Raw genomic sequence first — 72,089 nt, forward strand, 5'->3', positions numbered from 1 at the left:
TCACCAGTGTCGAGGCGCTGAAAAAAACCAGTGCCCGCGAGTGGGCCAAAATACCTGCAAGTCACGTTTGGGAAGCTTGCGATTCGTTTCTGGACCAAAGGCATATCGGGCAAAAGTAATTGATTCTTAATTTTGTATTATTTTCACACATTTTTTTACTTTGAATTGAATAAAAGTCATTTTCCAAACTATCTAAATTTATGGCCTTTTTAATGGGTTACACTTCAAGTGCCGGACCCTGTATTTATGAAAATATATCATGCGCACACATACAAGTATACGGCCGTATGCACTTCTATATCCCCAATCACACACACACATGTAAGTATGTATGCGTGTAGTATAACTCATGCATCCAGCGGTATGTGTGGCGTTGTCTCGACGCTGCAATTTTAGACTTGGATGAATGCAGGTTCGTTTAATTGAAGCACTGCTGTTGCTCTTTATTTCGCTTTTATTTTCCTTTTTCGCTTGCTTGCATTTCCTTTTTTGCTCGCTCTATCTGCTTGCATATATACACACACATACATATACACTTATACATGTACACACACACACATACACATTTACTATATGCAGCTTGAGAATTACAATTTCAATTGCACTTTAAGTCATTTTGTCATTACATTTTGCGCTATGTTCTATGCTCGCAATGAGGAAAAACGCAACATCAATGGGAACAGCAACAGCAACAGCAATGGCAGCCGCAATAGCAACATGGATAAGAAATGGAGCAACGATAAAATGGCGCAACAACAGCTAGCGAATAAGTAGTAAGTAATAAGAACTTGCCAATATCAACTACGCGACTATGCAACTGTGCAACTGTTTCGTTGGATTGCAATCACTATCATCGCGGCGGGAGCAATGCATCCGCTCGGCGTTGATATGCCGGTACGAGTACGGGTACGGGGTTAGATAAATGAATGCGAAAGAATATGCGCATGTGGGTTTGTACGTATGTGTGTATGCGCATATAGATTTTTATATGTAGCCATGTATGTACATATGTATTCATGTGTGCATGTATATATGTATGTGTATGTTTGTATGTACATATATGCTCGTGAAAGTTTATATAGCAGACTCGAATGTTCAGCAATTATGTTCAGGTTACTATTCCTGCTTGTTGCAATTGGTTTGCCGGAGATTTATTAGCCATAGAAGTTGGCTGCTGTGATGCGTTTAAAATTTGCAGTTTCAGCTTCAGCTTTGATTTTGTGCGTTTTGTGTGGCGAATGCTTATTGATTGAGATTTCATATGGAAAGTATTTATTACATATGGGGCATGGGAATAAGTTTTCGCTCTCGTAAAAGTGGAGTCGCTGCTGATACTATTTTTGTGTTCGGTCTAGTAATGCATATACTGCTGAAGACGTATATGCGAGGCCGCGATCGTAGTAGTTGTCACTCGTTTAAAGCGTAATGATCCCTTTTTATCTGTCGTCCAAAATTTCTACGTTCGTCCCGAAAAAACTGCATTTGCAGGAAGTCCCGCTTCATTATTACCTTTTAAAGAAAAGTGCAGCTGAAACGTGTCGTATATTGACGAATATTTACGGTAATCACGCTCCATCAAATAAAACTTTTAAAGAGTGGTTTCAACGCTTCCCAAGTGACAATTTCGACCTAAGCGATAAAGATCGCGAAGCGGCACTGAAGATAAAAGATACTCAACTACAACAATTATTGGATGAAAACGCATGTCGAACCCTTGCTGATATGTCTAAAGAGTTGGATGTTCACAGATCAACTGTCGGTAAACATTTGCACGCGATGTGTGTGGTCCAGAAAGCAAGTAACTGGGTGCCACATCAATTGAAGGATCCCTCTCGATCGAGAGACATTTGGCGACGTGTGAGATGCTTCTTGAATGGCAGAAAAGAAAAGATTTTCTGCATCACATCATCACTGGCGATGAAAGATTGATCTATTAGTGGATCCCTAAGCGTCGAAAAAGTTGGAGCCTGTCAGGTGAATCAGGTCCATCGACAGCGAAAACAAGATTTTCATGCTTCAACGGTTATGTGGTACATCTGTTGGGATCAGTAGGGTGTCACCGATTATGAACTCCTTAAACCATCTGAAACCATCACTGCTGATCGTTATCGACTGCAGCTAATGCGTTTGTATCGAGCTCTCAACTCAAAGAAAAGCGGCCAGAATGGGACGGTAGTCATAACAAACTGATTTTGCTACCTGACAATGCCAGGCCACATATTGCCAAATCGGTCCAGAAATATTTAGAGGGTCTAAATTGGGAAATCTTGCCCCACCCACCGTATTTTTTAGACATTGCACCTTCGGATTACTATCTGTTCCCATCAATGCAGTCAGCCCTTGTCGGAAAGGGGTTAACCTCTTACGAGAGCATCGCAAACTAACTCAATGAATGGTTCAAGTCAAAACACAAAAGTCAAGTCTGAAGATCGGCACACATATCCAGATGTACGAAGTTGCGTAACGTAAAATCGGTGGTACTATATGATTGTGAGGCGTGGAGCCTGAACACGTGCAATTTGCAAATGTTTCGATCCCTTTTTAATCGTTGTCCAAGCAGAGTCATGCGAATATTCTGGCCTAGAACCAGAAGTAACACTGACCTATGCGCTATTACTAAACAAATACTCATCCTCCTCGAAGTACGACGTCGCAAAAGGAAGTGGATCGGCCATACACTGCGTAAACCCCTGAACAACATCACAAAAGCTACCTTGGACTAGAAACCCCAAGGGAGTCGCAGACGCGCGAGACCAGCCAACACATGGATACCACAGATGGATGCAGAGGCGCTGAAAGGAGGCTATTCGTGGAGACAAATAAAGTTTCAAGTTTCAAATAAATCAAATTGACATTAAGATGAAATCCAAAATAAACAAGACTGGCGTCACAAAAATATTTTTGATGAGTTAGTGCGTTGGAAGTTGCATCCCTAGCTGACTTCCAGCGAAAGCTTGGTGACATTCGGTACAGCGGAAGCGAAGTTATTGCGTGTAAAGTGTCTGTATGTTTGTGTCATCGGTACAAAAATGAGTTTCGAACAAAGAGCTAATAACAAATTTTGTTTTAAAATCGGTAAAACGTTTACCGAAACAATTCAATTGATGAAAAAGGACGATTGCCTATCTCGTGTCAGAGTTCATGAGTGGTTTACATGTTTCAAGACATACAAATGTGAATGACAATGAACATAAGGGCCACCCAATATCAGTAATCATCGAAAACTACATCGAAATTCTTCTTAAATTTATCAAAAGTGATCCAAAATCATCGTTGAAATTCATGGAATCGGAGTTGCATATAACCAAAGCATCGATTTATCGCATTTTAACTGATCATTTGGGCTTTCGAAAGGTCTGTGCACGTTTCATTCCGCACAAGTTAACTGAGGACCAAAAATTGCTCAGAATTCAATATTCGAAAGACCTCATTAAAGAGGCGACAAAAGATGAGAACTTCCTCTACAACATTGTAACTGGTGATGAAACGTGGTTTTCCCTACATGAACCTGAAACTATGCGTCAAAGTGTCGAATGGAAGGCTCCAAACGAGCTACCACCCAAAAAATCGCTTTTGAAGAAGTCAAAAATCAAGTCGATACTCATTTGTTTTTACGATTCCAAGGGAATTGTCCACAAGGAGTTCGTGCCAACAGGCCAAACCGTCAATGTAAGTTTCTATCTTGGCATTTTGAAGCGTTTGTGCCATCGCATTCGTCTAATTCGCCCTGAATACCGCGAAGGAGGAAGTTGGCGCATATTGCATGATAATGCACCATCTCATCGATCCGCTCCTGTGACTGATTTTTTACCTAGAAATCACATTTTAACCATCAATCACTCACCGTATTCGCCTGATATGGCTCCCTGTGACTTCTATCTATACAGATAATTGCATTAGGACATGAAAGGAAAACGTTTTGCGTTCGGAGCGGCCATCCAAAAGGCTTGCACCGACATTCTGAAGGAAATTCCGGATTTCCGTCAATGACCTGAAACACTCTTTCGAAAAGCTTTTAGATCGCGCAAATCAGTGTATCGAGGACAGAGGGGACTATTTTGAATAAATAAACTCGAAGTTATCAGAACACAACTCCTGTCGTTTTTATTTTAGCTCAGTCTTGTTTTATCTGGACTTCACCTTGTAATGAAAATATTATTCAAAAATCAAATTAAGTGATTAATTTTGCGCCGCCTTGTTTTCCATATGCATATACAAGTATGTGTATATCCGCTCTATGACGTCAACGCTTGCAAATTATACTTGAAAAAAAAAGCTTTGTAGGTAGCAGAAAGTCGTGCAAATATTTTGCCACCTTTTCGCCGCTGGAATGCCAACAAATAATAATGCAAATACAATGAAAATACAATACAAAAGAGAAATGACTATGAACGCCAGGCATAAGCAAAAGCAAAAGCGGCAGATAATTGGACGTCAAGCGGCTGACGAGACACTTAAAATATTTGCGCGCACACCCATGCATGCATGCATGTATACCTGCCAGCCTGCATATTAGAGCTAAACATGCATACAAACACACACACACACACATAGATGTAGGCAAATATTTGACAGATGTTATATCATAATTTTAATTAATAGGAAATAAACGTCGCAAAAAGGCGTTACAAAAATGAAGGTGCAAAAATAAATCACTCACAAAATACTCACAGCGCTGACTACAAATATTGGCAACAAGTGGCTTTCATTTAATAGTATGGAATAAATATCACATTATTTATGTGTGTGTAAATATGTTTGCATACAGCTTCGAGTAGCCTCTCGTGACATTGCAAACTAAACTATTGACACTAGAAATAATTACTTTAATTGTTCGCGATTATTCTAAAAGTAGGCGCATTTATTAGCAACCACAATTCAATGCAAAATATGCGTTGATTAGCGCAAACAATTTTCTATTTTGAATTTAAAAAAAATATTTCTATTGCTTCAGAAATATTCTGTATGCAAATATTTGTCGTTACGCAAAATGTTTTCACTGACGGAGCGAAAAAAATAGTTTGCGCCAATGACGGCAAATAACAGACCATAAAAACAGAAGCGCATACAGCAGAAGTAAATTGCAATGGAGATACTGAGCTGGAAGTGTCTGGAGAAGGGTAAGGCAGTAGTCACTTAAATACTTAAACAAATAGTAAAAAAAAAATGTTTAATTTCTTTTCAAAGTTTGTTTCATGAAAAAAATGCTAGACTAAGGCGTACGAGGCATAAAAGTAAAAAATCACAATTCGTAAAATTTTTTTATCCCAGCACACATGGGTTTCGTCGAGTAAAAAAAGGCCTATTTTCAACATTTTTTTCTATGTAAAATATTATTTATTTAATTCAAACTTTTTTTTGTCTTATAGATACATATTTAAAGAATAATTTCTGAAATTTTCAAAAAAAAAAAAAACTCCTCCATTGCGACGTCATTTCCGGTGACCCCTCGAAAAAAAGGTGAGTTATGCTGACAAACTCCTGACAGGATCATCAAAAATGAAAAAAAACAAAATTAAGTGTTTTAGTTAAGACCACAAACTAGCGCTTGAACGAAGAAAAGAAAAAAAAGTAAAAATTGGAGTTTTGGTAGGCATTTTTCCAAATATTTAAAATTTCGGTCAAATTTGCTTGACATTTTTTTTTTTTGTTTAAATATTTGTATTTGAAAAAAAAAACCCTTCTTTCAAGCACGAGTTAATTGTATCTCGAACACCTGTGTAAAATTTCATCAAGATTGGTTGAGTAGTTTTCGAAAACATTTCATAACCGACTTTGAAAACACGGTTCCGAGAAAAACGCGTTTAGAGTTTTGAGTAACAATAAAAGTGGCTTGGAGCGCACACCTTTCAAAGGCTGTATCTCCTTAACTATTATTCGGATCGACTTGAAAATTTGGGATAATATTCTTGAGATGTTCTAGAAATTAATAAGCCAAAAAAAATAAAATCGATTTTTTAAACCCACGAGACCCATGTAACCCCTTAAATGGGTTTCGGGCGTAGCTCCTTCTCCTCCTGTTTTCCTTGACGTTTTTCCGCAAATGAAGGAACCTACAGTTGTATGCCATAGTCACATATAGTCACATCGCCGAAGAGTTTTTCTATGCAGAATTTTTTCATGGCAGAAATGAACTCAAAGGAGCGACCTGCCTGCCGAGGAGCGACCGCTTTTAGAAAAGACATTTTTTTTTATATTTTTTCTATCATTTGATGTTTCATGCCCGGGATTTCGAAAGCATAAATCGGTCAACTACAGTTGGCAATCCTAGCAGCGGATGACGGCCGAACGAGGTAGAGAGTGCGAGCTAAGGGCAGTGAGTTGTTGATTGCCATCAGTAGCTCACGGTCGAGTCGCTAGTCTAGAATTCTCTAATCGAGTTTAATACATATATACCTATGAAATGAGACTTTCAGCTATTAGTTCCACAGATGTCGCTAGGAATATTTTTAAACCTTCCCAAATGTCTTGTTTTTTTTTCATCTGTCATCTGTCAACAATATTCAGTTCATTGTTTGTTACGTTTCATACAATAATGCATTTTTGTCGCTCTTAAAAATGTCGAGTTTCGTGCCTTCAAACTACGATTTGCGGACATCGTGAAACCACCTGTGAAATACTGCTCTCCCGCTTCAAAAGGAAGTCTTTTTTGCATCGAATCGTTACGGGTGATGAAAAATGGGTGTATTTCTCCAATCCCAAGCGTGAACGATGGTATGGTCCGCCCGGCCACAAGCTAAAAACAACGGTCAAACCAAATCACTTCGGCCGCAAGGCAATGCTGTGTGTTTTCTGGGATCAGCGGGGTATGATTTGGTACGAGCTATTAAAACCAGGTGAAACAGTGACGGTACACGCCACCAACGACAATTGGCCGATTTGAACGACGCTATAAACCGAAAACGCACAGAATATGCCGATCGAGGTCTCAAATAATTTTTCTTGATGACAATGCACCGCCACATCGAACAAGAGCGACCCGGGAATTGGTGGAGACGTACGATTGGGAACCGCTGGTGCATGCGGCTTACTCACCAGACTTGGCACCTTCCGATTATCATTCGTTTGCATCGATGGGCCACGCACTTTCCGAGCAGCGTTTCAATTCTCACGAAGAAGCCAAAATATGGCTCGATGATTGGTTTGCGGCCTTGCCTGCTGAAGCAATGTGCTCAAGAGAGGTTTCTATCACATAAGAATTGATAAATATTAGTCAAGGATGAATGAGATTCGAGCCACTATAAATTTTAAGTGGTCAGAAACAGGTTTATTATGGCTGACAAAGGGAAGAAAGTACGAGTTTACATCAGTTACGGCTCTCTTATGCTGCTTTCAAGGCATGTGAAATGGTTATCATTCAACTGAGAGTTTTGGGCTTTGAATACTAACTAAAAACCAGGTATGTGAATGCCTACCCGTGACTAAAAGTGACTCAATGCAAGCTCTAGATAGAGGTCTTCAAGGCATTCTTGAAAAAGCATGTTTATAGATCTACTCAGGGAAAAAATAATTCAAGAATTATTTCAAAATCGGGGGAGCAAATGTGCTCAGAAGATGAATGCCAACGACTTGAGATCAGAAATTCGGCACAAGCAAACTGACAAGAGTCAAGGTTGTACTAGGACTAAAGAACCTTTTTTGTATTTTGTCGGGACAACTGGCAAACACAGCACTCAGACGACATTGAGTCCATTGTACGTACTCGAGTTCCCTTTTTAATTTTCTTTAAAACTACACAATCTCCGAAGAAATCTGAGCAGATCTCGGGGTGCCAAGGAGCTAAGCTGGTCGCTTTTTAACACATCAGCGCCAAAGACCGCAAGCCTGATTCGAGCGCGAGCCGGGCAAACGCACAGGAAGTGATCCGCCGTCTCATCCTTCTCTCCACGTGCTGGGCAGAGTGCATTGTCTGAGATGCCTACATTTTCCATGAGCTTTGTCGATAGAAAATGGCTCGTCATCAGTCAAACCAGCTGCCTACAGTTCCGTATTCCTACATGACAGGTAACATCAGTTTTGTCTATCGGCCGCCTCTCTCAGCCTGACAAGTTCGCTTGTGGGCTGAAGTAACCTGTTTGCTAACCGCGGTTTTGAAGGCTGAAGAAGCGAGTGTCAGAACGCGCCAAGGAAGTTGGTCTCAACGCCCATCACAGCTAGAGAGTCAGAGGTATCGTCACCCGCGATAGAGCGCGAAATGAAGGGATAACAAAAAAGTATAATAAGGAAAGAACTGATAAAGAAAGGGAATATTTCTCTTAGCGAAGGATGCCGTAGACTGTTTTTCTTGCTTGCAGCAAGGTGCAAGAAATATAAGCGCAATGAAATACCTGCTATATCCAGCTCGCCATAACTATTTATTGAGCCATCAAGGATACGTTCACGCGCATACAAAGGTCCAACAACAAACTTTACGATGCGATGCATAAATCGCTAGTGGGAGAGCATAAGTTTTGTGCTGAGCCCTGCTAAGGTCCATGTTTAGTGAGCGCGCACCCTTTTCGGGTGTTTGGCCGAGCTCCTCCTCCTATTTGTGGTGTGCGTCTTGATGTTGTTCCACAAATGGAGGGACCTACAGTTTCAAGCCGACTCCGGACGGCAGATATTTGTATGAGGAGCCTTTTCATGGCATAAATACACTCGGAGGTTTGCCATTGCCTGCCGAGGGGCGACCGCTTTTAGAAAAATATTTTTCTTAATTTTGGTGTCTCACCGTGTTGACTGAAAAACGCAGATTTCCATTTGTTCGTTTGCCAGGTGAATCAACCGAAACCACTTTTGAAGTTCGCCAAATGCTAAATATGGATTTGTTACTTTTTTCGAGAAGTATAATACGCCACTTCTTGGCGACTTGAAAGAAGTCGCTCTCAAGCAGGTTTTACAGCCTGCCTTTCTTTGTGCTTCGAAACAACAAATGCGCAAAAATAAAAATGCACAGAGTCAGCGTAAGTTGAGATGTCATGGCATTTGAAGCGGCTGCTCGAATTTGATTTGAATGCGCACCCGAGATTATGATTTTATATATTTATTTTTTTTGCGTTTTTTTATTTTTATTTTGTATACAAATAAAGAAACGTATGATTTTGCTAAAGAAAAAAAAAATGTAAAAATTAAAAAACGTGCAAAATGAATGCAAAGTGAAATGAAATATGCGAAATAAATAAATACGGAACAGTATTAAAAAATGCCGAAAACTGCAAACAAAAGCAGAAAAGGCTGAACATGTAAATGCAAGTATATTTGTAGACTAAAAAGTGAATATACAAACATTTGAGTATTTAAAGGCGACGACCATGAAAAAAATGAAGCGATCTGCCTTCAATAACGAAGTCCTCCTCATACGCAGCGACGATCGCCAGCCAGCAGGCAGCAACTGCAATGTGTATTCAAGTTACAGTGCATACAAATAAATACTTTTGTACAAAAAAAAAAAAAAATAATAATACAGTGCATACAAATAAATACTTTTGTACAAAAAAAACAAAAAATAATAATACAGTGCATACAAATAAATACTTTTGTACAAAAAAAAAAAAAATAATAATAATAATAAAAAATAATCACTTGTGATAAGCTCGAAATAATTTAATTGAATGCTTATTTTTTGTACTGTACTTTTTTTTTTGCTTCGTTTTCGATTGCAAAAGCGCACATTCGTCATCATTAAAAACGGCTAAGGAATTTTTATGACATTTTCAAAGCTCAATAAACCGTTCAGGCGTTGAGGCGTTGAGCAAATGGCAATTGGCAACAACAGCGGCAGCAGCAGCAGTTATCATCAACAAACAGCCGATAGTCGTCAGCCGTCGACAAAACATACGATTTCGCATAGTTGATTGCCGTGCATGAGTGATAATGTATGGGATTCTATTGTTGGTGTTGTTATTGTTGGTGTATATAAATACCTTTTCCATTTGTTTAATCATTTGTGTACAAAGTCGTATATTAACCCTTTCATCGCTGAAGCAGAATTCCGTCAGCTGAAGGGTAACTATTTCCAGCTAAAACAGAGCATTTCCGATGAAAGAATAGAAAGAAAATGGGTTTCTCATGGTGAGACGAGTCTTTGTATAGGTAAGGCTTTTATATGTACGAACCCACAAGCAAATTCTGCGAAAGTTGCTTGTACGTCAACGTTTATCCTGTCGCTCTTTCACTGCGAGGAATCTTTTCCGTGCGAGTAACTTTCGCCCACTAAATCCACGGCAATCCTCTTTACCACCTGATGAATTAGCTCAAACTACAGCTAAAGGTGCAAGTCCCTAAAATATAAATAAAAACCGTTAACAACCCCAAAATCTTGGGTAACTCGATGTTCAGTTTGCTCTCCTTTTCAGCGTATACAGCCGCATTTGTCACAGAGGCGCAAAACCACAACAAGGTCCACCCTTCGCTGGCCGGTAGCACTTGGAGGAAAAGGTAAAGAAGTGTTGCTGGGCGCATTTAAAGCGATTTCCCAGCTGGTTCTTAAATATGCTGCACTCATCTGGTCGCCTGGCGCTAGTGATATGCGGTGAACAAAACTTCAGACTTGTCAAAATACTGCAATCAGGACAGCCACGGGTTGTAACATCTTCGCAACGAGGCTTCCAGGCTCCCGGTTAAGGAGCGCAACAAAATGCTTAACAAGCAATTTATACTTTGGTGCTACAGACGGTATCATTCCCACAGTATAGCGCATGAGCCACCTCACAGTCTTGCCAGTAGGCATCTCTTGAAATACGATGACGAGATCCAGGACAAAACACAACTGCAACTACAGGACCGCACAGTATAAAAACAGACGTTAAACTACATACATCGGGAAACTCTTACCACCTTCCTAAGCTCGCGACCCTCGAGCGCCAACCACCACCTACAGCAGACGAAGAGCTTCAACTACCTCGCGGCACCCGCATAACTTTGGCTCAATTACGATCTGGATATTGTAACAGGTTAAACTTCTACTTAGCGGTCCGACATTGTCAATGTAAGTACATCAAGTGTAGGTAGCCGCTGTGGCTGGATGGACGATAGAAAAACAATCAACGTTTTTTCTAATAACGAGCGCTCCTCGGCAGGCAATGGCAAACTCCCTCATAAAAAAGATTGGTCGATCGAAGTCGATACGTAGGTCCCTCCATTTTGTGGAATAACATCAAGACGCACGCCTCAAATGTGAGGAGGAGCTTGGCCAAACACCAAAAAGGGTATGGGCATCAATTATATAATAAACACCTTCTCAAGGACCTCTCTCTCTAAACCCAACCCGTTGAAGCAGCATGTTTCCTGGACCTACCTTGAAATGAGTTAGACGATGACGGTTGGTGACTACACCGCACTGGCAGGACCTATTAAAGTAGTACTACAACAACAACAACGACAAAAGCAAAGCGTATTAAAATGTTTCTCACGACATATTTTGGGTCAATACTTTTTATAACTTAAAACAATCTTTACCCAAAGGCTCTTTACACTCTTCGCAGAAGGTTTTTGCTTTTATCTAAAATTCCTCTTATGCTCACTGCGGCTACATCGCCTTCCTTTGGTACCCTCTCTGCAAGGCTCTGCAGTATGCAATGCTGAACCCAAGAGCTTTCTCCTCTTCGAAAGAGAAAAAAGCTCACTGTGAAAGTTTCACTAGTTGTTTAAGCTTTCAGCTGCTGGAATCAGGGTTACCATGCGGAATAATTTTAAAGCCGCTAAGATCATTTAAAGCTTTTCGAAATATGTACCGCTCGGTACAAAAGGGTTAAAATGCACTGATAACGTTAATGGCTGATTTACAGTTACATTATTTTTCATCCAGACTATGAGCGCGCATTGGCTGTTAATACAGCTGAGCAGATTTTTTTTTTTTGTTTTTCCTTTCAATTAAATCTTCTTCTTGCTTTTGTTAGTCTACCTATGGCCGCAGATTGGTGATGCTTCAAGTGTCAATTGAACATGAAGAAATACACACAATAAGTAAATAAAAAGTAAACAGGTGTTGCCTTCTTCTTCTTTTCCGCTTTTATGGCTTTTTGTCTTTTGAAAAAATCGCTTTTATTATTGATCGATTAAGCCGCAGCGGTATTTTTTTTTTTGTTTTCTGTTAATTTTTAGGGCGAAATTTATTGAAAATATAATAAATGTATTTTGACAAAAGTTAAGCCCACAATATTTATGGCTAGAATGTGTGTGCGCTTGTGCGTGCGTGTGTGGCTAAGACCGTGCGGGAAGTGTGAAATTATTTACTGAAGCTAATATTCAGCGGAAAGAAACAGAAAGTGTGAACTTATCAATTTCACTTTCCTCTGCCAGTTTTCAGTTGACATATTAATATGTACGTATGTATGTGTGTATGTATATATTTTACACACAGCTGTTTACATAAAAATAAGAGCAGTTAAGATTGCATTTGAAGACTCTGCAGCCAAGCCTGCTAGTTCTGAACTGCCTTGGTACCAGTTCGCTTTGCAGCTGAAATAGTTTAGTTAGCTTTTTACAAATATTTCTTTAATACTAACAGTTAACTAACTGTTTTTAACATGACGATGTCCTACGAAATGTTAATTGCCAGCCTACGTATAAGCTTCACATCTGTTAATAAACTGCTCAGCCTCTGCTTTGAATCTGCTAATGAACTGTTCAGCCTCTGTTTTGCATCTGTTAATGAACTACTCAGCCTCTGTATCCACTTTACCTCTTTTAATGAACTAAAATGAGCACGCACTCATTTTTATACCTGTTGATGAACTATCATACTTCATAATAGACCCGGAAAATTCTTCCAGTCCAATTTGTATATGTCCAGTTTTGGCAGAAAATCCCAACCGGACAACCTCTGAGTGTGTTTCTGCTATGAAAAGGCTCTTCATAAAAACCATCTGCTGGTCGAAAAAATATCAAGACCCACAACACAAATAGGAGAAGCTCAAAAGTTTTGGTAGATGTTTTTGAAAACTGTTTTACTTGCAGGCTTGAATAAAATAAGAAGTAAACTGAAGAAATTTTGAAAAGTTTTGAATTTAATAATTTTGAAATTCATTCGATGGTAAATATTTTTGTATAGACTTTTTTCAAGTGAAATATCTTCGATGCTGCTTAACATTTTTATACTTTTTCTGTTGGTTAATTTTACATGATAAAAAAATAATTAAAAAAAAAAACATAAAAAAAGGTTTTTCTTTATATAATAAAAAAAAACATCTTTTTGTTAATTTGTTTTTTTTTTTGTTTTTTTCTTTGAAAATTGTTCTCTTCTTTTTTTAATTTTTTTTTAATTTTTGGTAAATTTTTTTTTTAGAACTGGTTTATTTGTTGGCTTGAATAAGAAGTAAACTGAAGAAATTTTTAAAATAATTTAACAATTTTAAGATTTATTCCAAGAAATTTTTGTTATAGACTCCTTTCAAGTGAACCATCTTCGATTATTTTTAACATTTTTATATTTTTTTTGTTTGTTAATTTGTCATGATAAAATATAGTTTAAAAAACATTAACCAAAATGTATTTGTTTATATGTTTTTTTTTTTCTTTGAAAATTTTTTGTCAAAACTTTTCATTTTTTGTTCAAATTCTTTGTTGAAATTTTTAAGTTTCTTTTTAGTTTTGATAAATTTTTTTTAGAACCGATTTATTTGTTGGCTTGAGTATAATAAAAAGTAAATTGAAGAAATCTTTAAACTAATTTAATAATTTTAGGATTTATTAGAAGACATTTTTCTTATAGACTCCTTTCAAGTGAAATATTTTCGATTCTTTTCAACATTTTTATAATTTATTGTTTGTTAATTTTTCATGATAAAATAGTGCTTACAATCGTGTTATTGGAACCAAACTTTTTTTTTCAACAATTATATTAAATAAAAAAAATTGATTTTGTAAAACATTTACATTAAATTTTTATTAAATAAAAAAAAATTGTGTCCAACATTTATATTAAATTTTTATTAAATTAAAAATTTGTTTTTGTTTAACATTTCTATTAAATGTTTATTAAATAAAAAATAATTGTCTTTGTTCATTATTTATATTAAATTTTTATTAAATAAAAAAAAAATTTTCGTTCAACATTTATATAAAATTTTTATTAAATAAAAAAAATTCTCGAACATTTATACTAAATTTTTATTAATTAAAAGAAATTGATTTTGTTCAACATTTACATTAAATTTTTTTTTAATAAGAAAAGTTGATTTTGTTCATTATTTATATTCAATTTCTATTAAATAAAAAAAAAATTTTTTGTTCAACATTTACATTAAATTATTATTAAATAAAAAAAAAATTTGTTGAACATTTATATTAAATTTTGATTAAATAAAAAATAATTTTCGTTGTTCATTATTTATATAAAAATTTTTTTAAACAAAAAAAAATTGTTCAACATTTATATAAAATTTGTATTAAATAAAAAAATTTTTTTTTGTTCAGCATTTGTATAAAATTTTTTTTTAATAAAAAAAGATTTGTCCAACATTTATATTAAATTATATTAAATAAAAAAAAATGTTTGTTCCAAATTTTTATTAATTTTTTTTTGTAGTTTTTCCAAGCCACTACTCTCAATTTTTAGTTTTTTCATTGAGAAAAAAAAATCATGTTTTGTTCAACCTTTTTATTGATTTTTTCTCTTGTACTTTTTTCAAGCCACCTCTCTCAATTTTTAGTTTTCTCATACATATATTCATATAAAAAGTCATAAAAAAATCTTTTTTTTTCAACTTTTTGTTAAAAGGTTTTTTTTTGCAAATGTGGAAACCAACCCGCTCACATTTTTCCTTCATTTTGCTTATTAAGATCTGAAAATATGCTCAGTAGTTACTGAATGTTTCAAAGTGGCATTCAAATAGCTTTTCGAGTTATATTCAACGCCATGCGTACAGCGCCTTGAGATTTTAAGTGCCCGCCAAACCAAACTATGCTTTCCTTTATGCGTAGTTTTCTAGGAAAAAAAGCACTCGGTACTTTGAAAAAGTCTGCTGAAGGTAGACGGCCACTAAACCAAATTTGCTATCGCTAAGCCGAACAATTTTTGGAACTGAATAGGCAGTTGATGACAACTCAAGCCATTGATGAAAATGCAAGCAACTAATGAAAACTCCAGCGCGCAGACAGCTACATAGTTTTTTAATTAAATTAAGAATTACACCTGCTTATATATGCACAAGTAAATGCACTAAACACACACACACCCATACAAATGCATTGTAAGTTGAACATATCCCACCAACGCGGCATAATCTAAAACAGGGCATGTGCATATATATATATGTGTGTGTGTGTACGCATTCACTTTCATAATAATTTTTCCCATAAAATAACCCCCTTTGAACTCAACTTCAAAGTACAGCAAGAACAAGCAGCTGGTGGGGAAAAAAATTTCAATTCCAAAAAATTAAATTTTCCAATGCATGAGTGCACATTCCAATCTATTTACTAGTGCTGCCATGAACAAAACAGCATACGCACACATACACGCGCACACGATAAGAGAGCGCTGCACAAGAGACAAGGCAAAACAGCCAGCAAAATCAACTCGTTTGCTGAGGAAAACTCACAGGCTGTTTGACAGCCAACAACAAGCAAGCCAGCTAAGCGGCTAGGCGTTGAGGCGTTGAGGCGTCGAAGCTGTTCAGAGGCGATCAGAAGCGCGGGCAAGCAGCGTGCTACAGTGGGGCGGTGGTGAGTGTGTGTGTGTGTGTGCGTGTGTTGCAATTGAGTGAGTGTTGGTTGTGGAATGCACAAACTCATATGGCGTTATACATTTTCATACTCACTTACATACATTTTTGTTTTTTTTTTGTACATGTATATATATGTCTGTTTATATGAGTATATGTGTGTGTGTGTGTATGTATGCGCCATATAAAATGGCATATGTTAGTTTGTACGTACGCGAGCATATTTGTATACCTTCCAATTGTATATACGCGCGTTTATTACAAGCTTTTATGTGCACACAACGGCCAACGCTTCGGAAAAATTGAAATAAATGAAAATGAAACGAAGAAGAAGAAAAAACAAAATAATTAAGCAAAAAATAAAAAAAAATTAAACAAAACATTCCAATGTGATGATTAAGAGTCCAAGTATAGTTGAACTCAAATGTGGATTCGTGTGTGGACACATTTACAACAAAAACACCTACAACAACAAGCAACAGCAACAGCAACACATACAAGTAGTTGCGCGAGCAGTTGTTGCAGGCAATGAATTCACGCGGCGGCAATATCTACACTCACACACATACACAAGTACATGTGTACTATAAACAGCAACAGCAACAAAATACAAAAAAAAAACAAATTGCAAAGAAACAAAACCGAGAAAACTCAAATTGAAAAACACAGCTTGCAAAAGTAGGCATTCACTTGTTTGTTGCTGTGTTTGTATGTATGTCCGCATGTACACACATCCATATGTATGTGCATAGGTGTGTGCGAATGTGCCAAGTATATGTAGCAGTAACAACGGTAGCAGTGGCAACGCTAGGCGCGTGTAGTGGCACACGATTCAAGCGTTCCTAGGAGCGATCGGTGCGAAGTAGATTTTTTCAAATTTTTTATACCCACTTTTTCATTTTCGAATTTTCAGTATTTTCTCAATTTAATGTTCGCATTTTGCATTTGGCGAACGTGAAGTGCTGGTAGCAGCACGTAAACGCACATACAAACGAACTCACGAACGCACGCATTTGGCAACAACTCTGGGCGCGCGGCTGCTTCCCCACTCACTTGGCTACTTGCAATAAGCGCGAGTGCAATACGTGCGTTTGTGTGTGTGTGTGTGTTAATTATAAACAATTGCGAATGTTTATGCTATGCGTGAGCTTTTGAAAATGTACGCACAAACATAATTGATTTCGTTTTTTCTTCTTCAACGTGCAACTCTAACAGAAATAATGTTAATTGCTTATGTTGATGTGTGTGTGTGTGTGCGTGCGCTAAAGCTGCTTCCGAATTTTTTAGTTCAAATTTTTTCCCCCATACATTTTTCTAGCAGATATTTCGCATGTTTTTTGCAGAAATTTGAGTTGCCTGTTGGTATGCGAGTGAATTTATGAGGTATGAGCAAACATATTTTTGCAAATTTTGAGAATATATAGATGGATATGTACTAGGGCGGGTCGATTTAAAAATCAGTCATTGCTCTGTGAAAATCGTATTCTAGGGATCAAAATAAGAAACTTTGCCGAAGGAACCATACCTCTAAAACGAATTCTGATGTTTCCCAATTTGGGTCGAACGAAAAATCCCGCTTTGACCCATTTAGAGTGCTCCAATCGAGTCCAAATGTATGACCGACCCCCACTAACTTTGGACGGCCGATCAACCCATGCCAGTGGCACACCTCCTGGAACTCCCCCATACAATCATTTCAAAATATCACCATTTTTGGCCTTTACATGAGAAAAGAAACTAAAAAGTTCGACCCAAATTGGGGGACGTCAGAATTTGTTTTAGAGGTATGGTTCTTTCGGCAAAGTTTCTTATTTTGATCCCTAGAATATGATTTTCACATAGCAACGGGCGATTTTTTTGCCTCCCCACAAATCGACCCGGCCTAATATGTACATATGTATGTATAAATGCACATAACTTAAAATGTTGCCTCAAAATAGTTTGCATAACCTGTGATTAAAAAAATCTTCACTTATGTATTATGACTATGAAATTATGACCGATGACTGTTTCTCGCCTTTTTTCTCTTTAAGCGCATAATTTTTTTGTTGCAATTTTTTTTAATTTCTAGCTTAAGTCCTAAATGCCACATGTAAGTCAAAACGGAAATTTTTTCTTTCTTAAATAAAATTTTAAAGTAATTACTAAAAATGGGACGTGGAAAACATTGCACGCCGCAGAAAATGCTCTTATATACCGTATGAGTTAAAACGGAAAAAGCTATGCAGAAATAGCTGAAATGATGATATGCTCTCGGAAAATGGTTTACAATGATCTTACTTTAGATAAAAAAGATTCATCCTATCTAAGCAAAAAAAAAGGAAAGAAAACCAAAACCGCGAAAAACTGATGCTAATGTGGATAGAGCTATAATACGAGCAAGAGCAAAGCAGATCCTTTTAAGTCGGCACGGTAAACAATGCTTCAAATAAACCAAGAATCTGGTCTACAGGTGTCCAGAAAGCCTGTTGGAAGGCGACTTAACGAAGCCCAGCGGTTTGGCCGCATAAGCAGAAAAAACCATTCCTCTCAAAAAGACATATCAAACACCGACTTGCCTTTGCAAAAGCCCACAAAGACAATTCTATTCAATTTTGGAAAAAACGTATGATACTTTGGAACGACGAAACCAAAATAAAAAGGATGAGACCAGATGGGAAAACTATTGTACGTCGTCCAACAAATCAAGCGCTAAATCTTAGATTCACAAAAAAGACAATTAAACGACACAACGACAATTAAACACGGCGGCGGAAGCATCGCGGTTTGGGGAGCTTTTTCCTGGCATGGTGTTGGGCCGATCCTCCGCGTGGTTGGTGAAATGGATAGATCTCAGTGTCTGCATATACTCCAGAATAAAATGGAGCCATTTGTGTTTGAGTTTATGCCATTAAATTGGACATTTATGCAGGGCAATGACCCAAAGCATACTGCAAAGACAGTGAACCAATGGCTCAGAAGCGAAAAAATTAATGTACTGGTTTGGCCGGCGCAGAGGCGCTGATCTCAATCCAATAGAAAATTTGTGTAATGACGTTAAGTTGAAAATCGCTAACAAAAATTTAAAAAAATTTGGGTGATTTGTGGGCCGCAGTTGAGGTGGCTTGGTACTCGATTCCAAAGGAAAATTGCCACAAGCTTATAGAAAGCATGGAGCGGCGGCTTGAAGAAGTAATCAAAAATGGATTTAGTACAAAATACTAATCTGGTAAAACAATATTATTACTTAATTATCTGATTTGTTTACTATTTTTGCTTTTATTTGCAATTTTTTAGGATGTGCTATTTATGTGTCCAGAAGGTTTCGTGAATTATCAACGTTCTCGTAAATTAAATCAGAACTGAAATTCTTTTTGACCATTTTTTTGTTTTTGTTTTAAAGTGGAAGTAAATAAGTTTTTTATTTTTTAAGTTGCTTCTTTCCCAATAAAAAATAATTATTTAAAAACATATTCAACTCATTGCTTTCAAAGCCTAAATGTGCTATTTATATGACCATGGCTGTAAATGTGCATTGATGTTTTATCAATATTTACATTTTTGTTACTATTAAAATCCTTTTTTTTTGAAATTTTTTTTACACCAGAGATGTATTTTTTGAAAACGAAATTTTTGGTATTGCATTTCGAAAATGCAAGCCAGGCCTGTCTAAAATTGTGAATGGTGTTTATGGTACTGATACTGTAACAGCAAATTACGTGCAATTTGCGTTTCGTCGATTCCGTTCAGGCATTTTTGATGTTAAGATGCACCTCGCAGGCCTGCCTTCGAAAATGTCGATGAAATCACAGAAATAATCGAAGTTAACTGGCATATTAGTAGTCGTAGCATCGTAGCCCAAAAGCTCAAGATCGACTATAAAACAGTTTTCAATGATTTGCGCATAGCTGGATTGAAAAAGTCGCTCGATATTTGGGTGCCACACCAATTAACAATTAAACGGATGGTGACTGGGGGGTCACAAGCGACAATATTGGACGAATACGTTGGTGGTCAAAGCAAGCTGAAGCAGCTCAAACGCTGGCCAAACCAGGACTAACAAACCAGGAAGGTTCCACTGTCTATTTGGTAGGACTTGAAGGTAATAATTTATTATGAGTTGCTTCCGTATGGCCAAACACTAAATTCGGATCTCTACTACCACCAGCTGAACCGTTTGAAGCTAGCAGACGACCAAAAATGGCCAGAATTGACCAACAGAAGAGGTTGCACTGATTCGTCAAAAACTCCGGGTGCTTGATTGGCAAGTTTTAATGCCACCACCGGACATGGCACCCAGCGATTGCCACCTTTTTCTCTCATTGCAAAACTTGAAATTGAAATTTAAATTTGGTGGCTCCTAAAACACTCAGACTAAAAAGCTCATTGTATTTTGAGGTAGAAGTGAAGAAGGTAGATAGTCAAGGAGGGAAGGAGAAAAGTATTAGAGAAAGAGATAGGAAAGAATAGAGGCAGAGATAAAGTTAGTTAGTCCTGTGAGAATTTTCCAAATTCTATGGCAAATCTGGAAATATCCTCCTTGCAAAACTTAATTACTGAGTGATAAGAAATTTGTATCAAGAAAAGATTTTGAAAATCGATTAGTAGAGTTTTTCGCCAATAAGTACCAAGACATTACAATACAACATACGTACAACAAAACGGTGGGATACGGTACACTAGACAGGGCTAGTTTACTGGGGCGGCAGCCCTTGGTCGGGAAAAAACCCCAATCAATCCCTTAAAGTAGAACCGGCTCCTTAATTACGCGGATGAAATCCATGACAAAACAGACCGACAGCTACTGGATCGGACAGTGTACAGACATACAATCAGCGACATTCATCGGTAGACCTATACCACCTCATTAAGCCTCCGACCCCCGAATGCCGTCATCGGAGTCCAACCACCACCCATCACAGACTCCAAGAGCTCCAACTTCCCCGAGAGTCCCGCATAATCTTGGCACAACTACGTTGTGGATACTATAGCAGGTTAAGCCCCTAATTATCCAGAATTGACCCCAACATACTAAACATATGTCTGGCATGCGAAGGTACCTCGCACGACACTAACCACCTTTTCACATGCCCCAACAAACCCACTCATCTAACACCCCTCTCCGTCTGGAGATGCTCTCCGTCTGGAGAGGAAACTTTGGACACCACAAAAAACTGAATAAACGTTGCAGATTATACATTGCAGATTATACTGTAGAGTGGAAATCCATAAGCAAATCATAAACACAGACTGGACATACGAATGCAAACTATACAAATCTTGGCAACTTAAATATGCAAAAAATATATTTAATGCTTCTTTTGAGAAACCATAAAAGACCTAAATATCTAACTGTAAACGAAAATCTTATAAAATTGAAAATCTGTGCTAAATAAATATTTTCTGATGTACGAAGAAGGTAAATAAATCCCCACACACGAGTATGAATGTGTGATTTTATGCAACCAAACACATGTGAGTATGTATGTATTTGCACACACTCATACACGCATACACGTGAATGTATGGATGTGTGCATATTTCGTTTTGGTGTCAATTTGGCTACATACCGATCGCGCGGATCCAGCCACGTTGTCTTCTTCGTATTATGATCGATGTAGTAGGTTTTTCCATCGAAATCGGTGGCGATATCCCAGCCATTTGGCAATGGATATTCGCCATGATGTGTGGATGTGTGGTGATGGTGTTGCTGCTGCTGGTGCTGCTGCTGTTGTTGTTGGTGTTGGTGTTGTGGCTGGTGGTGTGGCTGATGTTGTAGTTTTGGCATAATTTCAAAATGAAATTCCTGCACGTTGTCGACGAGAAAATTTTTATGATTGCCAGGGAAAACGGCGGCGGCGGCGACGGCAACGGCGACGCCTGCAAAAGCGTTTAAAGCGGCTGTTGTGGTCGCTACAGTGGCGGCAATGGCGACGGCGACGGCGCTGACGTGCTTAGCACTAAAGGCGTATACACTTGCGATGTAAACGTGGAAAAGTATGTGCGACAGCAACAACAACTTACATGTAAATGTTGCGCTAAAAATCATAAATGGCTTACGAAAAGTAAAACCAGCGCGAAAATGCAAAAACTGACGTCCATAAAGGCAATAATTGCGCGCTAAAGTTGTTGCCGCTGAAAGTGTACGGGTTATTCTTTTTGCTGCTGAATGTTGTTGTTATCGTTGTTATTGCTAGCAAAAAAAAAATATTGTCAAATGCAAGCGTTTTACGCCAAGTAAAGACTACGACAACAGCGTTTATGTTGACGATAACGGTGACGCTGATGACGCTGGCCACAACATATTCGACGCGCTAAATACGTACGCTGTTGTTGGTTTTTCTTTTTTAATTTTTTTTTTTTTTTGTAATTTGTTGCACTTGCTGTTGCTGGCTTTGTTATCTTTTCATCTTTTGCGCCAGGCGCATAAACTTGGCGGCACTCACTAGCACTCAACTATGCAACACTAAGATGTGACGACGCGCGTATGCGTTGCGGCGGCGCTTGAATTGGTTAAATGTACGAAAAATTTTGTATGTGAGACGCGGCACGATACGACGCGGTTGCAGCACTTGCGCTGCTGGGCGTTATTGATGCGCTACTGCTATGCGGATTTGCAAGCTGTAATCAGCGCGCCAATTAGCTTAGTTGGGTGTTGCTGTGGGGCGGCAGCAGCATGCGATTTGGACAATTTGACCGCTTTACCACTTTTTAACTTTCAATTAGTTTTCATATTTCGCACTTTTTTTTTGTTTGGTTTGTTTTAGTTGCATACACGCATTTTTATTAATTGCTCGCTTTGTATATATATTCTTTTTTTTTGTTATTTTCACAAGCAACGATTTTCACTTTGCCACTACCACAACACTACTTTATATTCAACAGAGTTGATTTCAAATTATTTAAAATTTTTTATAAGTGGATTTTTGTGCATCAAATTCACCAGTAAATTACCGCTTTTGGGTTGTATATATGTAAAAAATATTATAATTATACAAATATATATATAAATCGTTCACTCAACACACGTGCAAATCCATTTATCCATTAAAAAACACAGCGCTGCATATCTATCTAGCCATATATATGTACATACACACGTGTATGTATGTGTATGCATGTGAGTGCGCATACTCTGCAAACTAGATACCCAATTTGTTTCAGTACGTGAGCCACGCACAAAAATTTAAAAATTCCTTGCCTTGGACACGACGCGCTCGTTCCAAATGCCACTAATAAGAGTAAACGCGCGTCCGCGCGACTATAACACAATCAATTCGATCGTTTGCGGGCGTTAGCGCTAGCTTGCTAGCTAACTGGCTGACTGGCTGGCTGGCTAGCAAATTGACTGACTGGTATGTAGTTTAGCCGCGATGGCTACTGCCTACTGTTTGGTGCCAATAGAGTTGGCAAAAAGTGGGCGACGACCACGACGACGACGACTGTGACGTTGATGGTCTCTGCGCGTTATTTTGCCTCGCTCAACAACGCACACACACACACAGTCAGTTAGTCAGGCACTGAGAGTAGAGTAGCATGTATGTATGTATGCATGTATGTAGTCATTCGCGCTCTATACTGATCGCATCGACGACTTCTCAACACTTTACCGCGCACTTGCACACTCACATTGAGTCTCTCTCACAAACAAACAAACCATCAACAACACCACACTTCGATCTCCCCCACTGCGCGCGCGAGCGTACATTGACTACTATTGCTTGCTGGTCGTTTGACGTTCGCTCGTTGAATCGTTTCAAAATTGAATTCGTGCGCTCCAACTTGTCGGCATCTCATTTACGCGCATGGCCCCCAAACGTCGGCCCGCTAGCGCTATCTCTTTTGCTGCATTCCATTCCATAAAAAATAAATTATTTATTATTTTTTCATTTTAAATATGTGTTTGTATGTATGTTTGTATGCATGTTCATTTGTGTGCTGTTTAGTTCGTTTTCACGCGCTGTATATTTGTTTCGAGGGAAAATTACTTTTGCTCTAGTATTTTTCTTGAACAATTAAATATTATTTGCTTTCTGTGATTTGTATGAACTTTTTTGTATGATTTCTGAAAATTTTATTTTTACTTTGATTACCCAATTTGTTTCGTTTGCAATGCACTAATTCTGTTAGATTATTTCTTTTACTTAGTACTCAGTTTAGTTTCAATTTGTGTACATCTTTCGTTGTGTATAAATGTTTTTCTTTTATTTTCTATTTTTGATTTATTTTTCTTTTCGTTCACTAGATGGTTCGATTTCTATACCAAACTCTATTTGAAATTTTTTATTCACTTTCTTTTCACATATCTCCCTGCGTTTTGTTGGTGTTCATTGTAAATGAATCTTATTATGGGTATATTTTGCTTAGCCCGCGAGCACTTTCCGCAACGAGCTACCATTCGAACAACGAGTCGTTAATGTTATGAGCTACGAACACGGTATGATCGCATTGATCGGGCCCATTTGCTTTGGAGGCAACGGAATCCGTGGCGTTTTGCTGGAGCTAGATAGGCTTTGAGTGTATTAGTGAGCTGTTTTCTCACGTAGTAGTTGAGATTTGGATGGAGAGCGGTCGATGGCGTTGCCAGCTAAATGTAGAAAGCAAAATGTGGGGAAATTGGGCATTGGACTAAAGGAGGTATAAAACGAAAATAATTAGGCAATTCAATAAAGATTTTTTATTACCAAAATGTGGAGAAAAGAACAAAGAAAATAATTATGTAATTCAGTAAAAATTTGTGATTACCGAAATATGGTGGAAAGAACAAAGAAAACAATAAGTAATTCAGTAAAAATTTGTGATTACCGAGATATGGAGCTGGTAACAAAGAGTAAATGAAAGGTCCTATTTCTGCCATTGTTTTTTTTTCAAATAAAAGATTCATACAACAGCTATTTATCTTTTTAAACGAATTTTTTCTACATTAATTTGATTTAACACGAGTTAAAAAGAAAACAAAATTCTTTTTTTACACGAATTGCTTTTTTTTAACACTATTCCCAATATTTTATGAATTTTTCTTGAATCACATAGAGCAAATAGAGTGAGATTTTTCGACGCGTGATTTTATTTTAATTCTTTTTTTTTTTGTTTTTACCGTGACAAACTAGCAAGTACAGCACTCAGACAACATTAAGTCCTTTGTACTGCCCTGGGGTTCCCTTTTTAATTTTCAACGCGTGTACGAAGCGTTTAAATTAGTCTGAGGAAAAGTCTCGTGAGACTCGGTAGATTTTGCTCCTGCCGTTTAATAATTTATTTCTTTAAATATATTTAATAAATTAATATGTCTGGCGGAATTGATGATTTTACTTGAAATAACTTTCGGTTTTTCATCTTTTTTAAGCTTTTAAGGTATAAAACAGCTATAATAAAATAAAATAAAAAAATACAAAAAAAAAAAAATATTGATTGCGTTAAGAAATCCACTTTTCAAAAAACAAAAAAAAATTGTATGAGTTTTTTGCTATTTGTTTAACCTTTTCAAGGCGCAAGTTACTCTAGATTCAATAAATCAATTTTCAAGATGCTTTGAGCCTTAAAATAGCAATCCATAAACAACAAATTTGCCGTATGGAATTCTGACTTATCACAAGCATTTATGATTTTCCTCAGAAATAGCAACCTTCAGCTTTTTGTACGGATAACTTCCTCATGGAAGTTTTTTACTAATCAAATACTTTTGATATAGAAACCTGTTTGTATGTAACACAAAAAATAATGATTTTACTAGTAATAACAAATTGCGTAATCTCTTTTTATCGGCATTTATCAGTCTTCTAAAATATTAAATCCTATTCCCGAAAAAAAAGTATTATGATATTCGTTGAAAAATAGTTAGCTTCAGTTTTTTGTAATTTTTTAATATTTAAGACACCTTAGAAAAAAAAATTTTTGAATCAAACTCCGACATTGATGATTTTACTTGAAAATAAAAATTACGCAAATTTTATTTTATTTATTGGCATAAAAAATGCTTTAAATTTTTCTAAATAACAAGTTTAATTTCCGAGAAAAAAATATAAGTCAAATTTTAAGATTCTTTGAATATTCGCCAACTTCAATTAAGTGTTCGGAATTACGATCACCGCCCAAAGCGTTTTGTTCATAAAGCAATTCAAAATTTCAGAGCAATTTTTTTTCGAAATATAATTCTTCAAAAACCCCAGAGCCAAAAAGATGAAATTTTGAAATTTCTCGCAGTTTTCTTAGTTCATCTAAAATAAAAAGTCATGATAATTAGAAATCCATTTGAATTTTTTGTTTTAGATAATAATTACGAGCTGTATCTTGTACGCCAGTTGGAAACTCCAGCGTTGCAGCGCTCTACTAATTTCTATGTAAAACATTTTTTCAATTATATTTTAACCAGTACAAAAGTTTTTTAAACTTTTTAAATGTTCATTAAAAGATAGAAAAAACTTTGCAGTGCTAAATTAATTTTTTCCTTAAAAAAAAAAATCGCAAAGAGATGCAATTTTTAGACCTCATAAACCAGGCTCCCCCCTTAATAAAAGGTAGACTCCTTTTTTTTGTGGAAATCGAACAATGTTATTCTAGCACTCGCCAATGACAACAATATTTTTATTTCTAAAACCCACTTTTGTTACCAACTGCCCATGAATAGGTTATATTTTTTTTCTCCTTTCCAGGTTCCAAAGACAACAGTTCAACATGACTCCTGAAGATTGCTTCTGTGTAACCTTTTTGTAATATTTTTCTATAAAAACACTTTTTAACGTACTCAAATGTGTGCTCAACAACTACATGGAAAAATACACTCGGCGGTTTGACTGCTGTTAGAAAAAGTTGTTTCTATCATTTGTTGTTTCATGCCCTGGTAATCACTTACCAACCCATTCGTCTTCGGCGGACGACGAAAGAAAAGTACAATAAAGTAAATACAAATATTGTGTTATTGTCCAATCAGCTGGTTCTGTCAAATTCACTGAGAGCAGGTTAGCGGTTTGCGTGTGTCGCCACCTCTGTATGCTTTCCAGCGTGGGATTCTGTGTCTAGGAGGAGAGCATGCACAGAAAAGTGCTATCTGCTTCTCCGTAAATTCAAAATAACGGTTGAGATAATATCACTTTAGAGGTATTTTCGGGAATTTTAGTGTTTTAAAACAATCCCTATTTCCCGATAACTCGTGCAACTCGCGTTCATAATATTTGAACCTAGTTTTCATTTGTGTCAACTAAAGATGCAAATTTTGATATTCACCTTTTGATTTTCTCTCAAAGCTCCTTCCATAGAGCTTTACAACAAATTAATTTTAAAAATCTCATCCTGCAGTCTAGTATTCTATAATTCTTGAGTTTCAGAGGAATGTAAGGATATTGACGACTTGTGGTATGAGAGTAATTCTATGAATAGGTTCGAACAGGCAACCTACATACAATGTGTGCGTGGGTTTTTTCTTATCTAAAATAACCTCTAATTGCTTATTAGCAATTTATCTCACTAAAAAAACAACAAAGCTCCCGGGCCCGTCAACATCAACCTAGAACTATTCAAAGCTGACCCGAAATTAAGCGCTTGGATTCTTCTACCCTTACTAAATAACATTCGGAACTCAGAAAAAATATCAACTGGGTTCAAAAAAGAGGGTCATCAAGAGTTCTAAAAGGTCTTTCCCGAAGAAGGGTAACCTAACCGCGAGCAAAATTTTTAGAGGAATTACGTTACTTACCATAGCAAATAAAATCAAAACACACATCATTCACAAACGGTTGTCCAATTAGCTGAAACAGGTGTTGCGAGAATCTAGCTTGCTCATGCGTCGCCTATATAAACACTTTGAGGGGCTAGTGGAGCAATACTTTATCGATCTTGAAAAAAACGATCGACTCTTTCAAACACGAAGCAGGCTCTCCGGATTGCTCGGACTCAATTAGAAGTAATGGACAAATTTTGTTACCTCGGGAACATTATTTTAAAGACTGGCGGGTCGGCAGTAGACATGTGCACCGAAATGTCTAGAGGACCGACTGCGTTTGGTATGCTAGACAAGGTATAGCGAGCGATTCATATTTCCATGCGTACGAAGCGAAGGATATTCGATGATAACGAGAAGTCAGCAGTCTTATACGAGTGCGAAAAATGGAGTATAACAGCCTGCACACTACAAACGTTACAATCTTTCCTTAACCGTTGTCTTCGTAAGACTATGCGAATATTCTGGTCCGCAGTTATAAGCAATGTTGACCTTTGGGATGCGTCCAAGCAGGCACTGAGGACAATAGAAATCCAGCGTCGTAAGTGGAGATGGATGGGGCATACGTTGCGTAAACTTCAAGATAACATCACAAGAGCAGCGCTACACGGGAATCCTCAAGGAAGTCGGATACGCGGAGGAGTGGTCAGCACGTGGTGACGGTAAGTTGAAGCACAAGCGAAAAAAGCAAAATGGAGCCAAATTAGATTCTGAGTGCAAAATAAACCAAATTATAATTTGTTTATTGAGGCCCTTTGTGCCACCTAGGAACCACGGGAAAATATATATTGATCACAAATTTCACAGGACGATCAATTATTGGATGAATTCTGAACTTTCTTGGATAACTCGTAAACTTTGCCTCAACTTTGCCTACTGCTCATCTAAATGGATGAACATGAACTTCAACTTATGGGAGCTCGATGGGCTTCGGCAAATCAAAGCAGGATCATTTACAATGGGAGCGTCTTGATTTTTCTTTCGAAGAATGTTTTCAACGAATCTGCTAATATTTTTTCACGTTTCTTCATTGCTTATCATTTTCTCAATGAGGATTTCGGTTGTTATATGGCAAAGGTGATATTCTGGTAGCGAATATATAAGTCTTATCGCACGGCTAAAGATTAGAACAGAGTTTCAGAAGCTTTTAAAAGCTATTGTCAAAGAGTTTTTGAATTTGTCAGATAATCTTTAGCGCCATTAGTTATGTTATGAAGGATCCTACTGAGATGTGCCTCTTTCATCAAAAGTAAAATTTTTTTACCAGCCTCAAGAAATTTAAATACTAAATCCTGCTTCCTAAAACAATCAAAAACATTTCTTTCATATGGCAACATCTTGAAGCGATTTTTTCTGCACTCACACTGACAACACCGCTCTCTCAAATTGTAGCAAAAACAATAAATGAGTGCAAATGAGTGTGCACCAACATTTTTAACCTTATTCAACAGACAAACAAATTACATAGTTTCGTATGTTTGTATGCATATTTGAGTCCTATTACCGCTGGATTTGCAAAATTTGCACAACGGATTGTCGATGATTTAAACAGAAAGCAATCGGATATATTTGACGCCAATTGAAATGTATCCCTTGGCTTTCGTCAATGCGAGTACTGACGCGTTTAAACAAACAGGGGCTAGTGATTACAGAAATACAATTAGCCCATTTCAGTCGTTGAATGACGATAATACAATCAATTTATTTACTCATTTCTGCATTCCGATCTTAGTGTGCATAGACACCACTTGGTGGCGCTGCGGTCGCACCGGAGCTGAGCCGGAAAGAGCGAAGGGTAGAGAGAGAGAGAGAGAGAGAGAGGGGCAGAGAGCGCTTGCTGTCATGCAAGCATTTAATAGTTGTTGTCGTTTGCAAGAATTAACGTATCTATGAGATACAATTTATTGGCCTGACCGGTGTATCTATGTGGGACTATGCACGGAGGCCTTGTAGGAATATCTTGAAAAGTAATTACATAGATAGTTGAAGAGCAACTTGAGGAATGTTTTGAGATTTTTTTTAAGGGGAAATTAACAAAGAATTTTAAGTTTTAGAGAATATTATAGTACTTAAGGAGCATAGAAAAAAATTGCATGATACAATTTTTTTTTTAACTATAAGATTTTGGCTCTTGCACTTTTTTGAAAACAAAAAAAAAAAAAACATTTGCATATGCAGTAATGGTAGAACTTTGAACACGTAAACAAAATATTTTTTATTTCTAACGAAAAAATATAAAATTTTTAGCTTTGCCGGCCGTAGTACCTGGTGGTTTGAATAAAATATTATTTATGGTATATTAAAAGTTGTGATGATTCACATAAAAAGCTGTATTTGTATTCGCCTTGTAGAATAAATAGTTTCGAGATGAACGAATTTAAAGTTTTAATTGCGAATTTGAACCGTTGGCTGTGAACCTGTCATCTTAAATACCTTAAGGGGGGAGCCTGGTTTATTAGGTATAAGAATTGCATCTCTTTGCGATTGTTTTTTTTTTAAGGAAAAAATTAATTTAGCACTGCAAAGTTTTTTCTATCTTTTAATGATCATTTAAAAAGTACAATATAAAAAATTTTTGTATTGGTTAAAATAAGTTGAAAAAAATTGTTAACATAGAAATTAGTAGAGCGCTGCAACGCTGGAGTTTCCAACTGGCGTACAAGATACAGCTAGTAATTATTATCTAAAGCAAAAAATTCAAATGGAGTTCTAATTATCATGATTTTTTATTCTAGATGAACTAAGAAAACTGAGAGAAATTCCAAAATTTCAACTTTTTGGAGGTTTTAAAGAAAAAAGTGCCTTTCTATAAAAAAAAAATTCACTTCAACTTGGTATAAAAAATCTTGAAAATTTTTTTTTATCTATTTTGTTAGTTCAAATAGAAGAGAATTTAATACTGAAAGGAACAAGCTATGATTCATTTCAAAAGGTTCAACAGTTTTTTTCATTCATGTACGCCAATTCGAAGAAATCATAAAAATGAAAAGTCGAGAAAAGAAGATAAAGTTTGCACTATAGCTGTCCGGTCACAGCGTAACTACCTAACGCTCGCCTACCTTTGGCTTTGTATCTACGGAAATATTGAGAATTAGGCTCTGTAACTTTGTGTGAATATTCTGAAATATATTTGGAATCGCTTAAAACGAAAAAAAAATTGAATTTTTTGACCTTATAAACCAGGCTCCCTCTTAAGGGTTTATATACAGTTAGAAAGCCGAAAAAAAGCGAATTTTCCAGAATTTTTCTAAGAAAACTTTTCAATTTATTGCTATAAAATTTTTTAAGCATATTATGTTATCTTTTAACTGTATTTTAAGACTTAGGTATGTAGGTAGCTTGGGTGGTTGTCGTAAAGACACACTTAGACCTTTTGCAGGTCCATTGTGATACTAGTGGAGCTTATCCTTACCCTACGTGTTCTTTTTCAAACCATTCGGTAACTTTAATAAACAAGCAGAGCTTCTTTCGCTGTAGAAGGGCTATGTCCGCTACATCGGTTAAAAATGCTGTATCAAGACTGCGCAGCCTTCTCATTTTAAGATTTAGTATTAGTAAAAATATTTGTTTGGAAAGGAGCTACAGCTGATCTGCGGTAGCTCCTCTCAAAAAAAATGTTTTGCGTTAACCACTATATCTCTGAACTGGACACTCTGAAATTAAAACAGCCAAACATATTTCGTTAAAGTAATATTAAATCTAGTAAATAATCGAAGAAGTAAGCCAAATAAATTTTTTTGACAAAATGGCGATTTCTTAAGACAACAAATCGATTTTTGAACAATAATATTGTTCAATTATTGTTTATGAAAAAAAATGAATAAATATATGCGGATTAAGAAAAAAGAATCGATTTTTTTTAATTCTAACTGTTTAAAACCCGTTCAATATCGTTACAAAAATATATTAGTAAATTATATTCTTACAAATATATTATTATAACAAAATAAAATTTGTTGTTTTGAAAATACTAAATTATCAGTCTTCTTTGAAGCTATCACTATTTTGCCTCGCCCGCTTACTCTTATACATAGTTACGTATGTTAAAAAAAAAACAAATTGTTGTAGGTTATGCCATTTCAGAAAATCTGGGCACAAAGCGATATACTCGTATACGTAATGACTTTCCTTAATTTCAATTTGAATGAAAACATTTGAATAAAATTTAATTGTTTTCCAGTTGCGGGTTAGTTGAAATTGGTACCGCTAGATGGTGCAGTATTGAAAATATTCCGAAAAATTTAATTTATGGTCTGATTTATGTCATACTCTGAATATATCGTAAGTGCCTGAAAAGAAATGTTTTTGGCGAAACTGGTTCCATCATACTACAATGAGGTTAATATTCAAAATATCTATATAGAATACTTATTTTGCAAATCGTAGGATATTCAATATTTTTAATGAAAGTAGTTTGTACGATTTGAAATCGTATTTTTCAACAGATTTAGTGAAGGTAATACATTTTTCAGGAGGAAACTGCTAGAAACACTTATAATTTATGGCATGTCCACATTTTTGCCTTTTTAGAACAAATTCTCCGAATAAGGTTTTATATATCCTACTGATTTGCCATGGAAAAGTTCCCTTCTAATATATTAAATATCAAATACGTTAAATATACGAAATACGAAGCCGTAAACGCGAGGCTAAACCACATTACAATATTCTGCTTTAAATTTATTTTGTACGAGAGTTGCCTTTTCTACTTCGACCCATTGCCCCACTACGTATGATGATCTGCAATTCACTATTTTTATTGAAAAGTTTGGTATTTTTCAGCATAAACTTACATATAACGTTTTTACTTAAAAGCTTTATTTGTTCATTTTTTCATTGAGTGGAGAAATTCATCACGCCCAAAAGATGGAATTAACTCATGAACATTTTCATGCGATGATTTATTACGATTTACGACGTAGACTATCGAGACAGGAGTGCATTGATCAACTTACTTCGACTTCTGGCGTTAAAGCACTTCACTTAGTCACTATGAAGCACTCGTACAACGAGTTCCAATGCGCCGTCGATCTTTGCAGGATGAATTAAGTAAAGGCCGTTCCAAAACCGTTTTTGTGCCAGAAACAATCGATAATGCCAGGTTGTCAAGTCGCAAGATAGGGACCTTCTTGGGCATAAGTGGGACCAGCATTCCAGCATAAATTTAATTTTGGATGCACATTTGGTCATCGCGAAGATTTGTTCTCGTTGGATACCGCATAATTTAACATCATCATCGTCCTCAGAGCATGACAGTTCGTGGCCGACCATTGCTTCCACTACAATTCACCTTCACGTCACTCGGTCTTTAGCTTTTCTTTCGACATCAGATATGCCCACAGCTCGTATTCTTCTATATCACTCCAAAATATATTTTTCTATATTATCACTTCAACTTTTTCTCAGCCGATCTCTTCTTCTATCGCATAATTCGCCAATTGTCCAAAACGGTCTTGTGCCGATTAGAGTAAAGAAATGTTGAAGAAATCCAGGCTCGGAGGTTGAAAGTACATCAATGATATCATAACAAGTTTCGAATCTTGGATACATTCATATGAACCGGAAGGAAAAGAGCAATGGACAATATGGGTGTTCCAAATCGAGCTCAATCCAACAAAAATTATTCGCAGAAGCAGCACCTCAATGCAAATGCTGGCCTGTTTTTCCAGGAAATTTGGTCATGTCGTTACTGCGCCATTAGAAAATCTTGAAATAATCAATTCTAAGTGGTACACAACCAACTTTTTAGCCAGAAGTTTTCGAAGAACTAAGAAAAACCAACCGCCAAAGGTGAATCATCATTCACCAAGACTATGGGAGCTCTCTCGTTTTGGCTCACTCAAGAGAATTTTTGAGCACTAAAAAGATCGAATTAAAGAGTTGTTGCTGGAGCATAAAGATTCCCTATACATGTACGAGGAATACTGCTAGAGTGACAGCCCATAGCTGGATATAAATCCGAGTCGTGTGGTAGCGTAGAACCGCCTGGCATGGGAACATCGGCAAATGGTAAAAGGTCATCCACCTTACAGCTCTGATTCGGCACCTAAATTAAAAAAAAATGAATAATTGGCGTGTACACTTCTGTTAATTGTGATGTGTGTCTTTCTCCTATTTGTGATGTGTGTCTCGATGTTGCTTCAAAAATGGAGGGACTCACAGTTTAAAGCCTACATCGACCTGCAGATATTTTTTATAAGGATCATTCTTTTATTTGGCACCTAATAATTTCTTTTTGTTTCCGAACCTCAAAAAGAAAATGCAAAGTTACCGTTTTTCAACGCTTGAAGAAGCTGTTGAAGCCTTTAAACAGCTCAATTGGGAGATATCCACTTCTGAGTGGCAAAAGAGCTTTGAAAATTAATTCAAGCGAATGCAAAAGTTTATTGGCTTCCAAGGAGAATAATTTGACAAATAATAAAGCCATTTTCATTATTATTTAATGTGTTTTAGTTAAAAAAAAAATTAAAAAGTATTTGCATTTTCTGCAAATATTTGAAATAAATTCGCGCGAAGTATTTATTGAACGTTGCTTGCCTCATCGTGGTAATGCATCCACTTTAGCTATCCGGCGGCAAATAAGAAACTGCATTTCTACTTCTGAAAGCAGAACCAACACCAGCAACGCTAACCGTTCAATAGCACTTGACCAGCCGTGTTTCCTAGAGGGTATATTTGCTATGAGAGGATCTATGAGCGCACCTACATCAAATGTGTATGTTTGTGTGAATGTTCGTCACAAAACGAAGCGTGGTACTCTGATACTCTGTGGTATTGGTGCTGTGAGAGGCGAATCGTTACGGATCGCAGTCATTGCGCTCACTTGCTGCTGCTGGCATTATGATTATGAGACGATTGAGAGGCGGTACGGACGTAGGGCGCAGGTGTGCGCCGAATGAGCGACCCACTGTGAGTGACGATGACTGTTGCTGTCGCTACTGTCGTTTGCGTTGCTGTTCCATGCCGCTGTGTATAGCTGTAATGTTTTTGTTCAATTTCTTGTGGTAGGTGTTGTTGTTATTATTGTTGCCTGCTGTAAGCGTGTGTGTGCTTGTGTGTGCGGCCACATTCCGATCTCCAACAACAAAAATAAGTGCACAGGCTTTGCAACCCGCAGTGATGGATGTTTGTGTGAATGCCTGTGTGCGTGTATGGTGAGGTTGGCAGTATTTGTAGCTGTAGAAAATATTTTTACTCTGGTTTTTTTTCTACTTATTTCTCGTACATAGTTATCTTGCTGTTTTTGTTGGGCGTACTTGTATGGCTGTACATACATACATACATACATACATACATCTTTATGTATCGGCCGCTGTGTGTGTGCGCGCTCATTTATTTAATACACCTCTTGCTGGTCGACTTAATCAGGCAATATTCTTATTTAACTCGTACTCAATTGCTGCAGTGGAGCTGCGAGTGAGCGAGCACTTAAATGCATACACATGCATACATACATACAAGCATACATACATATATGTATATGCGAGTGTGTACCCGCAAGCGTAGATGCCGTAGCTCTGTCAGGCACTTAGCAGTAAACAGAAGCGTAAAGTATCTTTGTAAACAAAACAATCAACATTTTATCTGACATTTATGTGGCCCCGCATTCCTGAGTTGAATTGCTTTGCTTTTTGTTTCATTTTTCATCATCGTCGATGGTTGCTGTTGCTGTTGCTCTTTTCTATTTTTTCTCGTTTTTGTTGTTTCCTTGCTGACTGCTTGATATTTTCGCTGTTGCTGTTGCTGTTGTTGCTGCTGCTCGCTCATAGTATTGATTCGAAATTTATACGTAATATGCGGCCTTTTTGGCGAACGAGCAGAGCGAGCTGTCGTAAGCGCACGTCGCGCCATCGTCTCACAGCCAACTAACTAGGGGACTCGTTCGTACTCGTCGTATGTCTGACTGGTTGGCTGACCGGACAGCATTTGGCAAGAATGCACGAACAATGCAGCGTTTTTGTATGCAATTCTACATAAGAAATGTTGCAATTGAAACTCGAGAAAAAGTCAACTGCACATTTGCTATGTATGAATGTGTGTTTGTATGTGCATATGTCTGTTTATATGCATGTTTGAATGCATGTTTGTATGAATATTTGTATGCATGTTTGTATGTATGAGCGTGCACATGCACTCGTGCGTTCGCCTATGCTTGCATGCATATGCACACACACACACACACACGTACGTTCTTGCTCAGATATTTGCCTACTCTGTGTCAAATTTGCGCCGGAAGAAGTCAACGCAGTCAACTCAGTCATCGCATTTAATGCGGTTCATTCGAAGACGAACTTGCAGTTAGGCCCATGAAACACAAATACAATCAAAGGAATGTATGTGGGTTCGCACAAGTATACGAACATATGTACATGCACACACACACACACACACACACATCGTATGCAAGTATGATTTTATAGAGAGGGAGGCTAATAACCCCAAAGTATGCAATCATAGACATTCATGCGCAAACTATGGATGTATGTATGTGTGTATGTATGATTGCATGAATGTATGTATGTATGCACATATGTCTGTATATAATACAGTCAATCGTTCAAGTAGTTCATACTTTTTTATAGCCACGGCCGCTGTTCTAAGTAATCACCCCAACGGGTTCATTCGGTAACCTCTATATTCGTAGGAATTCGTTGGAAAACTTTTGTTGCTTCTGCTAAGCAGTAATGCACTCACCCACCGAGCTTCTTGATGGCTTTTGATTTTTCGGAAATACAAATTATTTTGACTGCGCAATCGAGCAAAAGCATAAATGGATTTTATTGGTATGACATTTCAAGGTTCCCTTCCATGAATTCCCGGCAAATGCATTACATTTAGTTTAGAGCGACCAGGATTGGGGAGAGTTGCGCCAAAGTCCATGCAACCAAATTTGTAACCAAGCACACTAGTACACAAGGCTATTAAAATTGTAGCAGTCGCTCAGAGGCATATCACATTCATAAGAGGCATATGATTGAGCTCTCACAGCCAACTAACTCACAAATATTTTCGATCTCAAAGCCAATACCATCGGAACTCAGAAATATTTTCGATCCAACGATTCTCTCCATGCCGCTTGACTCCATGTCGTCCTCGAAAAGAGATACCGGCTGGTGCTCCAAACTCCAAACTTCGAAAATGAGCTCGCAAACACTGTTTTCGTGTTTTCACGTATGGCTCCAGGACCGAGCACCGTTCCAGCTCTGGTGTCTACGCCGAATCCAGCGGGAAAAAAATTACACTTTGCTCTTGTACAACTGTGTTTCAAGCGGTGGTGTGTGCTGTTCAAGAAGCGATGAACTTTGTTGTGGAAAACAGGTGGAGAGACAGATCTAAACATACAGGGTTTGATTGTTACTAATGTTGTTTGGCCAGAATATTCTGCAGATGATGCAGAGGATTTTGTTGATGAAGGAATATAGCCTCTGTGTGATGGTGTTATACTCCAGCCATGTTTCGCTTCCGGCCAACAATACTGCCTTTACGCATGAGCTGAATATTCGTAGTTTAGTATGTAGATATGCATTCGCCCGAATGCCGGCCTTGCTCTGTGTAGCCTGCAGTTGACATCCTCATCTGCTCCACCATCTGCAGCGATGATGCAGGCAAGGTAGCAGAAGTTTTCAAAGAGTTTTTTTTTTTTTTTGTGAGAGAGGGGGCAGATGTCATCGGCGAAGTCCAGGTCTTCAAGATGTCTAGTGAAACTCCACTATATATTACTATACTGACGGCTTAAAGATGGACAATGGCACTCGATCAGGAGTTTACTCCGAACATTTATCCTTAAATTGCTTTTTTGGACTCCCACACCGGTGTAGCGTCTTCTAAACTGCGATCTACGCTACAGAAAAAACAGCAAAAACGACAAGACTAATGAAAATACCACCGGCAAACCTCACCATTTTTGTTGATGCCAAGTAGCGATCAAGGTACTGGCTTCAGCGCGCATCAATTCAAGTTGTGTTAAAGTTCATTCTTCAGAATGAAGAAGGTCGCTTTCGCTTATCCAACAACATAACACCACACTTTGTTGGTTCCCCGGTCACTCTGGAGTGGCGGGTAATGAAAGAGTGGGCGAGTGTGCAAGGAAAAGGCTCTGAGCTTGACCCTCAGCGAGTTGTAGAGGACATTAGCATTCCTCTGAATGAACTCTACACTGCGATTGACTTGAGCGTCATCGCGGAAACCAATAGGAGGCGGTATTTGACTTCTGACTGCGGGGATTCCAAAGGGTTATGACCAAAACTGAATCATAAAAGAACAAAATGTCTGCTTGGATTCCACATATCAACTACCAGTGTTTTCAAAGGTGTTATAACGGATCATTTCACTTTTTGAACCCTATCCAGTAGAATGGGGATACCCCACAAGTGATTCTGCAGAAGTTGTGGCGATTAAGAAGAAATTGAGTCGGTACAACACCTCCTATGTCAATGTCCTGCACTTCAAAAAAGCCATGCCGAATAGATTGACGATTATTTCTATGAAGACCTGGGAAGTTTGCAAAATTTCTCTCTAAAGGGACTAGTAACCTTCTTAAAAATATGCATGTAAATGGTTGAAGCAACTAAGTTAGGGGATGGAAATCAAATGTAGGTATCACAGTGGGTCTTAGGTCCAAGAAGAGAGTTTTTTTAAACAAGCAACCTGGGTAACTTAACCTACAGTTTGGCTGTAATAACTAAAATGCTAAATGGACTACCCTGTATGCCCGTCAAGTTGTCCAACACTACATTGAGAGTTACAGAATCAAAAAAAAAGCCAAAATTTACTAAAATGGTCTCAGGACCCTACCCATCAGTAATGGCTGAAATTTTGGAAGGTGCACTGGCTACACTCAGTAGTTGGGCTGCCAGTTGCGGTCTCAGAGTCAACTCTGACAAAACAGAGTTGATGCTATTCACCAGAAAATACAAACCTTCACCTTTTAAGCTTCCTAGACTAAACAACCAGTTTCTTACTCTCTCATGGGAAATCAAGTATATTGGTATAATACTTGACCCCAAGTTCCACTGGAAGCTGCACATAGAAAATCGTGTAAAGAAGGCCAATATAGTCTTGTACGCCTCCAGCCATAGGTCGCACTTTGGATGTACAACTTAGTGGTTCTGTCAATTCTGACATACCGTTGCCTAGTTTGGGGGGTAGCTCTTCAGAAGGGCTACAACACTAAGTTATTCTGCACTTACTTCTTGCGGATCTGCAGGTTAAATCCATTGCTGCTCAGAGCGCTATTAGGTTGAAGGAGATTTGCCTTTGGAGACAACTTCCTTTAGGACATAGTAGCATCTTGAAGCAGATCTCCACTTCCTTCTCTGTTCTTTGCACTGATCTCTCCATCCGCAAAGTGTGTTTTGAGGGTAGTGCTAGGGCTATCTATCCGAGCAGGCAAGATTGGAAACAGGGAAGAGTCGGCACGGATATAGATACCTCTGTTTTCACTGATGATGGAGTCTGGAGTGGGAGCGGGGGCTTACTCTAAATCAGTCAGCATTTCGGCATCCTTTAAACTGCCGGAAACAAGCAGCGTTTCTCAAGCAGAGGTCTTCGCGATCCTACAGGCATGCAAAATGCTTCGGGATCGCTTTTTTCCGATAGTCATGCTGCGATCAAGGCCCGGTCGTCGCCGCATTGCAGCTCTCTTCCTGTGAACTCCTGTAATGAGGAACTCTAACGTCTCGAACGTGCAGGTAACATTTCCCTTATCTGGGTTCCTGGGCACAGGAATATAGAGGGAAATGAAATTGTCGATGAGCTTGCCAGGAAAGGGTCGACATCGGTGTCCCCTTGACCGTTGTTAAAGGGAAACTACACAATTTCTTTCTAAAAAAAGCGCTAGACAGTTGGAGGTCTGTCTCATCGTGCGCTATTTCGAAAACACTATGACCTCAATACGACAGAAACAGAACGCGTATGGTGATGGGAATCCCCGGCATTCAATTTCCAAGCTCATTCCTGTTTTCACTGGTCACTGGGTGATTGGTACTCATGCGGAGAAGCTTGGAATTCCGATCAACCCCTATTGCAGAAGCTGTGGGGATCCTGCAGAGAAAGATACTGTGGAACACTTTCTCTGCAAATGTCCGACTCTGGCGGCTAGGCGCTTGAGATTCCTTCGCGTACCCTTTAGGGATAATTTGAAGAAATTCTCCAGCCTAGATCCTTTTTCTCTCCTCCACTACATCAGCAGCACTGGATGGCTGTAGACGGTTTTTCTCTTCCCTAAATCTTTTCGTAGGTAGTGGCCTACATTTTGGTATCAAAACGGCACGTAAGTGCTACTTGAAGTATATGTAAAATTACATCGAAGTTGATACCTACGAATAGTTTAAAAGTTGTTGCAAATAGTTTTGATAATTACGATTATTTAAAATTTAAAGAATATTAGCCAACAGCGAAGAACGTTTTGTAGTCCAGAAACAAATATTTAAAGTAAAAACCAGTATTTAGACGGATGATCTGTAATTTCATTAATTTCAGATGCCGTAATTATTTATTTATTTATTTACCTGAACTTTCACAATTTTTTTATTAATACCTTTTGGAAACAACCTCAACCTTTATCATGAAAAATCCTTCCTGAAGATTTATGTTAGATGTATATTAAAAATATCCTTCAAATCTGTCTTGAAATCCCCAAATAGAAGCATTTAAATCATATGAAATTTGTGCATTTAACTTTTTCAATTTCATTTTGTACAAAAATCACCGAAGCTAAGTGAATTTCGATTATAATTTAACTATTCAGCATTCCTTACGCCACTTTTTGCCATTGCCACCCAAATCAACAGTTATACGGTTTCACTTTTTCACTGCATTTAACCGTAGGGGACCCGAAATTGATTCTCAACTTTCACAAAGAAGTTTTAGATTTTTTTTTTTTACCAATTGAATGGATATTTTATTTTGAATTATTTTCATGTGAAATTCCGCACTTTAATGTGTATGAACACTTTTTAAAACAAAGTTGATTTGTTCTAACACTTTCAAATAACTAAACGTAACTGTAAAATGGGAATAAGACTGGCCATCACAGGTGGCGAGTGGCGAAAACAACACTGGCAACTATTGCAGATGCGCAGTGGAAATTGTGTGGCCAGATTGTTGTGGAATAGTTGTTTGGGCATATTGATTACTTTTTTTAGGTATATTTTTTTAATTAGCTTGCAAGTATAGCCTATGGTCGGTCTTGGGCGCTAGCAAATTGTTGCGCCAATCGCCTCTGCACTGCGTGCGTTGACGGCAGTTAGAAACACCAAGGGCGCTCAGGTCATAGTTGACGTGGTATTTCCAGAGTAGGTGAGGACGTCCTTTTTTGCGTATTCCACCAATACTTTTCGAAAAGAGCTTCTTCTCTGCTGGAGCGTTATTGTCTGTTCGCTCAACGGGACGCAACCGCTGAATTTTAATGTGCTTCACTACGTCGATGTCGGCGTACAGCTCGTGGTTCCATTTCGATATGCACCATTCACGCAATTCGGACCATAGATTTGGCGAAGAATTCTTTCTCGAAAGCTCCTAATAACCGACCATCGGTGTTCGTCAATGTACTGGGCTCAGCGCCTTACAGTAAGACCGGGAGGTTGAGTGATATACCTTTTTTTTCGTGCGTTGAGAGAGGACTCTGCTTTTCAATTGCCTACCCATGCAAGATTTATTCTTGGCTGGAGCTCTTGGCTGACGTCGTTGTTGGTGTTAATGCTGGTTCACAGGTAGACAAAGTCCATGACTATGCCAAACTCGTAATTGTAAATCGCAACCTGTCGTCCAATACTCGTAGAAGTTTTGATTGTTGACGCAAGATATTTACTTTGTTTTGCTTTCATTTACCGCAAGACCCACTTCACGGGATTTTTTTTCAAGACCCGAAAAAGGTGCACTGACTACCCACTGACGGCCTTCAAAGTGGCTTGTCCAGTATCTTTTAGCAAGAAATACTTTCCCCCTGGTGGAGCAAGACGCTGGCCTACTTGAAGAAGTAGGTTCGGAGGGGTTTTAACGAATGCTACCAAACTAAAAACTTTAAAAATTATCTTGTAATTTGAAAGGAATACAAAAAACCTATTAAATGTGCAAAACGCAACTCATGGAAGGAGTACTGCGAGTCCATTGAATCCGTGAAGGATTCTGCAATACTAAGCAAGATTCTTTCGAGAGACCACTCATGCAGAACTCTTGTAAAAAAAGACGACTGGGAGAGGACTGAATCATCAGAAGAATCTTTGACTATCCTGGTGAATAATCACTATTACCTCACGTGGCATTGTCGACACGAGTCGACAGGTAGGGCTACTCGATGTTTCCCTGGAATTCATCCTGTCAGTTGACACAATCACGTGGGCAATAAATAGTTTTTCTCCTTTTAAATCTCTTGGTTCTGACGATATATTGCCTGTGATGCTTCAGAAAACAAGTAACTCGGCGGTTCCTGTCCTGCAATATATGTACTTGGCGTGTATCGCTCTTAATCACGTTCCCGCCAACTGGAAGAAAACGAGGGTTGATTTCATACCCAAGGCAGGGAGGAGAGGTCACGACTCGACCAAGGTCTTTAGGCTTATAAGTCTTACTTCATTTATCCTAAAAGTGTTTGAAAGATTGATTGATTATCATATCCGAGAGAACGGAATCAGCCTTACACGAGGTCGTAGGGACTTTGGAAAAATCTCTGGAAGGCAAACAATTCACTTTGGCGGCCTTCATAGATATAGAAAGAGCTTTTAATAACATCAGGGCGTAGTCAATTATCACTGCGTTAGATAGACTAGAGGTGCAAAGACCTATCTGTCTCTAGATCTCGTCCCTGCTTGGCTACAAGGAAATAAGTGCGGTCGCAAGATGAGCTAAAGTCACTCGTTCTACTTTGGCTAGTTGCTATTTCTGATAATGCTAAATAAGGGTGGGGTTAAGGTAGTAGAATACGCCGATGACTTGGTCCTGTTGGTATCGGGACCGTTTCCCTCAGTCATTGCTGAGATTTTGGAAAGGTCACTGGCTGTACTCACGCGCTGGGCTGCCACTCGCGGCCTCCGAGTCAACTCTGACAAAACGGAGCTGGTGCTATTTACCAGAACATATAAACCCTTTCGACTTCCCAAATTAAACAACCACGTTCTCTCGCTCTCACCGGAAGTTAGGTATCTTGGAGTAATACTTGACTCCAAACTCCATTGGCATCTACATATTGAAAATCGGGTAAAGAAAGCCAGTATAGCCTTCTACTCCTGCGAATCTATGTTCGGTCAAAAATGGGGACTCAAGCCACAGGTCGTCCTGCGGATGTACAACGCAGTGGTTTTGCCTATTTTACCGTGTGCATGCCAGAAACTAGAGTTTGGCAATCTTTCCAAATAGGCAGGGTTGGATCGAGGGGAAAATCTGCAGCTTCGGTGCACCTCTGCTTTAACTGACGGTACCAAGATAGAATCGGGAGTCGGAGCAGGGGTTTTCTTTAAATCAGCCAATTTATCTCTCTCCTTTAAACTGCCGCAAACTCCTAGTGTTTTTCTAGCAGAAATCTTTGCGATACTGCAGACATGCAAAATGCTTAGGGACGCGGGAGCGAGGGAGGTATTAACATTTCTCTGATCTGGGTTCCAGGACATAGGAACATAGAGGGAAAAGAAATTGCTGATGAGCTGATGAGGAAGGGGTCAACCGAATTGGTATCAGATAGCCCCTATCCGTTCATTGACATCCCCCTGACAGTTGTTAAAGGGGAACTGCACAAAATATTTCTCAGGAAAGCAGCCTTGAGCTTTGAAATTGGCGAAAAGGTGGTGGGTGACGATCTGCTTCTCTTAGGTCTTCTCCAGGATTTGACGTCAGGCCTGAAACCCCACTGATAAGGCCCAATCAGTTTTTTGTCGAGATATTTCAGCCTTTCACGAAGTACGCTTGAGACTGAAAAGACTTATCCCGCGGTAGTTGGCGCCGTTCGTGGAGTCACCTTTCTTGTGGATTGGACAGAGAACGCTGAGATGAGAAGACAGTCACTGGGCATTCTTTCATCCGGCTATATTTTTCCAATGAGTATTTGCATGGTTTTCGTTAGCCGGAGTTGATGGCTTTGAAGAGCTCTGCTGGCAGGACATCTGCACCTGCAGCTGCGATTTTCTTAAGCCGAGCAATAGCTCTCAAGACCTCATTATAGTCCGGTGGTGGAACGTCGACACCGTCATCAGAAACTGCACTATTCGGATCAACTTCTCCATTGGTGGCGGAAACGTGAACATCACCATTGAGTAGTTCTTAGAACTAACTCCTCCATGTCATCAACTTGTTCTGGTTACCAGGTTTCTATTTTCATCTATGCAGGAAGAAGTCCTTGTGTTGGAACCGTTTGTGAGGTGTCTTATTGATTCGAAGAATTTTCTGACCTCATTCCAGTTGTCATACATCTCGATCTCTTCGCACTCTAGCTTTTCCGCCTCGCGCTTCTTGCGCTTGAGAAGACACTTCTCCTGCCTTCTGAGAGTTGATCCGATATTACCATCAATGGGAGATGGGCAATGTTATTGACAGATTTCGTTAATTTTCAATACCAAACTATCTCGGATATTAATTTTTACTCGAATTGTCGTGCGCTCCACTTGATACTTACAAAAATTCGAACATGAAGACGACCTTTCCAACTCCTTCCATGCAAATGACGTTAGGTGGGTAGGTTAGATGGTAAGAGTAACATGGGTGCACCACAAGTAGCACTAGAGTGCCGTGTTGATACCACAATGAAGACCACTACTACCTGCGAAAATTTTCACAACTAAAAGAAATAAAAATCATCTAGAGATGTTGCTGTAGTGGAGGAGACAAACGGGATCAGTGCTTGAGAATTGGCTTAGACTATCCCCGAAAGGCACACTAAAGAACGTAGGGCTTAGACATATGCAAAGAAAGTGTTCAACAGCCCCTTTCCCTGCCGAATACCCCGAGCTTCTGCAATGGGCATTGCACGCCTAAGCTTAAACTTCAAACTTCTCTTCATGAGTTCCGATCACCCAGTGGCCGTTGGCCACGGCTATGAGTTTGGAAATATATTAGAATGGCTTTTTGCGATGGCACGCGCTGAGATAGAGCTCCATTTTTCTTTTTTAAGAATAAAATTGTGTAATTTCCCTTTAAAAGCGGTCAATGGGACACCGATATCTGATATGGGGACAACTGAAACTGCCCTTTCCTGACCAACTCATCGGCAATTTTATTTCCCCCAATATTCTTATGCTCTAAAACCCAGCTAAGAGAAATGTTTCCTGCACATTCTAGATGTTTGATCTGCTTCTTACAGGAGTTGACAAGAAGAGAGATGTAACATGGCGACGACAGGGCCTTGACGTTATTTAAGACCGGAAGGGATGACTTGAATAACTAGATGGAGAAGCTACTTAGGGTTAACAACCTGATGGATATTATGCTTGAGTCAAAAGGAAACTGGTCCACTGCTTGTAATAAGAGATATAAAATCATCACAAAGCTGCGTCGCGTGGAGATCTTCGACAAATCTTTGTTGGAAAGCAATACCTAGGCAGCTTCCTCTCCGAAAAGCAGTTTGTTTGTTTGTTAACAGAAATAGTAGTCCCGCCAGTGTCGGGCATATCATCGGTCGTCTTCGACCTGCTCATCAAGGGGTAGGCCCAGGAAACATGCTGTTTCGACGGTGTTAGATGAGTCGGTTTTAGGGGGCATGTGAAAAGGTGGTAAGTGTCGTGCGGGATGTCTTCACATGCCGGACATTTGTTTGGTATGTCGGGGTCGATTCTGGATAGGTTGGAGTTTAACCTGCTACAATATCCAGAACGTAATTGTGCCAGTGTTACACGTGTCTCACGAGGAAGCTGGAGCTTTTCATCTGCTGTAGGTGGTGGTTGGACTCCGATTACGGCATTCACAGGACGGGAGCTTAAGAAGGTGGTGACGGTCTCCCGGTGAATGCCGTTTATTAACTGTCTACACACTGTCAGGTCCAGTAGACTGCGGTCAGTTTTGTTCTGGATTTCGTCAGCGTAGTCTAAGAGATGTCTCCTGACGTGCCTTCGAGACGGCTCAGGCTCAAGCAGGTGTCTGCAGGGGTGAAACCTGCGGTAACATCCCAGCAGCAACTGCTTGCTGAGCAGTTTGATATGCTCCATTACTGGAAGCATTTGTGCCTCTCTGTGTAGGTGTTTAACCGGGGACATCAGGAGACAACCGGTCGCTGTCCGAATGGCAGTGTTTTGGCATGTCTGTAGCTTTGTCCACTGCATGTCACTAGTTCCAGGCGACCAGACAGATGCTGCATAGTTTAGAATCGGCAACCAATTGCCTTAAATGTCGATAGCAACAGTTCTTTGTCTTTGCCCCAAGTGCTGCCGGCAAGCGATTTGAGGACCTTGTTGCGGTTTTGGACTTTAGTGGCAATTGCGGTTGTGTGCGCTGAGAAGGAGAGCAAACTGTCAAAGGTTACACCCAAAATTTTGGGGTTGTTTACCGTCGGAATTGGTGTGTTGTCGACTTTTACCTTAAGGGACAGTTTGACCTCCTTTGTCCAGGTGGCAATGAGGGTCGCCGGGGATTTAGTGGGGGAAAGTTGGAGATTCCTCGCAGTGTAAAAGCGAAGCGAGAAAGGTCGTTCACTTTGGAATACAGGCCATCGATGTCATTGCCCGACGCCATTATAGTACAGTCGTCAGCGTATGAGACCAGGGAAACTCCCGCTGGTGGTTGGGAGAGCTTCGAGATGTAGAAGCTGAACAGCAAGGGAGAAAGGACACTACCGAAAAGCACTTGTCGGCGGTTCCACGGAAAAAGAGAAACGCAGAACTGAAAAGCAGATCCCACACATCGGCTATCAATATTTTGTGCCACCCCTACAACAAAAACAAAAAAAAATATAAGTATATATCCACTTACATTTCCTTATGTTGTTATATACTACCGTTATGTGAGCAAAATTATGCTACTTCTGTGCAAAAACGGGCTTATATAAAATTATGAATGGCGACATTTTCAAAACAAAAATTCTATCCAAAAACAATTTCTTAAATACTCTTCCGAAGTGAAGACGTCTTGCTGAGTAGTTCATAGAATCTAGCGAATACTGTATGCCTTTTTATGTACTACAAATGGGTTTCGCTGCTAGCTTTACCCTTGTTGCCACCAAACGCTGTCAATTTAATATTTTCGGTTTGTGTCTTCGCTAACACTCGTATTCCCAGCACCATCTGACGTAGTGATGTTGGAGCGGCACTGGATTATTGGACAGTTGTAGTAGCAAAGCCATTGAAGAGTAGGTAAGCAGTGACTTCCTAACTGTTATGTGGAAAAATTGTCTTTTCTAGATAAAAACGAAGTAATGAAATGTTTCAAACAAAAACCATTACTGCACGCGGTAGCTTATTCTGCTTTAGATTCCAATAATAAAAATTTCAAAGTAATATAAGATTACAAAAGTGCTTAATTAAATGTTTTTCCTATTTTCATCTTTTAGTTGCAATTATAACATTCTTCAAATTTTTTTCTTTTCCTTTTCTTGTCATGTACCTCACTTTTTCTCTGCTCCCACACCTCAGTTCTTGCACAGCATAGTTGCCTGCTTCAAATGTTAAGATTCTGCCCGGAATTCTTTACGCTCTCATTAAACACAAATACACAGCGGCACAACTTTTATACTAAAGTAATATACAAACAGTAAAACTTTAAAACGATGTTCTTTGTGATGTGTTGCGGGGTTCAAATTATGAAGAAATGAATGTTAGTGCGCAGGAAATAATAATGAGTGTTGAGCGCGGACACTACAGGGTTGCATAGGCCTTACATAATTTTCAATAATATGGATCAATAATATTGATGTGTAATGTGATATATTTGTGTGAGTTTGTCTTAATGTAAGGGGTTTTATATAGAGAAGGCCGAAAAAAAGCGAATTTTCCAGCATATTTTCTAAGCAAACTTTTAATTTATTCATGTAAAAATTTGTACACATATTACGTCATCTTTTAACTGTATTTGAAAACTTAGTATTAGTAAAAATATTTATCTGGAAAGGAGCTACAGCTGATCTCCGGGACCTCAAAAAAGATGTTTTGCGGTGACCACTGCATCTCTCTAAATCTCTATACCCAAATAAATTTTTTGTCAAAAGTTTTCTTCTCTGAAAATTCTAACTCTATATAACCCTTTAAAATATCAGCTAGACCATGTGCCATCGATCGGAACAGGTGATAGTCGGACGGCGCAATATCTGGAGAATATGGCGGGTGGGGTAGAATTTCCCATTTCAGTGTTTTCAGGTAGGTTTTCACGGGTTTTGCAACGTGAGGCCGAGCGTTGTCATGCTGCAGAATCACTTTTTCATGCCTCTCCGCGAATTGCGGCCGCTTCTCGCGGAGTGCTCGGCTCAGTCGCATCAATTGAAGTCGATACCGATCACCAGTGATGGTTTCACTTGCTTTTAACAATTCATAATAAATAACACCAACTTGGTCCCACCAAATACATAGCATAACCTTCGCAGCATGAATATTCGGCCGAGGCGACGACGTAGAAGCATGACCGGGCAGTCTCCATAACTTTCTCGTCTTTGGATTGCTGTAATGAATCCATTTTTCATCACCCGCCACGGTGCGTTGAAGAAAACCCCTTCCTTTTTTGCCGCTGGAGCAGTTGTTCACAGGCGAAAAAACGACGTTCAACATCCCTTGGTTTTAACTCATAAGGAACCCAAGTCCCCTGTTTCTAAATCATTCCCAAAGCATGCAATCGCTTGGAAATGGATTGGTGGGTAACTTCTAATACTGAAGCAAGCTCTTCTTGCGTTTGACACGAATCCTCATTGAGCAATGCCTCCAATTCAGCTTCTTCGAAGGTTTTTGGCCTTCCTTCACGCGGACGGTCGTCAACATTAAAATAGTCGTCTTTGAAGTGACCGAACCAATCTCGGCACTTTTTTTTACTTAAAGCAGCATCTCTTTAAACTTTTTGTAGCTCTCAATGCGCTTCAACCGCCGTTTTTCGATTTTTTTCGAATGAAAGAGGAAAATCAACAGTTCCCGCAAATGACGATTATTCGGCACAAAACCAGACATTTTCACAAAACCGAAAGTATATGATACCAAAACAAAATCACTAATGTGTCGAAGCGGTTTGTTTACCATATGTCTCAGCTTGGTTTATGACGTTTAGGTTATGTTAGAATCGACTAGCACACACTGCTGGCGGGATCTATTGGCAAACAGCGAGAACTTAGTTGCGCACCTAATATATTATTTTAGCGTTTTTTAGTTCCATTTTGTTTTATATAATATTATTTAATTGATTTTAATTTAATTTATTTTATTTTATTTGAGTTTTCTAGTCAAGTTTTTTTAATTTGGCTTAGTTTAATTTAATACCATTTTATTTACATTTATTTTACATTAGTTTATTTTATTTAGTTCAATTAAATTTAATTTAATTTTGTTTCATCTTCGTTATATTATTTTAATTTAATTTTATTTTATTTATTTATTTTATTTTTTAATTTAAATTTATTTTATTTTATAAGTTTTATTTAATTTAATTAAATTTTATTTCGTTTCAAATTATATAATTTTTTTATTGCATATTTTATTTACTTTGTATGGATGCCTTTCGAGGTATTTCGTTTATTAAAATTATATTCGTAAATTGCATTATTTTTACATAGATCATCACCATTAACTCAATAAACTCAATCAGTTATATTTAGTAATCACTAAATTTCAAATCAACGCTATTTATTGAAAAATTGCACAAAATATTGACACATTTAATATTAGCCGCATCGACATGCAACCCTACTTTCGGTACTCAACTACCAGCTGTTCGACGGCTTCCTTTTTGGTCGGTGCGAAAATTAGTCGTTAATTGTGAAAATATTCTATTAAATCTTGTGCGTTTTTCGTAAAAATTTGTGCAATGTTCATTTATTGTGTTTAATTAGAGAAAACGGTGTGGCTGGCAATCGCTTTGGGGCGACCAGCATCAACAGCGAACAGAGCAGGCAGTGACAGAATTCTAATAAAGAGCTGATTTATGTGCAAAATATGAATTGAAACTTAGTGTCGTGTATATTTTTTTTATTATAGCGTGAAGTCGTGGAGTTTAAAAAATTGGTGAAAAATGCGTAACAAAATTAATGAAATAAAGCTAGTTATTGCGCAGAAAGTCATAAAACCAGTGTGAAAAGTGCGGTCTCTCTTTCATTATTGTGCTAGCCTTTCTTTAATTGAACTACCCAATGTGTTTTTAGAAAGAAAAAAAGTAAGTAATATCGCGAAAGGAGAAAATAGTTTTGAACAAGGCTTCATTTTTGGTTTACATCCATTTGTTTACTTTGCTATTTACATTGACCCCCCACCACGCCCATTAGAAAGAGCAATGCCACACTATTATAACTATGAAAGTCCCAACCTCCTATGGTCCCTATAGAACTCCCAGAAAAAGTTTAAAATAAGGTTCTTTACGACCATATTTGCAGCTTGTACTGAAATACAGTTGAAGAGAAGTGTGTAAAGCAATCGTCAACCCAGCAAGCATTGAACTTAGGTTTTATAATTCATACCACTTACGAAAATGTTGTTTTATTTTAACATTTATAACTGCCACTATCGAAAATTTCGAGCGAAAATTTGGAGTATTTGATATTGGACGCGATTTTTCAGTCCAAATTTTTATTATTTTCAAAAATATTGTTTCATCGGTAAATGTCACTCTTTTAAAAACAACAAAAGCTTTATCGAACTTTACTGTTGTTTTTTTTTTCTTGCGAAACGGTGCGTGTTCTTTACTTATACGTGAAAATATTAAATTATATAAAATAAGAACAATTTATTATATTTTATATACATGGTTTATTGCTTCAGTTAAGCTTATAAACGGATCTCCCTTTTATCGACTTATCGCGTCTCCACATGTATTCTACTATGACGTGGGCGAAGTTGCCAATACAACAACTAGTTTTCTTAATAAAAAAAAAACCTTTCACAACCCGTCACTGCGACTCAATTCACTGGGTGTGAGTTCCATCTTCTGGGACAAATATGGTTTCACAGGACCTTTTGGTGAACGTACCCATACTCCGACAGGTAGTCGTACGCTCGCCAGCAATCAGTATGGATGGTGATGCCTTCGATGATGTGTTTTTTTTTAGAGATATTAGAACCTCGGCGGGTCGTAAATTGTCTCGACACACCTCCAAACGAAGGTCTTCTTTTACATCTTCGATTATCCCAAGTACCCAGTGCCCTTCGACTCTCCTCCCAGGAAAATATAAAACAAGTCACAGATAATACTGTTACAAATTTTGTCCATTATTAACCAAATTACCTTTGTTGTGCTTCCTTTTTCCGAATTTACTCTCATCAATTTGCACCGCCAATTCTACCTTGAACTGATTGATGATCTAACTGGTATACACAGCCTCCCGCCAGTAGCTAAACCAGTGAGATATGGTTCTTGAAGATAGGACGGTCCCATCCTTTATGAAATCTTCCTGCTGCACCGTTTCATGAGGCGTGCGGTATGCAAAACATAAGATTAAATAGAAAATACGCGGATGACCTGATCGCGCGTTCTCAAATCAAGTGCTTGTGGCACGGGAGATAGTTTTCTTTGTCCTACACCAAAAGCGGGAGCACACGAAGAACCCAACGTTGTTGTTGTCTATTTTGAGCTGCATTTGTGCCTTTTAACACTGCAACATTGTTTTCCTGCTTCTTCCGAGAATTTAATGCATTTGTCTTGGGTTCTTAGTTCGTTTATTATGTCCGTCCACATTTCTTTAATTTCACTCGCGCTTATCCTTTTCTTCACACCTGCTCTGGAGGAAGGAAGTCTTATCGTCAAAATTATCAATGTTATTAAACCTTTGTTTGTCAATTTATTTATATTTACCACAATAGTTACTCATCTTGCACAAAATTGTTTCAGTAAAAATATCTGCAGCCGTTTCACAGAATAAATAAAGCACTTTTGACTACTGTTACGACAGTACCGTTATTGTTAGCCCAACCAACATTTAGGCAAGGTTTTAAATTTAATTAATTCTTAAGTAAAAATAAGTATACTTTGAACATATTGAAGCAAGTGAGGAATATCAATTCCAGATCTCTGAAAAAATCAAAAGTTGTCGATGCTCTCACGCGAGGGAACGTTGACGTCCGGCGGCTTTCGGCCCAAGAACGTGCTAATGATCATATAACCCTCAATCAATAGAACTCGTCCTCCTGTTACTGCAGTATAATGGAACACAATTTTTTTCTAATCACAGTATGATGGACTGTTGCTTTCATAATATTTTTGTTTTTTTATATTTTCTAAAATAAATACTATAAGAATCAGTGTGCTAATTAAGTTAGGAATTTATTGCTTATATTTCTGATAAATGATAAAAATAATAATATAAGGCTTGTTCCCTTTTGGTGGGCTGGGTTTTTCTTATTTCACTTTGTTCTTCTCTCTCTCTCTTATCGTTCGTTTGACAGTTCGCTTCGAATATGGGCAACCCCGTATATATCGAAACAGGAAGTAGTCACAGTGGATTAATCTAGAAAAGATCCTAGACTTATGTACGAGCCCCGGGGCGATGTCCTTCTGGAAGGCATATTTTCTTTTTCGCCAAATACGCTACCTTTTGCATGAAATTTATCCAACAGTTTTAAAAAATGTGTATTGGTGATCGTCTTAATTGCCAAACATAGTTTGTAAATAAAAAATGCCGTCATGAACTTGTAGGGGGCCAGACCCACCTTAGTCTGTTGGATGTAGATTTATCACGAGAAGTCCTCTATACGAACTGTTTCTTGGTCTATGATATCTGAGTATATGCTTCGATGTATCCGTGTTTCGTTTAGATTTTTATATTTATTTAACTTATGCAAAATTGAAACCATAGTTTATAGCGATGAGTTTTGGAGTTACAATGTCTTTCGCTAATTTTACGCTAATTTACTTAGCTATGTATAACTGATTAGGCTTCTACTTGTATGTATTTTCCTAGATTCATCAAACTGTATCTCTATTTAGAACTATTATCTCTTGTTCACTGCCCAGAAACTGAAGATAACTCAATAAGATATTTGGAATCATTTGAGAGAGATTTATCTCAAGAAGAAGCGATGTACAGGTATTGCTGCCACATGAATTGATGCAAACGAATCTTTGGACCAAATCAGTGTTGCGATGTAATAAAACTGAAAGATCATTAGGAAAGATAAAGGGGAAATCGAACTGCGGCGGCCTAAGCGGCTCAACAGGCTTGAGAGAATTGTGTGCTGAGTGGGATTGGAAGGAAATCATTTTGTATGAGTTACTTCTATCGAGCTTCTATTGCCAACAACTCACCAGATTAAAGAAAGGGAACGTTTCGGAACGACCCGGATTTATATTCAGCCAAGGACTGTTAATTTAGCAGTTTTAACCAAAGAATTTTCGAGGAATATTTATTGCTGTTAAAACAAGGCCGAGGTGAGCGACCATAAGCGTCTAAGATTGGCGCATAGAATGGGTTTTGTGTTCCATACAAAGAATGCCAGGCGGCTTACATCTTTAAAGGCGTACCAGAAGCGCCGACAACCTTCTCTGAGAACTGAGTATTTGGCACCAAGCGGATAGTTCAGCTCCGACACTAAGATATTATCATTTTTTCAAACATTTAAAACATTTTTTTCATGCTTTACAACTGGCCTTAAAATAGTCTTGTTAAAATTAGCTTACTTCATAGCATTTTAATTCACCTATATTTCTCGAGGTAGACTACTCTTCTATTGTATTGAAATAGAATTGGAATCTCAACTTGTGTCAACTATTTAAGTAACGCAAATCTGAAATTACTATTCACTTTTTTATTTAAATTTTTTTTTATTTTTTGTACTTTTTTTGTGTTTGAAATCAATATCACAAAGTTCTCATTGTTCATATGCATTTGCATGTATTCCGTTTTTTGTTACACTTCCGGAACAACAAAACTTTTCCATACTTTTCTAACTGCCTTTGGTGTTTATGCAAATAGAAATAATGGGAGAAAGCCACTGAATTTCAAACAACAATCGACCAAATAGCCTCTCACATATGTTCTGACTTTTTCTTTCCTTCTTTGCAAGTTCAGTGCAAATGCCTTTTCCTACAGTACATAACAAAGGGAAATGTGTGGAATGGGCGAATGAAAGTTTTGTAAAAGTTTCACTTTTGCTATTTCAGATAAGCACTTAATTCTTCAAATATGTCAACTATACAATTCAACTGGTGGGAGAGTGGGTGGATGGTGAATGGTGAATGGTGGATGAGGAGTGTTTAGCCACAAAATGTTGACGAAAAAGAAGCTAATGAATTGTAAATGAAATTTGCATAAAAGGAAACGCTTGCAAAGAGTAGAATGGGGCGTGGACTACGAAATTTGTTCCATTGAAATTCGGTAATTATTTTCGAAGGAATAATACGAGCCGTATATCGAAAATCACCGAAGCTATCGTCGTCAAGTAGCCGCATCAATCACTGGGCGTGATTCTATAGCCTTTTTTAAAAATTCAACTAAAACTTCTACTGCCATCATTATCTTCATCCTCCATTTAACCATTTGTCAGCTTGCGCTAAAGTGCGCTTCAAAATCACGAATGTTATCCTAAGTTAGTTAATTTGTGGAAGCTTTTGCTCAAGAGTCGTGTAATTACCCAAACACTTGAACAAAAGCAACACCACTACACCAACACTTTGCCACTCTGTAGGTATGTGTAGCAACTTTTATGGCCTCTTTGAGCAGCAAAACTTTTGTGAAATTTTATTAAAAATTCACGCAAAAGCGTTGAAACATTAAATTGCGTTAACAGTGAACTGAGTCGACGTAATGCATGTGGGGCGCATGCCTTCAACTTTATTCCGCTACTCGAAGTGTAGTAGGACTGGTAGTACTTAATGGCATTGAACTAAGCGGCTCGAAATAATGCAGTTTAAGTGGTAATATACGAGTATGTGAGTAGTTGGATAGGGAAACTCGTATTTTACTAGGTTGTTCAATAAGTTTTGCGGTTCGCTGAGAAAAACACAATTTTATGGTGTGAAGTACATTTCTTATTTTGTATAGTCTACCTGAAATCAATCCACCTGTTCCAACGCGATTCCAATTTATGAATTCCATGCCTGAAATGAGAATCAGGACAGTACAAAATATGCCTCCACAGTTGTTATGACCTCATCATTTGATGAAAAATGCTTTCCACGCATGCATTTGTTTAAGGGGGTAGTATGGTTTTTTTTTTTTTTTCTTTTTTTTTTTTTTTTAAATTATTCTATAACATCTTAAGATTATTGTGTGAAAGTTTGAAGTGCATTAGAGTAAAATTGACAAAGACACAAAGGATTAAGTATCTACCTCTCCAACCGGATTTCACGCTGTAAAAATCTTCACAAATCTTTAAACGCGTTTTTCTCACACTTGCCTTTTTTACGGTCGGTGTCCACTGTAGATTCATATCTACTGCACCGATTCTTTTCAAATTTGGTTTGTTTGTTTCTTTACTTTATTCACGAGGTAATGACGTCGAGTTTTTTTTTTTTAAATTTTGTCATATTTTAAAACAACAAAGTTTTCAAGTTTTTTTTATGAAAAATCGGTGTTTTGACTTCAAAGCGCTTTAAAAAATTTAAAAAAAAAAAAAAAAAATTCGACGTTGTTACCTGCGAAACTTTATTAGCTGATGAAATCAATTTGGTTTTTTGATTTTAGGTGATCCAGTAATGAGTTCTGAGGGACACCGCAATAAAACTTTTTTATGAGACGTCCGCGAAGATTCGCTGCCACCAACTCATTTCTTCATAAGAATCAACGAAAATTTCACACAATATTCCTTAAATATGACTTTATAATGAAGTAATTTTAAAATTTTGAATAAATCAACTGTGTCGACAAAAAAAATTTCGAAAAATATGCTTGTTTTACACCGAATTAACCATACTACCCCCTTAAGGTCTTGATGGACAGACGGAAGTTGCTAGGGTCCAAATCTGGAGAATTCGGTAGATACTCTAACAATTCGAACTTTAATTGATGGACTTTTGCCATTGTCAAAATGCTATTGTGACACGGTTCATTGCCCTGATGAAAAATGAGAGGCGAGTTTTTTTCTTTTGCAAACTGGGCATTTTTCACGATTTTTTTTCTTCAGCTGGTCTAAAAGTTTACAAAAATATTCAGAATTTATTGTTTTACCAGTTTGCAAGTAATTCACAAACAAAATTCCTTTCGCATCCCTAAAAACGTATGCTTACATCTTCTTGGCCGATTTCTGCACACGAACTCGTTTCGGGGCAGAAGAACCAAGTTCACACGACGCTTTAGCCTCTTTCTTTGATTTAAGATTATGGTGATAGACCCTAGTCTCTTCAATAGAGCTAAATCGACGCACAAAATCCACTTTATCCTTCTCCACCTCTAAACGTGGCTGAGAACGTTGCATTCGAATGTGTTTTTGTTCCATTGTTCGCGAATGCGGCACCCATAGCTTTCTAAGTCCCAATACCTCAGTCAAAATATTGCTTATCCTACCTAATGAGAAGCTTAGGGCTTCTACTAAATCCCCCTCAGTCACTCGACGATTTTCCAATACCATAACCGATATTTTTTCTACGATTTCTGATGTTGTTGCCGTTTTTGAAAGCCCTTGACCTGAATCATCTTCAAGGCTTGTACGACCCAGTTTAAATTCAGCAACCCATATTTCTATTGTACTAGTCTTTTACACTTTCAACATCCGATCATAAATTTCCTTTGCTTTTTAACCCTCCAAAAATAAAACTTCAATCGCTGCACAATACTTCATTTTTTCCGTTGTAAAAAATATTTCGACACATCGATACTAAATGTCTTGTCAACAAAGAATGAGTTGACGAATTTCGATAGTATAAAACGGCCACCTAGTAAAGCTGAAGCTGTCTAATTGCCTTGGGATGCTGCACCATTCAACGATGTTGAAATTTCAGTGAAAAAAATACGAATTTATGCTTTTTGTTCTACCGCTACGATGGTCTTAGCATTTAAGCGTATTTTCATCTATCTTCAAGAGTGGCGGTGGTTGTCGTGGTGGTGGAGGTGTTGTTTGAGTGACACAACCCGGACTAAATTAGCACAAAAGATGCCATTGTGATACATCGATACTAAATGTCTTGTCAACAAAGAATGAGTTGACGAATTTCGATAGTATAAAACGGCCACCTAGTAAAGCTGAAGCTGTCTAATTGCCTTGGGATGCTGCACCATTCAACGATGTTGAAATTTCAGTGAAAAAAATACGAATTTATGCTTTTTGTTCTACCGCTACGATGGTCTTAGCATTTAAGCGTATTTTCATCTATCTTCAAGAGTGGCGGTGGTTGTCGTGGTGGTGGAGGTGTTGTTTGAGTGACACAACCCGGACTAAATTAGCACAAAAGATGCCATTGTGATACATCTCTTGGAGAACCACTGCTTTTTATTAGTCGACCCATCTTGATTTGACTATGAATCTGCCTATGTTGCCTATTTTCTTTTCTGTAATTCCTTTGAAGTTAACCTTCGAAAATCCCTCAGCACTCCATGGCGTAGAGCACCCAGACTTGGGCACTCACAGAGATAGTGAAAGCCTGTTTCCTAAGATTCTTCTTGATTGCAGCTTCTGCATCTATCGTTGCACGGCCGCTCCATCTTCCTGGCATTGACTTCCCAAATTGTTATTGTTGATGTAATTCTGAATATGCCTGCTCGTGACTTTTTAACAATTTGTCAGTTCTGGATTTGTTGGGCCACATTTCTTTAGTTAGTCTTCAAGAGTAGTTATATATAACATTTTAATTGAATTTCACTTAATTTCTTCGTTTGAGAAATAGCCAAAAACTAGAAAAAAAAACAAAAACAAGAGAAGATCAGGTGCAGTTGGTTAACCCGCGAGTTCTTCATATATCTTTCATATTTATGTTACTTTAAAAGAAATTATTTGTAGTTTATGGCACATCTATACAATGCAGAGTGTTTTACAGAATTTTTATTGGATATTTTATTTTTATTTCATTTCATATTTTCCCCTAAAAAAATCCCAAAATATGCCATTTTCTTCCACCGCTACGACGGCCCTACTCTTTAAGAGTATTTTTTTTAGAGTATCTTATTTTCTCTGGCCTTACTCTTTAAGAGTATTTTTTTTAGAGTATCTTATTTTCTCTGGCTCTCGTATAAAGTGTGAATACTTTCGTTTGTGAAATTAGAAAAAAAGGCAATTAAAATATAATTTTTTTCAGGTATTAACATTTTTGGCTCGCCACTGTATGGCAATAAAAACAGGATGGAGACAATAATAAAATGACGCCTATGGTGGTCCCATTACTTTGCTCTCAACGAATTTGACAATCTTCTTGATTCTAATAATGACAGTCCAGGGTGGACCACTGCTTGCGCAGTCTCTAACTTTTGCGTTGGTCTGCATTGTTGGGATTATCAATCCGAGACTGCTGTTGCGGTTTCGCGACATTTAGTTTCGAGGAGGAGGTTGACGACCTGGAGATTCTAGTCCGTCTCCCGACGATGTTCACCTTGCTTTCTTTACTCTCCACCAGGGTTTTCCATACGATGCTGGCCTACTCAGCCTCGAGGAAAAGTGAACAGCACCACCAACGTGATGGAAAAGCAGGGATATTGATAGTCAGAGGTGAGAATCATCAAGTTACTCATCATCTACCTTTCGTGGTGCCGAACAATTGACAATATTATTGGTGATTGGTGATCAGTGTGACCAAATTACCATTTTCGTAACTTGATTTAACATTTTTTTTGTTCTCTAGCCTCGGAGTTTTAACTCTTTCTTCCTGACGTTTTTCTAGCCTCTTCTAATTAAAATGTGTTTCTTATAATTATTTAAAACATATATATTTTTTTAATTAGTTTAACACATCACTCAGTTCTAGTTAGATTTACTTTTTGTATCATCTGGTCACCTCTCGGCGATTGCGATTATTGCGATTATTCGAGTGTTATTTGTGCGTGTGTTAAGCAGGCACAGAAGCGAAACAAATCGACATAATCGGTTGAAACTCATTTCGCCACACACGCGTAGATTTATTGATGATTTTAGTTTCACGAACGTTCGTTGCTGAGAGAACATGGAACACGGAAAAAATTGATTGCCATTTTTGGTATTGGATCATGGACATTTCGCGCAGGTCTAGGGATAAACGCGGAAGAGACGAACATGCTACTTCTTACTAGGAAGTATAAGGTTCTGGTTCCCTGAGTTGAGAGAGAAGGTTTCATACTACAATTGAAGAGGAAAGAAGGCACAAAGGCATGAAGCCTGGCTGTAGGACTTTTGACAATTACACATACGGTTATAAAACCTTAAACGGAGTGGCAGCGAGTATTTATTGTTTAAAACTAGGAATAAGGCAGCCAATCAAGCTGCTGGACCAGAGCAATATTTTCCGATCGGAAGTTTTTGCTGTCGGGAAAGCCGCGGAGCTCGTCTACACGAAAACTGAAAATAACTCATAATTATTAGGTGCGCAACTAAATGAACTAGATGAAAATACAACTTTATTCTGAAAAAAATGATTACAAGTGAATCATTGAAAGTATTGCCCATCGCTGGCTACTACTTTTTCCCATCTTTCTGGTAGCTTTCGTATACCGTCGCGGTAAAACTGTTCATCTTTTGAGGTTATCCACGGATCAAGCCATTTTTTGATGAATGGAACTGCTCATATGAATGAATGGAATCGCTGGTCAGCTAGACCATGTGCCAACGACCGGAACACCTGATAATTATAATCGGACGGCGCAATATCTGGAGAATATGGCGGGTGGGGTAGGATTTCCCATTTCAGTGTTTCAGGATTTGGCACCGTGAGGCGGAGTGTTGCTATGATGTAGTGTGAATAACCCTGAGTGAATAACACGATCTAGGTCCCACCAAATACATAGTATAACCTTCGTAGCGCGAATATTCGGCCGAGGCGACGCGGTAGAAGTAAGACCGGGCAATCCCCATGACTTTCTTTTCATTGGATTGCTGTAATGAATAAACTTTTCCATTTTTCAGCACCCGTCACGATGCGATGAAGAAACCCCTTCCGTTTTTGCCGCTGGAGCAGTTGTTTACAGGCGAAAAAACGAGAAAACGACGTTCAACATCTCTTCGTTTTAACTCATAAGAAATCCAAGTCCCCTATTTGTGAATCACTCCAAAGCATGCAATCGCTTGAAAATGGATTGGCGGGTAACTCCTAATACTGAAGCAAGTTCTTCTTGCATTTGACATGGATCCTCATTGAGCAATGCCTCCAATTCAGCGTCTTCGAAGGTTTTTGACCTTCCTTCACGCGGACGGTCGTCAACATTACAATCACCGTCTTTGAAGCGACAGAACCAACCTCGACACGTTTGTTTCACTTAAAGCAGCATCTCCATAAACTTTTTGTAGCTCTCGGCGCGCTTCAGCTACCGGTTTTTTCGAATGAAAGAGGAAAATCAACACTTCAACAACCGCAAATGACGATTATTCGGCACAAAAGTAGACATTTTCACAAAACCAAAAGTATCATATAAAACAAAACTGAGCAGGGAAGCCATAGAAAGTCTAGTCGCGAAAGAAGGATGCACATCTATTGGGTACCGGGTCATGAAAGCATCATAGGAAACGAAATAGTACATGAGAGAGCTAAAAGTGCTGTTAACAGCTAAATATAATTCACAACGAAATGGACGACTGCATGAAAAAACAAGCTGCTGCTGGGTGGACTAATCTGACCAAATCCAAATCTGCAAAAGTCATGTGTAGAACTAACTAAACAAAAAACTGACTCAATTCGTACTTACTCCCTCGCAAAAAGACTGCAGAACTGTCATAGGTATGCTGACTGGCCATGATCACATGCGTATAAGGTAGGATTTGCTATCAATTTGTGCGCTCATATACACACCTCGAAATTTTTCTTTTGAAATATAGAAAGTGTGAAAAAAAAAAATTTACCGCCATTTGTTCGCTTTATTTACTTTTCTTCGAAATTAGTTCCTCTTCTTCTATTTCTAGCAATCAAATTTCTCTCTCTCAACTGCAGCGTTGCTTAGTTTTGGACACAAAAAAGCACTAAAATGCCCATTTAAAGAAAAGAAAATACCAAATTTTTATTGAATTACTTCAAGAACTTTTTGTGCGTGGCAAGTTGTCTTTGAAATGAGTGTTTTTTTATAAATATTATAAGTGTTTAAATGAAAATAGAATAAATGGTTATGCACAATAGACTGTATGGAAAAAATAAAGTTTTAAAATTCATCCTTGTTAAAAAAGTTTAAAGTTATGTTAAGAGAATCTCTTTAAAAAAGGGCCGAACAACACTTTTTTGCTATATTTGAGGTTATGTAGCAAGATAAGCTGCTCCTTTTTCAAAAAGCTCGTTATGGTTTCTTCAGTATTACCTGGTATTTATTATTTAATAATAATTTTTTTTTTTTTATTTTTTTTACTACATACCTATAATTCCACTTCTACAGCTTTAATTCGCATTCATTAAATTCAGAGGCTTTTTAAAACTTATAAAAAGGTTTTAAATGTAAAAAGTTTTGAGTGAAGTAGATCCCGTATTCTTGCATAACCTCAAAAGGCACAAACAATGAGATTTGCGTTTTCAAGACATACAATTTTAAAAGGATTAACAAATTTTCATTAGCACTGAAGTCTTCTCAGAGTGGCCTTTTTTAGCCTTTCTTGATTTATAAAATTTTTTTTAACTCATAATTTTGATAGCTTCAAATTAGAAACAAAAACACCAAACTCAAATTTTCGCATTTCGGGTATAAAAAAACACTAAATTTATAGCGAAGAGCAAAACGTTGCCAAGATTGCACTAGGCTAGTGTGACGTAACTCACTCTCTGATGGACGCAGTCTTGTTTCTATCATTCTTGGCATAAAAAAGACTCAACCCAGTGAACAAAATTATGATTTTTGCTTCGCTCTTGCCCATACTTTTCTTGTTCAGTATAAAAATTATAATATTAGGGGTATTCACATAGGACTCTTTGCTTTTTTACTTTTTATTCAGTGATTTTCATTTTTTAATTTTTTTTTTTGTTTTTTGTTGTGTAAAACTAACATGCATGTCGAACTTTTTTGCACAGCAAAGTAAAATAAAATGCGAAAACGAGAAATAGCTGCTATGAAACAGTATTTGCGTCCGGCATTATCGTACGCAATTAAGCCAAAAAGGAAGTGTAAAGTTAGAAAGAAGAAAAAAAAACCAAATACCAACTACCATAAAAACAAAGACTACGAAACGGATGTGCATACCTCCGTATTTATTTATTTATTAGATTATTACTATCGCTTCTTTTACCACCCGGCTATCCTCGGTGGTTTTAGTGGTTTTAGAGCGAAAAAAAAGTGAACGAAACTTTATTCGACACGAAAGTAAACAGCCACCATTAGTAGCTGTCTGACCAACATTAACAAACTAAGCTAAGTACACACGCATCCTTCCACTCATTTTCCGCTACTTTGTCTATACCTTTGCTTGACATTGCTTACCAAGAATGCTGGCCACAATCATTTGACTGCATCGCCGGACCATCATTACCGCTACCACCACCACCACCACCGCAACTGCTTATGCTGCGCAAGTGTAAGGCGAAACTTCTGTGACCACTTGAATGTCACTGCAATGCTTCAGAGCTTTACTTATGTTTACTTCGGATGCCATTACAGCTAATGTACTTGTACATTGTGACAGCGCCACTGCGGTTGCTCGTCTAATCCGACGCTGCTGCTCTTTTGCTAAGCCATCAGCTTCTAGTTGCGAATTTCGAACTGCGGGCTGCGATCTACAAGTTGTGTATTTGCGTTGTATTTGATATGGTATTGAAGGGGAATGCGTGGGGTGGATTTTCCAATGGGCGGTGCTGATGCACTTACCCAATGCAAGTATGTATGTAACTATGCATGTATGTATGTAGGTGTGTATGTATGTAAGCAAGATGCGAACGATGCGACTTTAGTAGTTTTCGGCCAACAAAGTTCAGAATTCATTAAAGTCGTGTAAAGGGCGGGGGGATTAGTTAAAGTGCAGCGAATGCAACAAAGTGAAGCGTTAGATGCTATTTGGCTTCGCGCGTGAGGAGCTGACTTTTTAAGTTTGTGGGAAAAGTGAGTTTAGAGCTTTGGTATAAACAAAAACAAACAAAATGTTTCAATTTATTTTCAAATAATTCAGGCAAATAAAGTTTGTGCGCAAATTATGTTTTTACGCCTTTTAAAAATATGTTTTTAATGTAACTGTGTATATATCTATACATATGTGTATGTATTTACATTAGGGTGGGTCAATTTTTGTGGAACGCTTTTTCTCGACATTTGGATTAATTTTTCATTATTTCAATTAATTTTATAAACTTTTTTTATAATTACAATTTTTTTATTTTTTTTTTAATTTTTAAAATTTTCCAAGCACAAAATATTTTTTCTGAAAATTCCTTTAAACAATTAAGAGAAATCAGGATTGTGCTTACAGAAAGCTTATATATAAATTCCTTTATAGCGCGAACTTGGGGATTTTTTAATTAAAAATGGATGTCAAAAGTAAATTTTCCTGCCAAAAAAATGAAATAAAAATAAATTTAAAAATAAAATAAAATAAAATAAAACAAAATAAAACAAAAAAAAAAAAAAATTAAATTAAATAAAATTAAAAAAAATAAAATTAAATAAAATAAAAAAAAATAAAAATAAAATAAAAATAAAATAATAAAATAAAATAAATTAAAATAAAATAAAATAAAATAAAATTACATAAAATTAAATAAAATAAAATAAAATAAAAAATGCCCCGCAAGGGCATCTCTCATTAGAGAGTTGACGGGCATGACAACCCCGCGGCCCCTAGTCACGACCCTGCATGGACATCCCTCACCGAGGGATGCTGGAAGTAACGACTCCACGGCTCCGAAGTTTCAGCGAAGATGAAAACATACCGCTAAAATGCCTAACGCTTTTTCTCGAGATTTGGAATAATTTTTCATTATTTCAATTAATTTTATAAACTTTTTTTATAATTACAATTTTTTAATTTTTTTTTTAATTTTTAAAATTTTCCAAGCACAAAATATTTTTTCTGAAAATTCCTTTAAACAATTAAGAGAAATCAGGATTGTGCTTACAGAAAGCTTATATATAAATTCCTTTATAGCGCGAACTTGGGGATTTTTTAATTAAAAATAGATGTCAAAAGTAAATTTTCCCTGCCAAAAAAATGAAATAAAAAAAAATTTAAAAATAAAATAAAATAAAATAAAATAAAATAAAACAAAAAAAAACAAAAAAAAAAAATTAAATTAAATAAAATAAAAAAAAATAAAATTAAATAAAATAAAAAAAAATAAAATTAAATAAAATTAAATAAAATAAAAAAAAAATAAAAATAAAATAATAAAATAAAATAAAATAAAATAAAATAAAATAAAATAAAATAAAACAAAAAAAAACAAAAAAAAAAATTAAATTAAATAAAATAAAAAAAAATAAAATTAAATAAAATTAAATAAAATAAAAAAAAAATAAAAATAAAATAATAAAATAAAATAAAATAAAATAAAATAAAATTACATAAAATTAAATAAAATAAAATAAAAAATGTCCCGCAAGGGCATCTCTCATTAGAGAGTTGACGGGCATGACAACCCCGCGGCCCCTAGTCACGACCCCGCACGGACATCCCTCACCGAGGGGTGCTGGAAGTAACGACTCCACGGCTCCGAAGTTTCAGCGAAGATGAAAACATACCGCTAAAATGCCTAACATGCCGGCTGCGTGAATGTATGTCTGAAGGACACAGTTAACCCAGAAGGAAATCTGTAAACCACTTGGCAGAAGGTTTAAAATGCAATTACCCGTTTCGAAAAACGGAGAGCCGCATTATAGAGGAATTTAATGATTGCAGCCGAGCGAGGGTATTCGCTCAAGTGTCGGCAGAATCCACGGCTGCCGGCGAGGGCTCGGCTCATCGACATCAGATAGCGGAGTCGCCAGTGGCACAACAACAACAACACGAAAACCCCAACACTGCGACAAGTGTTTCTCAAGTTAATCTTGGGACCACAAGAGCAGGCCGTGTTAGACAGCGTATTCAATGGACAACGGAAATGAATGAATATGTCCTGCGCTGCTACTACATTTCCACAAATTGTGAAGAACCGGAGCACATGACGACCTCTCGTGAGAGAATGCTAGACCTGTTTCTAAGAAGATACAGACATCTGATTGGGAAGCTTACCGAAAACAGCCTTGCTACAAGAAAAAAAGCAATCTTCCAACACGAATATGTAAGAAAAGAAAAGCAAGAAGAAATTAAAATTGCAATACGCAACGAGCTACGAGGAGTGGAAAGAAGCGAAGAAGAAATAACACCGGAGATTACCGAGGCACGCAACCCACAGCCTGAAAATTTAGCGGAATTTACCAACGTACAACCTGAAATTAACTTGATTTATGAAAGTACTGAAAACGATAGTCCAGAAACGAATGAAGAACGGGAGGTAAAAGACACTTTCAATAATTATCTGGCGAATTATGAAGGTATGGATCCTTTACAAAGACCAAGGATACCCCGATTAGGCGAATCGGAAAAATTAAACGAAGTGGTTAAAACACTTAACTCGAAAATTCTGCCAGCATATGTCGCCAATAGCACCAACTTGGAATATGTTAACACTCTCTTTTATGTTTCTGCTCTTACTACTGTACGATTACTGGGGAAGCACCCAAAGGTACAGACATTTAAAAATACAACAACGCAAAAAACGCCAGTAGTCCCCAAGTGGCAAAGAAGACTCGAAACACGAATTGCCGGTCTAAGAGAATCTATAAGGAGGCTTACTTCATTTAAAAATGGGGCTAAATCTAAAAGGTTGTTAAGGCATGTATCTAGAATCATCGCGCCGCTTAAGCCTCAGACTGTGGGTCTTGACCAATTATCAGAGATAATTGATAGGAAAGTACAGCAACTCGCCGCTTACTCAAAGCGATTAAGAAGATACCTCAAAAGTAATCAGAGGCGGAAGGAAAACCAGCTTTTCCACAAAAATCAAAAAAGCTTTTATAGAAATCTGCAACAAAACAGCAATGCAGAATCTCAGACATTATATCCACAACAACAAGAGTTAGAGCAGTTTTGGGAGAAAATATGGGCACAAGCAAAACTCTTCAATGCTGATGCGAATTGGTTAGCCAAAGAAAAAGAAAAAGCGGATAACGTTGCACCAATGCACTTCTACGACATAACAGCAGAAGAAATAAAGAATAATATATGTACTTCAGCTAACTGGAAATCCCCTGGCCTAGACCAGCTACACAACATATGGCTTAAAAAGCTCTCAGTAATGCACGAAGCACTCGCAAGATGCTACAACGAGCTACTGAAAAATATAGCTGCTATCCCAGAATTTCTCAGTGCCGGAGTAACTTATCTTCTTCCAAAGGACGCACCATCTGCTGATCCAGCAAAATACCGCCCAATTACTTGCTTGAGCACGACATACAAACTCTTGACGAAAATTATCGCTAACCGAATATATGAACACTGTGAAAGTAACAGCATTTTATGTGAAGAACAGAAAGGTTGCAGGAAGCGCACAATGGGCTGTAAAGATCAGCTTATTATAGACACTGTTATCACAGGAGTAGCTCTGAGAAGAAGGCGGAATTTAAGCGTCGCGTTTATTGACTACAAAAAAGCTTTTGATTCAATGCCGCATGATTACCTATTAGAGATATTAAGAATATACAAAATCGATGCTGCCACTGTTGCCCTCTTGGGCCGCTTAATGAGCAAGTGGAATACAAAACTGGTTCTAAATGGAACTGTTTCGAAACAGATTTCAATCAAACGTGGTATATTCCAAGGGGATGCCTTAAGCCCGTTATGGTTCTGCATTGGTCTCAATCCACTTAGCAGGCTTCCCACACTTAAACAAAATGGCTTTATACTCAAAACTGAAGTAAGAGAGCACACGTTCAACCATCTTCTGTTTGTTGACGACTTGAAACTGTACGCAAACAAAAAGCATAAGCTATATGAGCTGATAGATGCCACTAAAGCTTTTAGCGATGACGTGGGAATGGAATTTGGACCAGATAAGTGCAAAATAATACATTTGATTAGAGGTCAGCTTGATGAATCCGAAGAAAACTACGCAGTAGATCAAAATATTATTATAGACAACTTGCATAGCAGCGAATCTTATAAATATTTAGGATTTCTGCAACTTAAAGGAATCAACCACACGCTAGTAAAGCAAAACCTCATTAAAAAATTTGAGGCACGACTGAAAGCTATATTAAAAACTAGTCTGAACAGTGGAAATAAATGCAAGGCAATCAATACCTGGGCCATACCCCTTTTGACATACTCGTTTGGAGTAATAAAATGGTCTCAGACAGACATCCTTCGGATTGAAACGCTGATACGCACCACTTTCACAAAGTTCCAAAGCCATTACCCTCAAAGCGCTGTGGAAAGAATATCGCTTCCTCGAAACGTTGGTGGGAGAGGAATCATTAATATAGCGCGCCTACACTTTTCGCAAACTTTGAAGTTACGTACATATTTTCTAAGCAGCGAGTCCCATCTATTTAAAGCTATCGCTATGGCAGATAATGGCTTTACCCCGCTAAGTCTGATGGAGCAGAATATCCCAGTACCTGAGGGGGTTAAATCCCCAGCAGAAATGATCGCAGCATGGAAGGCAAAAACAATACACGGTGCCCATCCGCATGATCTCGAAATGGAATGGATAGACGCACAGTCATCCAATTTATGGTTGAAAAGAGGAAAACTATTTTCTGAAACAGAAGGTTTCGCAATCGCTATCCAAGACCGAGTTATTCCAACAAGGAATTTCCGAAGGTCGATACATGGCGAGGCAATAGAAGATAGATGCCGAAGGTGCGGCATTTACGGTGAAACAATCGACCATATAATTGCTGGATGTAGCGTACTTGCCCCCCGTGAATATGTCATGAGACATAACAATATAGCAAAGATCCTCCACCAACAACTTGCGATCAAACACGGTCTCTTACAAGCAGAAGTCTTGTATTTTAAATATGAACCAAAGGCAATAATCGAAAATGCAAATTTTAAACTGTACTGGGACAGATTTATATCCACAGATCAAACAGCAGCTGCCAACAAACCTGACATTATCTTGTTCGACAAGACAAATAAAACGATCGAAGTAATCGATATAGCGGTGCCCCTTAATCGCAACATCCAAAGCACATACTCCACCAAAGTATCGAAGTATGCAGCTCTGGCCATAGAACTTAAACGGATGTACAAAGCGAGGGAAGTGAATATAATACCAATAATTATATCTTCCACTGGATTAGTGCCTAAGCATTTAATAAAAAACTTGAAGAAGTATGACTGCCAACACCTCTTAGAAGACATGCAGAAGTCGACCATACTGGACACATGTGCAATAGTTCGTAGATTTTTAAATATTTAAGCAATAGTAATCGCATGGGCGTAGAACTTGGACTACGCTCCACCAGAGCACAATCCCTTGAAAATTTTATCCGGGATGTGTAATCTCCGGCAATAGCCGAGATGGATTAAGCTCAAATAAAATAAAATAAAATAAAATAAAATAAAATAAAACAAAATAAAATAAAATATTCATAAAAGACATAACTAAAAATAACTTCTTTTAAAATTTGGTGCTCTTGAAATTGATTTTAGTGCTATGCTCTTGAATTTTTTTTTCATGGAATTCTATGTCGAAAACAAATCTGTTAGCAGCGATGTCGAATATGCGAATTCGATACTCATAAATCCAAGTTTTGCAAATATGAACTCAAAACATTTCCAATATAAAGAAGAAAAAAAATACAGACTCAAAAATGATTTTTTTTGTACCAAGAAAGCCAATACATACAAGTTTGTAAAAACCAAAACAACCAAAAAAACTTTGGCCAAAAAATCTTCTTATTAACTTCGAATTAATTAAAAATACCTTCTTAAAAAATTTGTGGCGTTCGAAATTGCCTTTAGTGCTATTCTCTTCAACACCTTTTCCTTAGAATGCCAGGTGGAATATAAATCTGCTAGGAACGATTAGAGAAAAAAATGACCCGTCCTAATGAATGCGTTCAGGAGCCAACAGTATCGTATCGTAGTCGCGCTCAGCATTTTGGCGTTAGTGAAACCACAATGCGGTACATTTTAACGGATGATTTAAATTTTTTTTCCGTATAAAGTGCAATTGACACAAAGAATATTGCCGACAGACCATTCACGTCGCTTGGAATACGGCCAAACAGTCGCTCGAATGGTTGACACTGAACCCAATTTTTGGAAGCAAATTGTAATGACTGAGAAGGCACATTTTAACCTCTCTGGCAGCGTGAATAAACAAAATTGCCGCATTTGGGGAACTGAGAATCCACACGAGATCCATGAAACGCTATTGAATGATTATTTGGGCCGGCATTTGCGTGAAAACCATCATTGGGCCATATTTTTACCGAGAAAACGAAACGGTCAATGGAAACCGATATCGATGGATGTTGGCTCATTATGTCTGGTTTCAACAAGACCGTGCGCCATGTCACACTGCGAATGCAACAATTGAATTTCTGCAACGAAAATTCCATGGATGTCTAGTGTCAAAGAGAGGCGACATTGACTGGCCCCCTAGATTATCTAACTTATACTACAAATCAGTTTTTTTTTCAAAGTTATTCAATGTTTTCATCAGCCTTGCTGTTTTATTGTCAAAACACTAAATATATAATATAAAGAAAAAAAAAAGAATAATAAATATTTTTTTTAATAAATTTTGCGTGTATATAAATATTTTGCTCATAACACTTTTTATGTATCACACAGAATATGTGTTTTAAATTTTTGTTCAAAGTAGAACAAAAATGGCTCACTGTATATCGTTTGATGGAAAGTTAAACTCACAAGTGGCTAATGCCTTTTCTGTATTTTACTTTCGAAAGCGATACAAACTAGCAAAAATTTGCATATACTTTGCATATAAAGCACTTTACATTGTAGAAATAATTAAGTATGTGTGTATGTCTTCTCCCTGCAAGAAAATGCTTTCTGTCCTACCTAAAAGTTTTCTGGTAATCTTCTTAATCAGTAGTGGTTTATTTTCCTTCCCATTTACAAATAAATTATTTTAATCCACTTGAAAAATATTATATAATATAATATTATAAAATCAAACTCATGGAAGCTTAAGCAAATTTCCATCCAATCTCGTCATATGCCATTTCATATCTTTATGGAGTGTCAGTCAGAGTGAACAGTCAGGCTACACTTAAGGCTCTGAAGAACGCAAAGCAAACCTCGAAGATTGTTCAAGAATGTAAGAAGAAGCTTCATTCTGTTGAAAGACAGAATAATCTCGTGCTTATATGGGTCCCAGGATATTGCGGTGTTCAAGGGAACGAAATTGCCTATAAATTGACTATCTATGGATCAACGATTACCCCACAAGGACCAGAACCAATAATCGGAATCAGTTCTATCGAAATCATGAAGTGGAACAGCGATTAGGTACGCATTTTAATATACATGAAGAGAAATGGTCCGGTTTCGAACGCTGCAGAACTGGCAGGTGTTTTGTGACAAGCCAGTACAGAAAACTGTCGAACTTTTTTCTAAGACTTGGCAGAAAAGCCGTTCGGTTGATGGTCGGTATTATTACAGAACACAATCCATGCGGCGGGCATATGACCCCCATCAATCAATCATTGTAATCATTGAGGGTCCGATTTGCCTGCCTTGCTTAGAGGAGGCGGGTCGCACTGAGCATTTTATCTGTGAATGTGCTGCATTTGCGAGAGCGAGTCTGCGAATTTTGGGCTCCGATGTCATGAGAATGGGGAATATTCTTTCCTCCAAAGTGGAGGATATTTTCGAATTTGCGAAAGAATCTGTAATATTCTCATAAGACTAGCTATCTCTGTCTTGTCTTGTCGCTGTCACTATTATGCCCTATTTTTTTCCTTCCATTATTTCTCTCCTTTTCTCGTTGACTATCTACCCTCTAAGGTTCCAAAGCTTCAATTACCAAATCTCTCGGTGTTTCTTGATTCGACTTTTTGAAATTTCAATTCCAGCCCCCTATACATTTTCCACGAAGTTTTAAACGCAGATAATAAATCGTAATAGAGGGAAATTTCAAGGCAAGAAGTTCTTCAAAATTGGTATAACAACTCACATATTTTTGCTTATTCAAAATTTGATTGCTTATTTGTAAATCTGGCAACATTTGTGTCTCTATCATTCCCATCCGGCAACATTTGTGTATAGCAACATTTCTGCCTCTATCATTCATGTTCGGCGACATTCATGTCTGTAACATTTGAATCTAGCAACAATGTTCTAGAACCTAAATGGATTCTTCATACCAATTTTCTTGTACACACGAGTATAAGTAGCGAACGTTCGATGCTCAGATTTCTCATGGTGAAGTTTGTGAAAGGGCTGTATATTTTTGTTCTCACTTTATCAACTTCACTGGAGCTTCTTCAAACTAGGAAGTTAGTCTAATGTGAGGCGGTGTGCGCGCGAAAGGAGAGGATCGCGATCCCCTTGACAACCTGCGCTCTACTCCTGGAAGGATGGCCTTCGCACCAACTCAGCGTGCGCTGGGTAAGTACACGAACGTGTAGGGCCGCGAAGTCCTTCTGGCCACGTTTGGATAGGAGGCGTTCGAGGGATATTCTGAAGAGGACGAAATCTCATCTCTCAAATTTCGTGGGCATCCTCACGGGGCACTGCCCGCGGGGTACATATGCCGCGAGACTCGGAATCACTTCGAGTCCTTTTTGCGTCAGCTGTATGGAGGATGAGGCGGAATCATCTCAGCATCTGCTCCTCAGCTGCCCAGCTCTCGCGGGACTAAGGTTCAAGCATCTTGGTTCTCACTTCTTTTCTGCGCCTGCTTATATAGCGGTTCTTGACAACAAAAATCTGATGAACTTCATCAGCAGCATAAAGAGGCTAACACACCCGCTGACCAGTCACCGTTCATAGTCCACAAACACTCAACCCTTCCAAGATTAAATTTTTCTCTTAGAATACCCTAAAAAAGTCTATACAAAGTTCGCTGTTAATACGAGTATGTGCTTAATAGCAGAAAATGCTAAAGAACATTGACATTCCCTAGTAATAATAATAGCCACTACCAAACAGACTTGCACGAGAACAACTAATAACGAAATTAGAAACTTTTTGAACCATTTTTGGTTTTCTCTATAGGGGCACTCATAGAGGCAAGTTTTTATATTTATTCCAGCTGGAATGTAGTATACAAGAACTCAAAGTTCTGAGTAGCTTCAGCAGCGTGCATGAGTAGAGGTTTCAAGTCAGAAGGAGGAGAAACAAATACAACAAATATGCTACATAGTGAAAACTTATATTGAAACTTAGTAGAAAATTAAAGTTGAAAATATTTGTGAAAAACTTTTGGTGGAAGAAATAAAAGAAAATACCAAAGACGCTGTGTGGCAAGAAATGGTTTTCTTAATAGTTGTTTGAAACAACGTTTAGGTGGTAGTTTCGTGGAAAATGGAAAAAAATAAATAGAAAAAATAATTGCGATATTTGCAAAAGTGTATGCGGGTGAGCTCAAAATTACTAGATGTTTTGGCGCAAAATTATAAATTTTTAGCCACTATAGCATAGGAAAAGCTTATGCCATTTATATAGGGATAAGACTTTCCCTTTACT

The 72,089-nt window shown here is 37.7% G+C and overlaps 1 protein-coding gene across 7 annotated transcripts; it reads right to left on the reverse strand.

Moving 5' to 3' along the window:
- Window positions 1–20,795: 20,795 nt before the first annotated feature.
- Window positions 20,796–46,987, reverse strand: LOC128855673 (uncharacterized). 7 transcript variants are annotated; one of them, XM_054090768.1, is made up of 2 exons: window positions 46,858–46,987; window positions 20,796–24,210 (listed from the first exon to the last, which is right to left on the reverse strand). In XM_054090768.1, the coding sequence occupies exon 2, from the start codon at window positions 21,670–21,672 to the stop codon at window positions 20,893–20,895; it is 780 nt and encodes a 259-aa protein (XP_053946743.1). In that variant the 5' UTR covers window positions 21,673–24,210; window positions 46,858–46,987; the 3' UTR covers window positions 20,796–20,892. The 7 variants fall into 7 exon arrangements, with proteins under 7 accessions (XP_053946743.1, XP_053946740.1, XP_053946746.1 ...); XM_054090765.1 differs by having other exon boundaries at window positions 20,796–24,251; XM_054090771.1 differs by lacking the exon at window positions 46,858–46,987 and adding an exon at window positions 40,225–40,353 and having other exon boundaries at window positions 20,796–24,125.
- Between the last annotated feature and the right edge of the window lie 25,102 nt (window positions 46,988–72,089).

Source organism: Anastrepha ludens, chromosome 2 (assembly GCF_028408465.1).
Source record: "Anastrepha ludens isolate Willacy chromosome 2, idAnaLude1.1, whole genome shotgun sequence".
Classification (NCBI taxonomy): Eukaryota; Metazoa; Arthropoda; class Insecta; order Diptera; family Tephritidae; genus Anastrepha; species Anastrepha ludens.

Bases quoted from the DNA above. Each gene is read 5' to 3' on its own strand.
- LOC128855673 (XM_054090768.1), bottom strand. From the start codon at position 21,672: ATGATTTTTAGCGCAACATTTACATGTAAGTTGTTGTTGCTGTCGCAC.